Source organism: Dermacentor andersoni, chromosome 1 (assembly GCF_023375885.2).
Source record: "Dermacentor andersoni chromosome 1, qqDerAnde1_hic_scaffold, whole genome shotgun sequence".
Taxonomy (NCBI): Eukaryota; Metazoa; Arthropoda; class Arachnida; order Ixodida; family Ixodidae; genus Dermacentor; species Dermacentor andersoni.
Genome location: NC_092814.1, coordinates 180,569,187 through 180,641,275, shown reverse-complemented (window position 1 = coordinate 180,641,275; position 72,089 = coordinate 180,569,187). Strand labels below are relative to the sequence as shown.

At 45.1% G+C, this 72,089-nt stretch overlaps 1 protein-coding gene, 2 long non-coding RNA genes and 1 pseudogene across 9 annotated transcripts; 1 reads left to right on the top strand and 3 right to left on the bottom strand.

Annotated features, from left to right (window-relative positions):
- Positions 1-5,242: 5,242 nt before the first annotated feature.
- On the bottom strand, positions 5,243-7,375 carry LOC126547252 (probable ATP-dependent RNA helicase DDX43 pseudogene; annotated as a pseudogene).
- An 8,376-nt stretch (positions 7,376-15,751) lies between these two features.
- On the bottom strand, positions 15,752-45,719 carry LOC126547218 (uncharacterized). Of its 7 annotated transcripts, XR_008609007.1 has the most exons (8): positions 45,631-45,719; positions 45,156-45,566; positions 40,630-40,818; positions 39,710-39,793; positions 38,838-38,984; positions 27,006-27,091; positions 23,983-24,023; positions 15,752-16,721 (listed from the first exon to the last, which is right to left on the bottom strand). XR_008609007.1 is itself a non-coding variant. In XM_055062827.1 (6 exons), the coding sequence occupies exons 1-5, from the start codon at positions 45,556-45,558 to the stop codon at positions 24,010-24,012; spliced, it is 837 nt and encodes a 278-aa protein (XP_054918802.1). In that variant the 5' UTR covers positions 45,559-45,717; the 3' UTR covers positions 15,752-16,721; positions 23,983-24,009. The 7 variants fall into 7 exon arrangements, 4 of the variants coding, with proteins under 4 accessions (XP_054918802.1, XP_054918801.1, XP_054918803.1 ...); XR_008609008.1 differs by lacking the exon at positions 27,006-27,091 and adding an exon at positions 23,096-23,186 and having other exon boundaries at positions 45,156-45,717; XM_055062827.1 differs by lacking the exon at positions 27,006-27,091 and having other exon boundaries at positions 45,156-45,717.
- Positions 45,720-46,724: 1,005 nt separating this feature from the next.
- On the top strand, positions 46,725-50,137 carry LOC140215266 (uncharacterized). The gene is made up of 2 exons (XR_011892225.1): positions 46,725-47,145; positions 49,934-50,137. It is a non-coding gene; the product is annotated as an uncharacterized lncRNA (long non-coding RNA).
- Positions 48,174-49,927, bottom strand: LOC126547295 (uncharacterized). The gene is made up of 2 exons (XR_008608930.1): positions 48,624-49,927; positions 48,174-48,555 (listed from the first exon to the last, which is right to left on the bottom strand). It is a non-coding gene; the product is annotated as an uncharacterized lncRNA (long non-coding RNA).
- Positions 50,138-72,089: the final 21,952 nt, after the last annotated feature.

Genomic DNA, 72,089 nt, shown 5'->3' with positions numbered 1-72,089 from the left:
AACCACCTTTATCTTGTCCCTGAAGCAGCTGGCATTCAGCAAAGACCAATGCTTCTGTACTCTAGGCAATCTAAAAGCCATGATATATAGGTCTGCATAGTGAAAACAGATGTATTATTTATTTATTCACTCAAAATTATTCTGCCTCATTTTTGGAAGTCTGCTGATTGTAAACACAGATATATATGTAACAAGTGAATTTCAAGTGTCAACCAAGTTTGTTCCATGTACTTCTAATGGCTGTCAAGAAAAAAATACTTTGTTTCGGCTTATTTAGTTGTGAATGATATTAGTGATTCATAACTTGAAAGCGTAACGTATAGCTCGCATGCCTTAATTTGCCGGGATTGGTGCCATAATCTTATGAAAAATTTTCTTCCGGATGGGAGAGGCTGCATCTGCAGCGTAGCGGGGCTGGTTTTTTGATGGTTTAGCTCCTCCAAACTAATTCAACTCGTACTTTTATAGTTCTACTTCTTTTTTTTCCAACTGCATCTGCTGCAGTAGCGCAGTGGCTATAACATTGCACTGCTAAGCTCGAGGTTGCAGGATCAACCCCAGCTGTGGCTGCAAGATTTCTATCGGGCGAAATGCAAAAGCGCTAGTGTACTTAGGCTTAAGCGCATGTTAAAGAAACCCAAGTAGTCAAAATAATTTGGAGTCCCTCAGTATGGCGTTCCTCATAATCATATCGTCATTTCGGTAGCTAAAACCCCGAATTTAAGTTTTTGTAATTGCAGTATTTGAATATGTACAGTTTTTATAGGTAAAGTTTCAGAGGCTGAAGTGGTAATTTGATGTTGCTGCCTCTAGGCGGGCCATCACATTTTAGTAAGATTCAAAATACTTGCTTACAGAAGCATTCCACTGGCACAGCCATTAGTTTTATGATGCTCAAGTATAGTATATTGTGTAGGCAATGGCCTCCCTGTTGCAGTATTCAGCCACTCCCTCCCAAATGACTCATTCGATCAACCAATGGCCCTCAGTCCCCAGCAGCTGCGGAGCACCTGACCGGTCCGCCAATGGAAAGTGACCCTGGCAACTTTTAACACCCCGAACTCTGTCGAGTGAGGCTAACTTAGCAGGATTCTTTGAGGAACTATCAGGCATTGTTTGTGATATCGTTGGCCTTAGATTAGAAGAACTGGTGAGGCTCATAGAGTGCTGACTAACGGCCATGTCCTCTGCTTAGAGGTCTCCCGGATAAGAAGCAATGCGGGGTAGGATTCCTAATTCATAAGGACACAGCGGGCAACATTGACAAATTCTAGAGCATTAATGAGAGGGTAGCAGTAGTAGTAATCAAACTTAACAAGAGGTATAGATTAAAGGTAGTACAAACCTATGCTCCACATACATTCATGATGATGATGAATTAGCGGTGACGAAAGTGCAAACTCGCTATACTGTAGTAATCAGTGACTTCAATCCAAAAGTGGGCAAAAAGCAGGCTGATGAACAAACAATTGGCAACTACGGCGTCGATTCTAAGAACGCTAGAGGAGAGATGTTGGTAGAATTCGTGGAAAGGAATAAGCTGTGAATAATGAACACCTTCTTCAGGAAGTGTAGCAACGGAAAGTGGACCTGGAAAAGCCCTAATGGTGAAACAAGGAATGAAATAGATTTCATACTTTCTTCCAATTCCAGCATAGTGAAGAATGTTGAAGTGTTAGGTAGAATAAAGTGCAGTGATCATAGGTTAGTGAGGTCTAGGATTCACCTGAATTTGAAGCGAGAAAGAGAAAAATTGGTCAGGAAGAAGCGGGCAAACCTAGACGCAGTAAGGGTAAAAGCAGGCCAATTCAGGCTGCTACTTGCAAACAAATATGCAGCCTTAGAACAGAGAGCTAAGGATGACATAGATGTAAAGAATGAAACCGTAACTATGCTGGCTTCAGAGGCAGCAACTGAAGTGGGAGGTAAGGCACCCAGGCAACCAGTAGGCAAGCTCTCCCAAGCAACAAGGGTCTAATAAATGAACGACAAGGAATGGAAGTGTCCAACTCAAGAGATAAGACAGAATTAGCGGAACTGTCAAAACTGATCAACAAGGAGAAAATAAGGGATATTCTAAATTATAACGTGACAAAGACTGAAGAAGCAGTAAAAAATGGATGCAGCATGAAATCAGTGAGAACTAAGGAAACTTGGCATAGGACAAACCAAGATGTATACTCTGAAAGATGGCAGGGTAATATCAGCAATCTCAAAGGTATAGTAAAAGCAGCAGAAGAATTCTATACTGACCTGTGCAGTACCCAGAGGAACCACGATACCTCCATTTGAAACAGTAATGAACAGGTTGCAGAGACTCCTTCTATCACTAGCAATGAGGTTAGAAGGGCCTTGCAAGACATGAAACAGGGAAAAGCAACAGGAGAAGATGGAATAACAGTCCATTTACTCAAAGATGGAGGAGACGTAATGCTTGAAAAACTGGCAGCTGTCTATATAAACTGTCTATTGACTTCAAGGGTCCCAGAGAACTGGAAGAATGCAAACATTATACTAATCCACAAGAAGGGAGACATTAAAGATTTGAAGAATTATGGGCCCATTAGGTTACTCCCAGTATTACATAAAATAGCCACGAAGATAATTTCGAATAGAATAAGGGCAACACTAGACTTTAGTCGACCAAGGGAACAGGCTGGTTTCAGGATGGAATACTCTGCGGTGGATCACATCCATATCATTAATCAGGTAATCGAGAAATCCGCAGGGTACAACCAGCCTCTCTATATAGCTTTCATAGATTACGAAAAGGCATTTGATTCAGTAGAGATACCAGCAGTCAGAGGCATTATGCAATCAAGGAGTACAGGCTGCTTACGTAAATATCTTGGAAAATGTCTACAAAGATTCCACAGCTACATTAATTCTCCACAACAAAACTAGGAAGGTACCTATAAAGAAAGGAGACAAGCTCAAGAACAAGTTAAGGACCACGCAAAGAGCGATGGAACAAAAAATGTTAGGCATAACATTAAGAGACGGAAAGAGTCCAGTTTGGATCAGAGATCAAACGGGTATAGTCGATATTCCAATTGACATTAAGAGAAAAAAAATGGAGCTGGGCAGGTCACGTAATGCATAGGTTAGATAACCAGTGGACCATTTGGGCTACAGAATGGGTGCCAAGAGAAGGGAAGCGCAGTCGAGGATGGCAGAAGGCTAGGTGGGGTGATGAAATTAAGAAATTCGCAGGCGCTAGCTGAAATCGGCGCAGAACATGGGTAATTGGAGATCACAGGGAGAGGCCTTCGTCCTGGAGTGGACATAAGATAGACTGATGGTGATGATGATATTAAATATGCTGTTTCGTAGCATATGTATAATGCACATTCTCTGCGACTGCTGACGGCCACTGGGAAACTTCGAAATTTTCCTCTAGCATTTCATGGAGCCTGCCAGTTATTGTGCTTTTGCTAATTTGGTATTAGTTTCATTGTTATGATTTGTTGTATAGCGCGTTAGCAGTAATGACGGAACCTGCCAGGCAATGTTGTGTTTGACTTTCACATTCACTTGATTGGGCTTACAGATCTCATAATTTAACCAACAGGTGTTTTCATAATGTGCATTGAAGTATTCGGCTTCCAAGTTTCACAGTTCTGCAATGTTTTCTCTCCTTCTTTTGTTCCTCTATTTTCATATTATACTGCAGCATCACGCACGCCACTCATGCGCTTTAGCGACACATGCTTTACAAGAAGAAGCAACACATCGGAGTGAAGGGTGGGTGGTATCCCATGCTGGTGGACACCTAACTGTCTCGTTTGCTCAGGCTAGGTTCCAGGACTGCTCTGTTGCAGAAAAGGAGCCACCAGTGCTCAGTCTTCCCAGGTGGCACCCCTCCAAAAAACTGACTGCAGCCAACGCTGCTTAGCTTCAGTGATCCAATGAGATCAAGTGTATCCAACACGACATGGCTGGCGATATCCAAAAACAAGAAGCTGTGCCTGCAGTTTTGCTGCACTTTAGCTGCAATATGAGCACAAGGCATGATAACAAATGTTGCAACAGGCAGACAACACTGCATGTAGTCTATTTTGTGGCAAAGGTGGTATATGCTAATAGAATCAGCCGTAAACCTAGACAGAGGAGTTGTAGAAAGTTCACACACACAGCAATAAGAACCTGCACCCAATGCAAGAGAATCTGAAAGTTGGTGGATCGAAACTTTGCAGGTATGACATCATGTATGATATGCAGGCAAAACTGTGGACAAGCCACAGAAGTCCATAAGTCTGTAACTTCAAGTAACACTCACTGAAATGTTGAAATAATTGCTGTTTGAAAACTAAAATGAAGCACATACTCAAAAGGTTGCAAATATGTAGAGTAATTATGAGAAGAAACTTTCAATGTCTCACCAATTGGAGCACGCTGCACGGACACTTAATTGCAATTCATGTTGCAAGTTGAATATCTGGCAGGTACCGTCGTGCGAAGTTGCAGCCAATACCAAAACAACTCTGTTCAGTTATTTGCATCTGAAAAGGCATTCAATATAAGACTCAAATGTTAACTTCCAAGTGTGTTGGTTATTGCTTCTGATGTCTTTTATCAGGTTTAATTATTAAGGTATGACCAAGTGAGACCTTTAGGCAGGCCACAAACTTAAAACAATGGTGTGCCAAATGAGTCTGCTGTGAAATGATGAAAGAAAGCGTAGCTTGTCTCATGCTCATAAAAGTCAAAACAGGGCTACATTTCAGAGTGAAAAGCTGTGGCGAAATGCTCGCCAGTTGAATACACTGCACAAAGAGCAGTTAATTCTTCACGCTTGAATGCCATCTGCTAGGTTAAAATCTGTATATCGGCCTGAGGACACTACACATTTACAGGCAGTCGATTGCTCTTCAATCAGACGCACCAAGCAATGCGTCAGCTAATTTGGCGAGCTCAAAAGCATAGCAAAACTGTGAATCATTTAAACGAGAATCGGTGGCATGCGCACGGCGCAGCGATTACATCGCAGGTCTCGTCCAGATATATCAGCTAGAACCACTATCGCCGGCCTACTACTGGATACGGACGATATCCCCGAGCCCACTCGCGTGGCCGGCCAATGGGCCCAGCGTGGATCGCGTGCGCAGCACCGTCGCCGTGGCGGGCCAAGGGCGTTTCCAACCGCTGGCCCAAGTGCAGTTCGTGACAGGCGCAGTTAGGTAACACCACCTAGACAACTGTTGAGCGAGGCAACAACAACACACACACACACACACACACACACAAAAAAAAAAAATGCTTTATTAGCACTGGCAACGTTGCCACTTGCCACTACCTTGACTCATCTTTTTTTTTTGGACTGCTGGCAGTTCTGACGTCTAGATTGCCTGTTCTTGTACCTGTCAGCCATCTCATAAAGTGCCTTCGGCACAACCTGGTTGGCCTCCTCCAATATTCGAATGAGTTCGGGGGCGTGCATCCAGTTCTCGCGAGTCACCAAGGTGACTGCCTCCCCAAAACGGCCTGCACGGCCAGTCCTTCCTACACGGTGAACATAGTCTTCAATGTTGCGGGGAAAATCAAAGTTGAAGATGTGAGTCACGTCCTTGATGTCCAAACCTCGGGCTGCAACATCTGTAGCAATCAAAACTTGCACCTTCCCACTTGCTAGATCGTCGAGCGCTTTTTCTCGATCCCCTTGTTCACGATCTCCATGTATTGAGTCACAGTCGGTTCCAGATAAGACAAGTTCGCCCGTAAGGCGGTCAACCATTGCTTTAGTGCTTAGAAAGATGATCACCTTGTCTTGAGGCTGCATGGAGCCGAGGAAAGTGAAAAGGTGCTGTCTTTTCTCAATCTCTTCACAAAGAATGATGGTTTGCGTCACTGTGTGAACTGCACGCAAGTCCAGTGAGCCAATAAACACTTGGAATGGGCTGCTCGTGTACTTTTCAGACAGACGATGCACGTCCTCTGGCCACGTGGCACTTGTCATTACCGTTTGGCGGTCCGGCCTGATGTCCAACATAATCTTCTTAATTTCCAACTCAAAGCCCATGTCCAGCATGCGGTCAGCTTCATCCATGACGAGAAAGGTCACGTATTTCAGGTCGATGTACTTGTTCATGGCTAAGTCGTTAAGCCGGCCAGGAGTCGCGATTACTATCTCCACACCTTGTTTTACAGCTGCGATCTGCTCCCGCCGATTGCCACCTCCATAAATGCACACTGACTTTATGCCTCGGTAGTGGTATTTCTTTGTCTCTCTCTCTATTTGCTGGGCCAGTTCGCGTGTCGGGGCCAAGATGAGACAGGTTGGCCCTTTCCTCTTCTCCCTTGGAAGATCCTGGTTGTCGACGTGCACCAATGCAGGTAAGAGAAATGCCAGTGTCTTGCCTGTGCCCGTCTGTGCAATACCAATCAGGTCCTGACCTTGCAGAAGAAGTGGCCAGGCTTGTCTCTGAATTGGAGTCGGCTTCAGGAATTTGTTCTTGTAGATTTCGCCCAAAATTTCTGGATGCTTTGAAAATGCTTGCTCAAATGATTCTACTGGCTTGGTTGTTATGGGTGGACACGTTTGTGCTCCGAGATACTTGACAACTATATCATAGTCTGCCCTCAATTTTTGTACGTCTTCTGCAGTCATGCGCGCAACATTGGGATCCTCGGTGTAGAAATATTTCCTTACAGGTGGTAAGTGGGCCCAGCGCGTCCGTTGTGCTTCATCACTTTTCGCGAGCAGCTCGGCCCAGTTAGTCAGAGGTCGTACTTTTTCTTCCATGTCGGGTTCTTTTTTCACGAAACACGTTTCAAACTTCGGTGGCTGTGTCAGTTTTTCAATGCGTTCTCGTGCTTTCCGGCGTGATTCTTCTCTTCCCGCAATCTCCACGGTGGCTACAACGTTACCAAGATCACGTAGGACCGTGATGTACGCACGTGTGTCATCCTGGATCTTCCGGACCGTGCTGCCATTTCTTCCGATGATTATCCCTGCGTGCTTGCTTGATACTATCATTTCTTCTGTATCTTCTCTTGTAAAATTGTGTCGCTGGCGTGGTGTGGCGAAGCGGTAGGTCGGGACGGGAGGTGGATCGTCGGGAAACACATTCTCCTCCCAGACGTAGCTAAGTTCTCCGCTACTGCCTGAGGCCATGGATGTTCGGTGGGCCGAATGACGACTGCACCGCCTGTCACCACAGGCTTAATTCTTGCTGGCCAATGCCTGGCAGCCACATTCGATGGCAGCACGTGCGTGCGAGCTCGCGCTACAGGCGGAGAGAAAGAAGAAGATGTTTGAGCCTTCCGGACATAACGCATAGCACGCACAATATAGCACAAAATCGCCTGTTGCAAATTACATTTCTTGTCCTTACACATATCACGCCCAAGGACAAGAGATATTGTGCGTGATATGCGTTATGTCCGGAGGGCTCAAACATCTTCTTCTTTCTCTCCGCCTACAGCGCGAGCTCGCACGCACGTGCTGCCATCGAATGTGGCTGCCAGGCATTCGCCAGCAAGAATTAAGCCTGTGGTGACAGGCGGTGCAGTCGTCATTCGGCCCACCGAACACCCATGGCCTCAGGCAGTAGCGAAGAACTTAGCTACGTCTGGGAGGAGAATGTGTTTCCCGACGATCCTCCTCCCGTCCCGACCTACGGGACAGGAGGAGAAGAAGTAGAAAAGTAGAAAAAGTAGAAAAGTAGAAGAAGTAGATCTATAAAAGTGCGAGTTGAATTAGTTTGGAGGAGCTAAACCATCAAAAAACCAGCCCCGCTATGCTGCAGATGCAGCCTCTCCCATCCAGAAGAAAATCCTTCATAAGATTATGGCACCAATCCCTGCAAATTAAGGCATGCGAGCTATACATTACGCTTTCAAGTTATAAATCACTCATATCATTCACATCTAAATAAGCGGAAACAAAGTATTTTTTTCTTGACAGCCATTAGAAGTACATGGAACAAACTTGGTTGACACTTGAAATTCACTTGTTACATATATATCTGTGTTTACAATCAGCAGACTTCCAAAAATGAGGCAGAATAATTTTCTTCTTCTCCGCCCTTAAACTGGCTCTCTTAACTACTACACGCAGAGACTAAGCAACAGCGCGCGCATGCGATCCCATAGATGAGATGAATATATATATATATAGAAAATCATCAGTCATAGCTCTCTGGGCAGTTTCCTTTTTTTTTCTTTCGAAAATAGTCCTATTAGGGTTATTATAATTACACGAAGGTATTTCTTCCTCGTCAGCAGCAGCCCTTGAGATAGTTATTCTGGCGGCTAGCTTCCCACGCTATGCGTGCCGCCCCCGCACCTGGTTAAGCTGTTCCTAGACGCTAGAGTTATACTATGTCCGCGCAACCTTGAGCGATCGGAAAGCGCGTTTTCCCCTCTTGGCCGGCGGAGAACGGAGGCTTTGCTTCCGGCCGCAGAGCCCTCCACGTCTCAGTAAGGTGCCTGGTGGTGGTCTCGTGCGTACGATGCCCTCTCGGTGAGCGCATATTCCCCCCTCATCTTTTAAGAGGTTCAATACTTACAAGCATTGGTCTCGCAAACCATATTTATTTCAAGGGAATTTTCCACGTCTCTATAATTTCTCTCGTCGTATTCGAATGCTGATTGCCGTGCTATCGTTTGATAACGAAGCTTTCCCTCAAGTCTGAATATTTTAAGGCAGTTTTCCTAGTCTCTAAAGCCGCTCGAGCTCGCTCTTCTCCTCGGGCGGCCATTTTTCCAAGAAAGTATGCCGCGGACAACACTAATGTTGTCGCGGACAACATCAGTCCCTTTCCATGCAAGTATGAGGCTCGGAGCAGGAGCTATGGCGCTTGAAAGTAACCTGGGGCCTCACGAACCAACCGACTGAGCTATCTTTCCGGGCAACATCCAACGGTCACGAGTTCAAATCACCTGTTATGTTCCTTTTTTCCCCCTTTTTCTTTCTTTTTTTTTCTTTCTATTTAATGTCTTTTCCTTTATTTTATCACTGTGTGGGAACCCTTCTAAAATAAAAATAAAGAAAGATATATATCTTCAATTATGTATGGCCACACATGTGCAAGTCATAAATACCAGGTTCTCTAGCCGAGTGCCATCCGTGCGGTATAACCGAGCTCAGATTGGTCCACCTTGACTGATCAAATAGGGCACCACTGCACGTTAAATGAGGCGTACAACTACTGCGGGACCCGCCGTGGTTACTCAGTGGCTATGGTGTTAGACTGCTGAGCACGAGGTCGCGGGATCGCATCCCGGCCACGGCGGCCGCATTTATATGGGGGCCAAATGCGAAAACACCCGTGTACTTAGATTTAGGTGCACGTTAAAGAACCCCAGGTGGTCGAAATTTCCGGAGTCCTCCACTACGGCGTGCCTCATAATCAGAAAGTGGTTTTGTCACGTAAAACCCATAATTTAATTTTTAATTTAACTCCTGCGGGGTCGGTAGAGTATCCGCCTCCCGTGCAAGAGGACCGTGATTCAAATCCCGGTGCCGCACAATTCTCCACCGGAAAATACAAAAAAAAAAAAACCGTGTGTTGAGAAAATTGCACAAACAGGCCTGGAGTGCGGCCTGATCCCGGTGACCAGAACCGGTAACGCACTCTCTCACCAGAGCAGGATTGGCCACCCTGGTGCAGTACTTGGCCACAACCTCCTATATGAACACAACAATCAAACCCCGGCCCTCAGTCCCCAGCAGCTGCGAAGCAACTGACCACGGCGGCGGTCAGACCTGTGACGCTGCAGAGAGTGCTAAGAATCCCTGGCTCCGGACAGGCCGCCATTGGAATATGAACCTGGCAACGTTTAACGCTAGAACGTTATCTAGTGAGGCGAGTCTAGCAGTGCTATTGGAGGAATTAGAGGGCAGTAAATGGGATATAATATGGCTCAGTGAAGTTAGGAGGCCAAAAGAAGCATATACAGTGCTAAAAAGCGGGCACGTCCTGTGCTACCGGGGCTTAGCAGAGAGACGAGAACTAGGAGTCGGATTCCTGATTAATAAGAACATAGCTGGTAACATACAGGAATTCTATAGCATTAACGAGAGGGTGGCATGTCTTGTTGTGAAACTTAATAAGAGGTACAAAATGAAGGTTGTACAGGTCTACGCCCCTACATCTAGTCATGATGACCAGGAAGTCGAAAGCTTCTATGAAGACGTGGAATCGGTGATGGGTAAAGTCAAAACAAAATACAGTATACTGATGGGCAATTTCAATGCCAGGGTAGGCAAGAAGCAGGCTGGAGACAAGTCAGTGGGGGAATATGGAATAGGCTCTAGGAATAGCAGAGGAGAGTTATTAGTAGAGTTTGCAGAACAGAATAATATGCGGATAATGAATACCTTTTTCCGCAAGTGGGTTGGCCGAAAGTGGACGTGGAGGAGCCCGAATGGTGAGACTAGAAATGAAATCGACTTCATACTCTGCGCGAACCCTGGAATCATACAAGATGTAGACGTGCTCGGCAAGGTGCGCTGCAGTGACCATAGGATGGTAAGAACTCGAATTAGCGTTGACTTGAGGAGGGAGCTGAAGAAACTGGTACATAAGAAGCCAATCAATGAGTTAGCGGTAAGAGGGAAACTAGAGGAATTCCAGATCAAGCTACAGAACAGGTATTCGGCTTTAACCCAGGAAGAGGACCATAGTGTTGAAGCAATGAACGACAATCTTATGGGCATCATTAAGGAGTGCGCAATAGAAGTCGGTGGTAACGCCGTTAAACAGGAAACCAGTAAGCTATCGCAGGAGACGAAAGATCTGATCAAGAAACGCCAATGTATGAAAGCCTCTAACCCTACAGCTAGAATAGAACTGGCAGAACTTTCTAAGTTAATCAACAAGCGTAAGACAGCGGACATAAGGAACTATAATATGGATAGAATTGAACAGGCTCTCGGGAACGGAGGAAGCCTAAAAGCAGTGAAGAAGAAACTAGGAATAGGCAAGAATCAGATGTGTGCGTTAAGAGACAAAGCCGGCAATATCGTTACTAATATGGATGAGATAGTTCAAGTGGCTGAAGAGTTTTATAGAGATTTATACAGTACCAGTAACACCCACAACGATAAGGTGAGAGAGAATAGGCTAGAGGAACTTGAAATCCCACAAGTAACACCGGAAGAGGTAAAGAACGCCTTGGGAGCTATGCAAAGGGGGAAGGCAGCTGGGGAGGATCAGGTAACAGCAGATTTGTTGAAGGATGGTGGGAACACTGTCCTAGAAAGATTGGCCGCCCTATATACACAATGCCTCATGACCTCGAACGTACCGGAATCTTGGAAGAACGCTAACATAATCCTAATCCATAAGAAAGGGGACGCCAAAGACTTGAAAAATTATAGACCGATCAGCTTACTGTCCGTTGCCTACAAAGTATTTACTAAGGTAATCGCAAATAGAATCAGGAATACCTTAGATTTCTGTTAACCAAAGGACCAGGCAGGATTCCGTAAAGGCTACTCAACAATAGACCATATTCACACTATCAATCAGGTGATAGAGAAATGTGCGGAATATAACCAACCCTTATATATAGCCTCAATTGATTACGAAAAAGCACTTGATACAGTCGAAACCTCAGCAGTCATGAAGGCACTACGGAATCAGGGTGTAGATGAGCCATATGTAAAGATACTGGAAGATATCTACAGCGGTTCCACAGCCACCGTAATCCTCCACAAAGAAAGCAACAAAATCCCAATAAAGAAATGCGTCAGACAGGGAGATACGATATCTCCAATGCTATTCACAGCATGTTTACAGGAGGTATTCAGAGACCTGGAGTGGGAAGAATTGGGGATAAAAGTTGATGGAGAATACCTTAGCAACTTGCCATTCGCTGATGATATTGCCTTGCTTAGTAACTCAGGAGACCAATTGCAATGCATGCTCACTGACCTGGAGAGGCAAAGCAGAAGGGTGGGTCTGAAAATTAATCTACAGAAAACTAAAGTAATGTTTAACAGTCTCGGGAGAGAACAGCAGTTTACGATAGGTAGCGAGGCACTGGAAGTGGTAAGGGAATACATCTACTTAGGGCAGGTAGTGACCACGGATCCGGATCATGAGACTGAAATAACCAGAAGAATAAGAATGGGCTGGGGTGCGTTTGGCAGGCATTCTCAAATCATGAACAGCAGGTTGCCACTATCCCTCAAGAGGAAAGTGTATAACAGCTGTGTCTTACCAGTACTCACCTATGGGGCAGAAACCTGGAGGCTTACGAAAAGGGTTCTGCTGAAATTGAGGACGACGCAACGAGCTATGGAAAGAAGAATGATAGGTGTAACGTTAAGGGATAAGAAAAGAGCAGATTGGGTGAGGGAACAAACGCGGGTAAATGACATCTTAGTTGAAATCAAGAAAAAGAAATGGGCATGGGCCGGACATGTAATGAGGAGGGAAGATAACCGATGGTCATTAAGGGTTACGGACTGGATTCCAAGGGAAGGGAAGCGTAGTAGGGGGCGGCAGAAAGTTAGGTGGGCGGATGACATTAAGACGTTTGCAGGGACAACATGGCCACAATTAGTACATGACCGGGGTAGTTGGAGAAGTATGGGAGAGGCCTTTGCCCTGCAGTGGGCGTAACTAGGCTGATGATGATGATGACATCTGTTTTCACCATGCAGACCTATAAATCATGGCTTTTAGATTGCCCAGAGTACAGAAGCATTGGTCTTTGCTGAATGCCTGCTGCTTCAGGGACAAGATAAAGGTGGTTGTGATTGACACACATTTGATGTAGTGGTGGAAATCTTGACAAAGAACGACTTAATCACAAATGGGACTTTTTTTTTTGTACATAGGTTGAGTGGTGGTCCAAGTAAAGATCATCATTTCCTTTTGAAGGTGACGAAGCATCCAGTATAGAATATGCCATGCTGTGACCATACACATCACACTGCAAAGCTTGAGCTATTCAACAGACAAGCACATTGGTATATAGTTCAGTAGAAATTACGATATCTGAAGATGACAAAAGCAAGAATAGTTTCATTGGTAACACAATGGTTCATGCCAGCGATCAGAAATTTATATTTTGCAACACACTACTTTCAACAATGTGGTATCCACCTGTTACGCACTAATTAAGCACATTCTATGGATATAAACAGGAACTAGCAAGAAGAATAAAGGGAATTGAGGAGATCAAGCCATCCTTGATAACAATCAAACAAAGCCAACAGACAAGGAACCATGGATGCCATTGTTTCATTTCTTTCTGTACAGTGGAACTAGTTTACTGTGCCCTTGAAATTTGTGGCAAAGTACATTGCTGTTCTACATAGCATTGTCCTGAACCACCTCTGGAGTGCCTTTTCTTTTTCTTTTTTGCAACTTATTAGAGGGACACCAAATAAATTTCAATTCCAGATGTACATTGTATGACATGTAACAGAGGTCGCCAAAGTGCCATACTTTGGGGGGTCTATAGCTTTAAATAAGTTAAGAGAGGGCATGCATGGCAAATCCACTGGCGCTGGCATGAATTGGCACAAGCCAGAAGCAACTAATTCCCATGTGGTTTGTTGATACCGCCATAATGTCCTTGAATGCACAATTCAATGCAGTTGTGTTCTGTCTACTTCATTTTTTGTAGCATGTTTACTTATGCCAGAACTATAAAGGTTTGAAAAACAAGCAAAAGTAAATGAATTGCAGCACCAGCCCTGTCGAGTAGCACATTAATCAACAGCTTCATTCAAAACATGGTCTTCTGCGGTACACGGTCTTGACCGTAGATGGCACCTCGAATTTGTTCATGGAAGTGAATTTCAAATTGTGTGACAAGTCCCAATGTTAAAAAAAAATAAATTATGGAGTTTTACGTCCCACAACCACTTTCTGATTATGAGGCACGCCGTAGTGATGGACTCCGGAAATTTTGACCACCTGGGGTTCTTTAATGTGCACCTAAATCTAAGCACATGGGTGTTTTCACGTTTCACCTCCATCGAAATGCGGCCGCCGTGGCCGGGATTTGATCCCGCGACCTCGTGCTCAGCAGCCCAACACCATAGCCACTGAGCAACCACGGCGGGTGACAAGTCCCAATGTTGAAATACAGCGCTGGAGCCCGCATTCATAAGCGCTACAGCGAAAAGGTTTGTGACCTGCGTCCTTCAAGTATGTACCAAATGGCCCAGATTTCAACCCACCTGTGTCTTCTTTCGCATGTGGAAGTGATACTCCATTTCCGACACCAGCTACCTGTGTGCAATCAGGGGAGACTTTGCTCAAAAAAAGAATTAGGTACGCACCGAGTGCCGCACCTCACAATTTGTGTGGTGCTATACAGTCATACCCACTTATAATGAACACGGTTGTGCACAAGAAAAAATTCGATGATATACATACACACCTAGAATGAACTTAAATGAACTTGTGTGATGAGTTTGCTATATACAGATTTGTTATCTGCAATGGAGAAAAGTAAAGAAAAATACTATTGAAGACAACAACGTGCAGGAGGCAGTAATTTTTGCCTGTGGATAGAACTTTCTGTCAGTATCACTAACAGTGGCATTGTTGATGCATGCGATTGAGTAGACCTGTTCCAGTCCACTTCCCTTTATAGCCTTATGGCAATCACAGCAGATGCCTCAAGTTCAATATGTCCAGTTCGTGGTGAAGCAGTTTTATGTGCGCATTGGTCACTAAAGATTGCGTGTTCTGAATAGAGAGTAGTTTACTTTAACCACATTCATTTTATTTGGGTTTGACTGTATGCGAGCTAATGTATACTGAAGCGAAGCCAAGCAAAAAGCATCACACAGCTGCTGTAGCATCTGCTAGTAGCACCCACTGTAGAGTATCCCCAGCGCTTTTTTTCGTGGTTAGGTTATATCAGAAAATAATTGGAGGCACATGAAATACAAAGAGGCTTTCTTCTTTTTAACTTGCACCTCTCAAGAAACTAGCAAAAGTCCGTGAAACATGGTATATGAACATGGTTTCATGGAACACGGTCCATATACGTGGGTTCTAATTTTCGGAAGGAAAGGAAGAATATCTTTACTGTTCTTTTAAACACAACACTGACACATTTGTCCTGCATTTCACGGATAGACCTCTAGCACCCACTGCCCATCTCAATGTTGTTGGTTTGTAGATACTCATTTAATGGTCGTCTTCAATTCTAGAAATACGAGTACACTAAATTTTATAGCTTCAAAAATAAATTAGTAAATTTTATAACTATGGAGTTTGCCACTGGTTTTACCTTACTAATGATGTTCTCTGGCATGCTGCTAATGACAATTCTTTCAGACAATGTCTTTATTAATGTATCGAAAGTAATCGAAAGAACTAGTAAATTGGCGACTTTCCAAATATATATATAAAAAAACTGAACAAGAGATTTAAAGAAAAGGCTCATGAAATCCAACAATGTTTCATGTTCGCTGCAATGTCTTAACAATTGACGGTGACAGCCATCATCAAATAATTATATATACACACACAGGAGACATTATTATAGCAATGAGTCTCATATTTTTTCTTGAAGACAGGCTGTCCCCTGTGTACCATTTCCATCATCCTTGCAGCTATTTAACATTAAAAAGATCTATGAGAAATTTATGACTGAGCAGTGCAACTGGACAAGCTTTTTAGTTGTTACTATGCTGCTGCAGTTGCTCAGTGACTATGGTTTTCTGTTCGTGAGCATGACGTCACAGGTTCAATTCCTAGCTGCAGAAGCTGATCGTGTAACCAACGCAACAGTGGACACACAACACAAGAAAAGCGACAAGGACAAGCACTGACTTCCAACTGGTATTTATTACAAAAAGGCATAAATATACAACTTCATGCACGTGATTACAACCAGATATACTTGTGTAAGTTAATGTAAGCACCACAAATCAACAAGAGTGCGTGAAGGCCTAAGGTGGCCCCCCGCTTGCAGACCCCAGTCAACGCTAAGGACGGTTTACTAACAAAGTTGCCTCCTGCAATAGGCACTGCCTCTCGGGCTGGTTACATCATCATGGAATATCAACTAGCCCGGTCTCGCACCTTGCTGCAGAAGCTGCCTTCCAATGGGGGCAGAGTGCAATAACACCCAAATACCAAGCATCAGGAGCACATAAAGAACTCGGGTGGTGAAAATAAATACGGAACCCTCTTGCTGCAGCTACCACAGTGTATATTGCATAACTCCCTTGTTACTTTGGGTCAGCATCAAACCCCACATGCCAATCGTTAGAATTTACATTCACAATGCAGAGCAGAATATAGTAATCCAAGATAAACTAACTTTCTCAAATTCTTGTTTGGAGCTTCAAAAAAGAAATTCCCCGGTAAAGTTCTTGAAAGCTGTATTGGCGAAAAAGAAATTGAGGGTCTTCTCTCAACCTTTTGATCAGACGAATTCCTGTATTGGCTTTGCTGAGCTTCGCTACTCATAATCTACTGCAAGCATTGCCACATTAACATACATAATTATTCACCAACATTGGCATGGCACATCCTTACGACACTGACACCCAGGTGCCATACATCTCGGCAAAATCACACACCTGCAAAAGCAGAATCACTGTTCCAGTTACAACTAACTTTTCTAACATATGCTAGAAATTCTAAATGCTTTCTACTGCCATTTACAAGCATGACAGATTTGTACTTGTTGGTGCAGTGATAACTACATGCTCAAAGCATTGCTAGTTAAAGTTTACTCAAACTGGTAACTTCGGGGTAATTTTTTTGGGCTATGTCCTTGTAGGTTTGAGCCTGCAAAGAATCAATAAAGAATCAATAAATAAACAGCCTTGTAAAAAGAATTCCGGTTATTTCCCGCTGCCCCCTAGTATTACTTTGTTGTCATCACACTTTTTGGATCAATTCTTGTGCATTTGTAATGTTGAGTTGCATATGTCATGTAATGTCAGATTATCTTTATTCTATTCATGTTTACGTAATATGTTCAGTCTATGCAAGTTGTACATAATTATTGTATTTTTTGCCAGAATGTGAAATGCCTGCATTAGCTGAATGTATTTTCTATGCCAAATTTTTTTTAAAACCTTGTATCTGCTGATTCTCATCCAACTAAAATCTCAAACAGGGATTGTAGTATAAATAAATAAATAAATTTAAAACAATAGCTACTAAAAAGTATGCAAACATTCTTACAAAGTTTGAAAGCATGTTTCACAGATCAGCTCCAGGCTTTGACCTTGCACTGAAGTTGTCATTATACAGTTGAACATGAGTGGTGGAAGAACATAATTTAGACATGAGTGGTGGAAGAAATAATTTTTCTTTCTGGTTACATTCAGGCACACTGTTTTGTTGAAAGTTTGTTTCATACCCCATTAGCTGCACCATTGATAAACATTACTAAGGCAAGTATTTAGAAGCAGCTGATCGTCTACGCAAATGATTTTCTTAAACATAACACAATCGTCAGCGAATAGCCTTACTTTGATAAGTTCAGGGATAGCTTTTACATACCATTAATATATATTAAAGAAAGCAGGGGCCCTAAAACACTTCCTTCAAGAACACCTGAAGTTTGGATGCGCTGTAACCGTTTATATTAATGAACTGTATGCGATTAGATAAGTAAGCAGAAAACCAATTTACAATAAAATTTGGAAGGCCGGTAGTGTTAAGTTTGAAAATAAGTTTAGCAAGAGGAACTAAATCAAAAGCTTTCTTGAAGTCCAAAAAAATAACATCAATTTGCCCAGATTTAGATAAAATAGAGGCTAAAGTATGTACGACTGAGACCAATTCAGTAACAGGGGGGGTGCGATCGGAGATATTTTGTTCGATACGCATTCTGTTCGGTTGCTGCAACATCACAAAGTGACAGTATGCAAAATTTGTGACAGCGGGGCGGAGAGCAGCCAATCAGGAAGCAGTGACCTCCCCGGAAGTTTACTTCCATCGTTTGTCGTCTGCTTGCAGACAGTATACTACAAAACGAAATGTTTCTCGTCTTCCAAATGAATGAAATCTTTATCTAAAAAAATTTATTTTTTGTTCTCAAACCCAAACACATTTTCAAATAGTAGTATGTGTGACTACTGCAATTTATCACTGTTAGTTTATTTGCGTCATCCCTAGGTGGTGTCGCGCACAGCGAGAAGAAAAAGAAAAAGAAACGACGGGAAGAGTGGCGCACTTTTCAAGAGGCAGCGACAACATTCCAGTGGCTTGCTAGCACCGATGATGGGGTCGATTTCTCTGTACAAACAATGAATTATTTGTTTCGAGAAACAAAAACGACGCCGGAATTCACTTTCTGCCATTTCTTCAAACGCGTTTCGCACCGCCACCTGCTCTCGTCCTTCCTCTAGAAATGCCAGCGCAACAACATAAGTTCCCAACAGAAGTGCCATTTTCTCGAATTAAACTATTGGTTGAATCCAAACATGCCATGCCGCAGCCGCCAGTTGGATCCAATCCAATCCACCAGACGCGTCATGCGAAGCCGTATGATCACTCTAAACTTCCCAGCTCCCGTCGTGTTCAGCGCCTAGCAGACGAAATGCTCGGTGGGAGGATGATTGACAGGAGCGTGTCGTCATTTTGACGTCACCAAAAACGTCGCCAGCCCCGCGGCTGGCGACGTCGGTACGGAGTAGGCCAATCACGCGTGCCGGTAACCGAACGAACGCACCGATCAACCATCTCCGATCGCACCCAGCTAGTGGAAAAACCTTTACAGAAACCACGTTGCAAAGGGGTTAATATATTCCTCTTGTTTAGAAAGTCAGTGATATAGTTGGCTATGACATGCTCAAAAATGTTGCAACAAGAATAAGTGAGAGACATGGGACGATAATTTGAGACCAATGATTTATCCCCTGTTTTGAATACTGGCATGATTCGTGCTGTTTTCCAATCGTTAGGAATGTTAGATGAACGTAGGGAAGCATGAAAAACGATTACAAGAAAATTGGCAACCATCTTCGAATATCGGTGCAGAAACACATTATGAATATTATCAGGGCCTGGTGAAGTTTTAGTCTTTAAATTGAGAGGCATAGACACCATGCCTGATAATGATACGATGTCAGAGTCGAGATGACATGACGTGGTATCGACACATGTGCCATAGCAAGCCTTTAAGAAAAGGCTCTGAAAGTGCACATTAAAATGCCAAGTGATGCTTTGCTTATCTGTAAAAAGGGTGTCGTTATGCATTATTTGTTTAATCCCCTCTTTTTATGCGACACAAGTGGGACCAGAATTGTTCAGGCGCCATCTGGATAAAGTTTGGCAGCGTATGTTTAAGATAGTTTTGCTTTGCACAGCTTACAGATTGGTTGAATAGTATCTGATTAGGTAGAAAATGTATGTCTTTTATAGCGTTCTTGTATATATCTCCTTAAACTTCCTTTTTCTTCTTCAAACTTTCTTTGACTGCCTTGTAACGCTACATGGCATTCTACCTGGAGTAGTAATATGCAAGTACAATAGAAAAATGTGGACGTATTGACGCTACGCAGCGAGCATGTCACATCGCATGTCTCCTCGCACGTTAGGATGCATATATAGGGAATTTTTCCGCCGCATGCTAGCAAGTGCTGGAGTGGCTCAGCGGAAGAGTAGCTAACTCCCACACAGCAGACCTGGGTTTGAACACACAGGAACTGGGTCTTTTTTTTTCTCATTCCCGGCAATAGCTGCTATGGACATTAGACACCAGCGGCAGCGGACACCATGCATCCTCATGCATCATTCGTGCATCTCCGCTTGTTTGCATGTGTGCTTTCACTAAAAAGCTGTCTGTTGATAGTCGGCACTTGTCGATGTATCTTTTCTGTGTCGTTCATGTCATTTTGTACTGCCAATCGTTTTCAGTATGAATCACCAACATGCCCAATGTAATGTCCTCATGAACAAAGACTTGTCAACTAGTAGTACTGGCTGTTATTTGTGTCCTACCAGAAAGCTGGGTAAACTAGCGAGTGCTAACAAGGAGATACAGAAATGATTGTGTTCTGAGTTGTTATCTCTGGCACTGATCACCTTTACTTGAAAGACTAGCCATAACACCTGCATTAGCTCTGTAGTACCCTGCAAGTAGTGGATAATTGATAGCTCTGCTGCAGCTAATCACATATTCATCCCCACCATGAATAAAAGGGGGCGGGGGGGGTAAGGTAACACATCATCGCCCTAAGATGGGATGGTCTGGATTTTACCATCATCATTTTTGGGCAGTGTCACATACTGCAATATGACCACTCTAGTATACGGTCACTTGCACTGATACATTTTACTGTCAAGTGCAGATAATTAGCAAGGAAGTCAAGCACAAAAGATAGAAAAACTGAAACTCCTGCTGTTGTGCCCTTTCCAGTCTTGGATAATGACGTAGGACAGAAATGAAAAGATCAGAACGTGGCAACAGAGCCGTAAGTTCCTTACAAGTTTGGTGCTATCGGTCAGGCACTTGCAGATGTTACCCTCCAGTCAAATTCAAAAATGCAACCTATTTTAGGTACTCCACTTATCTGGAATGTGCTTAAGGTTAATGCGGGTTGAAATACCACACATTTCTAAATTATAGTAATGAAATCAAATCAAAATCTCAGCTAGAAGATGCAAAAGGGCATCTAATGTAGTGATGGCAGCTTGAAGCACCACACACTTCACCACATTTGAGCATCTGCACAATGTCACTATGGCCACTGCCTAGAGGCTGCAACTCAGTTGAAAAAAAAAACCTGCTTGCTATATGATGAAAATTTCATCAGTTTTGCATTCCAGTACAAAACAGACCAACAAAAAATAAGCACATCTTTATACCATCTCAGCATTCCCACCTGTTCTATGAGCGCATCTTTTTTCTGTTGCAACAGTAGTTAGTTTCCGAATTTCATGTGTGTGTGTTTATATTTTTTTGGGGGGTTGCTACAAAATAGTGAAAGCTTGCATACATAGTTTTTGATGCACACACAGTGTGAGCGTAGTTACTTATGCATCTTTATAGTCTCTCTGATAGGGAGTTATTAAAAAAAACATTTTTCACAAAGGTGGCTTAAAATACAAGCATGTGAAATTATGAACAAATTTTGAAAATGCAGCCTTTAGAGACAAATTCCAACAGTTGAGTTGCAATCTAAAGCAATCAATTAAGGTGTAACAGAAACTACTACATGACATTTATTGCGAAAGAGCAGCATGTGAAGGAATAAAGAAAAGAAGAACAAAACGGTAATTTGGGCTCCCCAGAATAAAAGGACCTGCACCAAAGTAAGTGCTAATTTTTTAAAAGAGCACACAATGCTCTATCAATGCCTGTAATGTTACAACAACATAAATAAAAAAGCAATGGCATATCCACAAGCATCACCTGACACTAGAATGTTATGGGAGATGGAAAGCTGCGTGTCTCTTGTTCATGGTGGGATATAAATAGTAAGGTAGCCTAATAGGTCCCATGCTACCTGCAACATATTAGGAGTTAATCAACACTACAGAAGTAAAATGTTCATTTCAGTTTTCAAAAGCGTGCTGAAGGTGCACAAATGTCAATACATGTAACTATGATATCAAAACCTCTACAGAAAGTTCATACCAGCGACTTGCATAAGTCGTGCAACCGAGTTGGTTGCAAATGATCGCTTTGGTTGAAAAACGACACTTCCGGGTCAGTTTGCTGCTCGATTTTTGAGTCGTGCAACTGTGCTGACAAACCTATGGAACCAATCAGTGGCACAGCAGCAGGAAGTCTCTATACGCTGATGCTTATTTTGCGTGGTGATTGCGGTGCGAGCAGACGTAAAATGGAGTCAATGGAGAGACATTTATGCGTAGTGACGGGCAGGTCGTGCACAATTGTTGGTGTGAACATCGATTGTCATGAGTCGCTCCTTCATTGCCAGTTGCAGTCTATCGCACAACCGTTCTCCAATGCCAATCTCAATGAGCCCTTAGTGGTGCTCCATTACATGTCCACTTAACCTGCAAATGCAACATCAGCATGGCAGCATGGCAGCCTGGCAACCTAAGCCTATTATGCTAAAATGTTTGGAAGGCCATACATAGTCGACCAGGCCACTGTATGCCACCTATTTCACTACTTTAGATGAAAAGATTAATAGCATGGATATATGTCATGCTGCTTGTGACACTTTAAACTACACAACATGCAATAAAGTCTAGAAACATAAAGACGACAACACATTTATGGTTGAGAGGCGTTTATCATACTTGAAATTAACACCGAGACTGGACCAAATGGACATAAAAGAGCAATAGAAAACTCAATATATATGCTCCATTGATAGTGGTTCTCAAAACGGGTCTTTGGACATTCTGGGGACTGCAATAACAATCAGGGTGTCAGCAAAGCCCTTCCTTGTCAGTGAGCATGCTCCTTCATTTCCTGTCTTGGTGCCTTATCAGACACTGTAATTTGTCCCCACACACCAAATGACATGCAGGTCAAATTGAATAGTAATTTTTTTGCAGGGGCAGTGGCATTATTTCTTTGCAACACTGCTGAATCTGCACTTTATGTAAGCACTCGTTTTGACCAGTTGGTGAAGTCCAGAAAAAGAGGGTGTGCTCAACCGCAACCCATAGGACAAAGTGACCTAGTGAGTGCTGTGCCACATCTTTCATGGCTAAATAGCAAGAAATGCTACCTATGCTTTTCCTGAAAGAGGGCTATCTGCTCCCCTCTACGTACTTAAAGCTATATAGGTATGTGCCCATCCTATAATTTTAACATGCTGGAAGATGTTTGCCCAGGATCATGCAAATTCTGTTGAGTGTACCCCAATCCTTCACCTTAAAGACAAGAACAAAACACCCTCACTATGTTTATTTGCCTGCAGTATACTTGCAATTTACTTGTTATACTGAGTATGTTCCATATATGCATGGAGATTTAAGCAATCTACTTGCTATGCTGAGTATATGCTGAATATGTTCCATATGCATGGAAATGTTGAAATGATGTAACAATTTCAATTAAGGTCAAAGTGAGTACTGTGATAACATGTAGCACTGTGTTGAAAGCTAGAAGCAAAACAAACAACAATATCTGTCGAAACACAACAGGGCTGAAGGGTACCACATAAAGTTGACTAGAGCTCACTACAGAGAACACAGGAAATTTAAAGACAATTCGAACATACCTGCCTAAGCAGTTTCTCAATGGCAGACATGACTATGAGTCCTCACCACACAATAGGCATCTTATTGTCGACCAAAAACTCCATGGACATGCTGTACATTCAAACAGCACAAGAACATGAACACATAATACAATGAAAGAGATCGGTTAAGCTAACTAGTGTAACAACTTAATATTAGAAAAATTTTAACATAGGTCATTACTGGCAAGAAAGAAGAAGACATCAGAGCCAACAAGCGACTTCAGTCTGAACACTATAAAAAAATTTTAAAGTGGACATCAAGAAAAGGCAATGTAAGAGCACACAAGCACTAATGTCTAGCAGATTCGGTAAATTTATCAATGTGCTCTGACAATATACTGACGATATACTTGTGCTTAAACAGCAAGAAATTAAAAAATTAAATAATGGGGTTTAACGTATTAAAACCACAATCTGATTATGAGGCACACCGTAGTGTGGGACTCCGGAAATTTGTACCACCTGGGATTCTTTAACGTGCACCTGGGTGTCCTCACATTTCGCCCCCATCGAAATGCGGCTGCTGCAGCTGGTATTCGATCCCGCGACCTCGTGCTTAGCAGCCTAACACCACAGCCATTAAACAATCACAGCAGGTAATGGCAAGAAATGCTAGACAATGTGAAATTCTAGATCACATGGGACACTGGGCTTCATGCACTATCAATTCAACGGCCTAGGGTGCCACAGGATACGATGATGTATGATACATGATGCATGCAATGAAAAGTCACTCTCCCCACTCACACAACATACGCTCCGCAGCACTGCAACAGCCATTATATTTCACTAACAGCACATGATGATGCAACATGCTTCTGTGAAAGTATACACAACATAAGTCATTAAGAAAAAATATGGCTCACCACTTCATCCCATAGCTTACGAGCAGTTTAATGAGGTTTTTCTGTGGAAAAAATAAAGACTAGTCACTTGTGTGATACAAAAAAATCAATGTAGAACAACTGTTGAGGTGAACTAGCAGAAAAAGAGACACACACTGGAAGAGCAGATGAACACATGCTCTGCTTCCAACTATATAATGGCAGGAAGGAGCTGTGTACACACACACACACACGCACGCACGCACGCACGCACACACACACACACACACACCTTGCCCCCTGTGCACATAAAGGTGCTCTACAATATCACACGACGCATGCACTTCAATGGCGAGTGCTCAAGAATTCGAATTCTGAGGTGTGCAGTGCAATTGATGGCTCACTTAGGCAACATTCTCTGTTCTTTTCGATAAAATAGGCTTCCAGCACAAGTTTTAAAAAGGTGTTACTGCTCCTGCTTGAAATTGTTGTCCACAAGAAACAAGCCTCACAACCATACACAGCAAGTGTTCCAGAGGAGTGGTTTATGCTGTACCCATGTCTTGCAGTAGAATGTACATAACTGAAACCGAACGCTGCATGAGCAGCCGCTTATGGGAGCATTTGAAAAAAGTAAGCAAGAAAGAGGACAAGGATGCACATATGGTGGCCAGCATGTTACTGCATGTGGTTGCGAGGCTCACATATTGGGGACAATCATTCCAGGCAGGAGTGGTAACACCTCTTCAAGACTTGCGTTGGAAGCCTATCTTATTGAAAAGAACAGAGGGTGTTGCACAAAAAAGTCATCATTTGCACTGCACACCTCAGAACATAAACTCTTGTGCACCTGTCTGATGTGAATGTATCATTGTGATATTGCTGCTGGATACCTTTAGTGTGCATGTGTGCAACCTAGCTGCCCAAATTGGAATTTTCTCTAGTTCATCAATCAGTGTAACTTGCGGAGGATCCCATACGGCACAGGCATAGTCTACACTCTAATATTAGTTGCACCCTTTGCGGTGTATATTTGCCATACAACAATAAACGTCATAGCTCTTGTCCGCATTTCCTTTCTTTAACGCTGCGTGCCCGGTGCTTCGAAGTCGCAAACGGCATGCACGCTATCAGCATGACAGGGCATTCTCTACAGGAAAGTAGCGAGTGCAGCGTTTTCAAGAAAGGAAACGCAAGCAAGACAGATGACGATCATTGTTGTGTGGCAAATATACACCCCAAAGGGTGCAACTGTTTTTAGAGTGTAGTATAGGTTGAACACATGTTAAATAGGCTATCATGTCTAAGCTTAGTTCTGAAGTTTTTAAGTAGCAGTGTATAAAATTTAGTGCCCTTCCAGCTCTCCCAACCATGTCGCTTACATGCGCAATCGGATGAAAAGGCTACACCTAGATATTTATATGGTAACTGCTTTCTTTACAAGCTCATTGCTTAAGAGGTACTGAGTCTTCATTAGCTTCCGTTTCCTTGTAAAAGAAACATGGACACACTTTGAATTATTTAGGTTCATTTTCCATATAGACCACACATTTAAAGTCGGTTTACAGTTGGGCAACATCACTCTCACTCCTTATTGGTCTGCACACAATGCAATCATCTGCAAACAGTCTAAGATGCAATGAAATACCCACTGAAATATCATTAATATAAACTAAAAATAAATGTGGCCTCAATACAGTCGTGTGGGACTCCCGACATCATATCAACGTACCCAGAGCTTTTGCCATTTAAAACGACACATTGTCGACGCTGATACAAATAATTTTCTATCCACCTGAGCACAGCAGGGTCTATGTTTTGTAGTTTAAGCTTGTTGCAAAGAAATTAATGCATTACCGTGTCAAATGCATTATGGAAATCTAAGAAAATAGTCACCGCGCTTATAGCTGCGCCCATCCTCCTTCGTATTGAATTAGCGCTGTCATGTGACACCATGCTCTTTTGATTTCATTATTTAACTGCTTAGAAGAAAACTGCACGATTTACGCTGCACAATTTTTGTTGCGGCTGCATGTCAGGGTCCTGCAGATTTCGCAGCGTACGTTCAAAAAAAAGATTTTGCGCTCATTGCTGCACTATTCTTGATCAAATTTTGCAGAAAGATTTATTTCGGAATCTACATAGTTTAGTATAACACTTGGCACAGTTACTTGCCTGGTTTTTAACAAAAGAAAAGTAAATCTGCCTGCACTTATGGGGATGCAAGCTGCTGCAGCGACAGCGCAAGCATAAACTTATACCACAGCCTGCCGATAGCTGCTGAAAGCAGCGTTTCAGTGAGGGCTGCTGCTTGCTGCCCCCTCCTAGAACAAGAGGCTTCCCTCCGTGAAATGCTGCTTTCTGCAGCTGCCGGCGGGTGCAGACAAAAATTTATGCTTGCGTCATGGTGGAGCAGCTCGCATCCCCATAAGTGCAGGCAAATTTGCACTCTTTTGTTAAAAACCAGGCAATTAACTGTGCCAAGTGTTATACTAAATGACATAGAGCCCAAAATGAGATCTTTCTGCAAAGGTTGAGCAAGAACGGTGCAGTGGTGAGCGCAAAACCTTTTTTCGAATGTACGCAGCGAAATTTGCAGGACCCTATGCACCGGCTCCGTCGTGAATGCGCCGCCCAAAACGGCACGCTTCTGCTATCCCTTGATGAGCTGTCACGCATACACTTGTAGGAAATGATTTAGTACAGGATGCCCTTTGTTAGGCACTGCGGATGGAGGCATGTAGCGAAAATAATTTGTGCATGTCAAACCAATGGTTAAATTAATTAAATTATGGGGTTTTACGTGCCAAAACCACTTTCTGATTATGAGGCACGCCGTAGTGGAGGACTCCGGAAATTTTGGCCACCTGGGGTTCTTTAACGTGCACCTAAATCTAAGTACACGGGTGTTTTCGCATTTCGCCCCCATCGAAATGCGGCTGCCGTGGCCGGGATTCGATCCCGCGACCTCATGCTCAGCAGCCCAACACCATAGCCACTGAGCAACCACGGTGGGTAGGACCAATGGTTAGAGTGAATGGATAAATTTTAGCGAACAGCCGTACTTGGTCGTGTCCTTGCGAGGTAAATAGAAAGCTCCAAAATTTCAGTGGATGCTACGAGCTTGCTTGTCCCGCTGACGTCAAGTCACCTGTGAATTAGTTTGTACAGTTGTCGTATTCGGTTTGTCCTTGGGCAAAATTAGGTGCTGCAGTTTGGCAAAGGATAATTCTCTTATATAGATAACTTCAAAGTTGATTTATACAAGGCTTTGACAATGCTGCGAGTAGAAAAAAATCAGTTTCACTAGCTATACACGACATGGGCTTATTTATTAATTTTGATTATTTATCTATTAATTTCTACACAGGATTGAGAAAATGTAGCGAATGAGCATAAACAAGAAAATAGGTAAAACAAACTAGATACTCTAACAGCACTAACGACTATATAAAAGTTAATTTAATGGCAAGGAACGAACAGCAGTGGACAATGAATTAATCTAGAACAAAGAAAAATGCCGCATTCGCTATTTTATACAGTTTCTATTCAGGCATTCATGATGCACTTTTGTGCAGCGTTCACAAATTGATGAAGCACAGAAGACAGGCGCTGTTTGTCAAGCAACATTTATTTTGAAAAACATTAGGAAAGAAAGCAATCTGTAATCTTTGAACACATGATGAGTTCCCTGAAGCATTGCTGTCTTCTTGGCGCATACTCAAATTTTAAAGAAAACAGCAACACTTCGAGGGGTTCATCCAGTATTCAAAGATTAGGGATTCCCAGACAACACAATGACATCCTGAGGTTGTCCACAGAATGTGGAATCACGGATACTTCAACAACCTCAAGTCATCCTACAACGTCCCCAACTGAACCTACTTGGATCCATTTGTCCATCCAAAGAACATACTATGAACCGTCTTTGGACATGTTGCCAGGACCATCTCTGGACCATTTAAGTACCTTTCCCGGATGTGCCCATGTACATATAAATAAGCCATGAATGTGATTACATACTGGTGCTGTAAAATGGAATTACTTGTGTAAATGTCACTGCTGGCCCAAATCCATTTCTTTTTCCAAATTATATACTGTGAACATTCTTTTGACACTCTGCCAGGACAATCTCTGGACCACTAAGGAATGTTTCTAGGATGTGCTCACGTCCACATCTAAAGAAGCCATGAATGTGATTATATGGTGGTACTGTACCATAAAATCATTTGTGTAAATGTCACTGTTGACCTAGTCACCGAATATCTCATGTACACATCACAATGCCGTGTAACACAGTTCTTTTTGCAAAAAAAAAGAGAAAAGGCTCACGAAAGCTTACATATAAAATTTATTATAAAAAACATGAATACATAAGGTACCACTCTTAATGCTCAAAATATTGTCTGCCTGCTACAGCAATGTAAAAATGGGTAATAAAGTGTAACTGACTAAATATGACTAGAAAATGAGGAATTAAAACACAATCCTTAAACGTTAAAAACTGAAAAGCAAAAATAAGTATTAGAATGCAAAAATTATCATTAAAAATAAAGTTGTGGAAAAAAAGTCCTCTGCTGTGGTTGGAAAATGCTGCACTTCAGTGAGGCCTGCCTTGTCACTCCAGCAGCTCTAGAAAAGATGCACAATGCATCACAGATTCAGGGCCTCTGACTTACTTGTACAAGAGAAACAGGGGAAAACAATAGTGAAAGGACATGTCAGTAACTTAGCAATTCAAGGTGTACTGTTCAATTAAAAGGAGATTTTGGAAATTGTAACTCTCAATGAGGAGAAAGTAAAGGCATATACCATCGTGACAGAAAGTGACAGAAGGTAACTGTTTCCATGATAAATTCAGAAGTGCTTACAGCAAATGCTTTCCATACAAACAACTCAAGCATGTGCGCAGAACCAAGAAACATTGGTTGACTAAGACTTGCCTCCAAGAAATAAATCGTAAAAATAAATTTGAACTCTTCTTAAAAGATAAAAAACAAGGACACGTTAAAATGTTTTAAAGCCCATAAGAACAATGTTAACAGTCCCTTATGTTATGAAAAGAGAATGCACCTAAACAACCTATTCAGCACTTATGTAATGAATCAATCAGAATTAGCTTGGAGTAGACTAAATAAGTTCCTTGGTCATAGTGGTAATAAATTTTAGGCCTACTGAGCGTCTGTTAGACAGTAAAACTATCTGCAAGGCAGATTTGGCAAATGTGTTTAACGACTATTTTGTATCTTTAGCAAAGAAAGCGCACAATCCAGCATGTGCTACATACTTAACTGATAGGACCTCTGAAAGCGTGTTTTTTGGTGCTCACAACGCCAGCGAAGTTATTAATGCTTTCTCGTGTGTAAAAAAAAGCGCCCGCTATGACGCAGATGACTTACAGATTAGACGCATTAAACATGTGTTAGATATTATTGCTGATGTACTGGAATATACCTATAACCTTATTTTTTCTATTGGAATCTTCCCACAGGAACTGCAGGTTGAGAAAGTACTAGTGTTGCACAAGGGGGGGAGATAAAAATATACTTAACAATTACAGGCCTATATCAATATTACCACTCAGGGGACCAACTCAGGGGACCAATTGCAATGCATGCTCACTGACCTGGAGAGGCAAAGCAGAAGAGTGGGTCTAAAAATTAATCTGCAGAAAACTAAAGTAATGTTTAACAGTCTCGGAAGAGAACAGCAATTTACAATAGGCAGCGAGGCACTGGAAGTCGTAAGGGAATACATCTACTTAGGGCAGGTAGTGACGGCGGATCCGGATCATGAGACGGAAATAATCAGAAGAATAAGAATGGGCTGGGGTGCGTTTGGCAGGCATTCTCAGATCATGAACAGCAGGTTGCCATTATCCCTCAAGAGAAAAGTGTATAATAGCTGTGTCTTACCAGTACTCACCTACGGGGCAGAAACCTGGAGGCTTACGAAAAGGGTTCTACTCAAATTGAGGACGACGCAACGAGCTATGGAAAGAAGAATGATAGGTGTAACGTTAAGGGATAAGAAAAGAGCAGATTGGATGAGGGAACAAACGCGAGTAAATGACATCTTAGTTGAAATCAAGAAAAAGAAATGGGCATGGGCAGGACATGTAATGAGGAGGGAAGATAACCGATGGTCATTAAGGGTTACGGACTGGATCCCAAGGGAAGGGAAGCGTAGCAGGGGGCGGCAGAAAGTTAGGTGGGCGGATGAGATTAAGAAGTTTGCAGGGACGGCATGGCCGCAATTAGTACATGACCGGGGTTGTTGGAGAAGTATCGGAAAGGCCTTTGCCCTGCAGTGGGCGTAACCAGGCTGATGATGATGATGATGATCAATATTACCTGTAATATCAAAACGTCTGGAAAAACTGGTTTATAACCACATGGCTTCTTTCTTTGCTAAGCACCGTATCATCACTGCATCGCAATTCGGATTCATCAAAGGTCACTCAACTGAGCATACTCTCTTAGAACCGAAAGAATTTATACTGGATGCTTTTGGACATGAACTTCACACATTAGGCATCTTTGTAGATTACTCTAAGGCTTTTGGTACCATAAATCATGTGACATTGTCAAAGAATCGCTACCATTACGGCTCTCGAAGTGTTTTTCTACAGTTGATTGAATCTTACTCAATGTATTGTCAGCAGATAGTTGTCATCAATAATCGCACCTCCAATTCACAAGCACTTTTATCGGGAGTGCCTCAGGGTAGTATTCTGGGACCCCTGTTATATTGTATACAGTCGAACCCGGCTATATCAAACTTGCAAAAAACGCCTATCAGTTCGATATAGAGCATAATTCGATATAAGCCTGCTAAAGAATTCGATGTCATAAATGTATGTACATACCATTTATAAAATCACTATTGATGAAACAGCTTAGTTTTGCATGAAACAGTCCTGTCTTTTCTTCTGCTTGGACAGTTTCACTGCCTGCGATGCACGCACTTCTCTACATTGTCTGAGGAGTCCGAGCAGCTGAGGCCGCAACCTTCCACGTTCGTGCAGAAGCACCGGACTAGTGTGAGTGCACCAATCACCTCGGAGAATGTGGGCAAAGGACCGTTGTTGCTTTCCTCATTGTGCCCACTTTCACTTGTGCTCGGTACGATGTCGGCAATGTAGTCTTCGTTTTCGGGCTCTCCTGTGGTCGCGACACCATCATCTGCACTCACAAACTCGTCGCCCGTCGATTCGTCAACGGCTTCCAGAAATTCTGACGGCTTGGTCCAAACTTCGGCAACACCACCAGCAGCTTCGTCGTACACATCAGAATTTACCGCCATCACCGGGCACGTGGAAGCCGGCATGTCTGAAGCAATTTTGGATGAACACTTGTACATGGCTGTGCTTACGTGCCGGGCCACAAGGGCACCAGGTCGCGAGTTTGTCCGCTTTAGCCCTAATCTCCCCCCTTATTCTTCCAAGATCATGCTGAGAGCGCTCCTCAGAATCTTGCACACTGCAGGGCATCAGATTTCTCACCAGGTTTGACCCGATTTACGATATCGAATTTTCGATTTCGAGGCAAAAGGCGAATTCTGCCGCTTCATCACGGCGACAATGCGGGAGAAGGCCCACAAGGCGTAAACACAATGAACCCAAAAAGCAGCGAGACAACTCGCACTTGCGTCATCTTGCACGACGAGGGCACAAGAGCCTCTGATTGGCTGTCTGAGCAGGCACGCTGTGGGCAGGTCAGGATCATCTTTTGCAAGGGGGTGTCGACGGCTTGCTCTCCACGCAGCGCGGTCACGGTAGGGAGAGTGGTTTGATGGAGCCGCGCTGCCGGGTTTCCCTGCCACTACGAGGGAAAGCCAACTTCTGAGGGCGTTTTTCCACTGCTTGACGTTCAATATATTGGGAGTCACTGCTATTTTTGTTCGATGTAAGCATAACTTTTGCTACATATATATACTTATTGTAACCACACCGTGTTCAGAAATTGTTCGATATAAAGAATAATTCGGTGTAAACGGGTTCGATGTAGTCGGGTTCGACTGTATACATCAATGACATTTTAAAAATTGACACTTTCATAAAGTATGTATGCTGATGATACAACAGTACTTCTGACTGCATGAGATCATAAAAGCCTAATGAGCGATGCCAATAAAGTGTTGATGAAGTTATCGTCCTGAACACATGTAAACTCGTTAACAATAAACACTTCCAAAACGAAAGCTGTTTTGTTTAGGCCTAGAAATCGAAAAATTGTCTCCTACGCAGCATTAGAACTTAATTAGGAAATCCAGGTGGTATCACGTTTCAAATGTCTAGGTGCAACTTTCAAGTAACACATGTCATGGACTGTGCATGTTGAAACACTGCTTTCCAGTACATCCAGAATCTCTGACATTCTGTCAAGGATGCGTTTTTCATTACCGAAAACAGTCAAACTTCTCATCTATAATTCTTTGTTTTTATCTCATATAAACTACTGCCATCTTGTTTGGGGCATGGATGACGAATATCTATAAATTACATATAATACAGAAAAAGGCTATTTGTGCTATTGCAAATGTTCCTTATGGCAGTCACACTGCCCCACTTTTCAATGAAATTAATCTAATTACTCTACCAGACTATTATCACACAATTATTATGAAGTGGTACCACGTAGGCCTTAGAAAGGATACATTTATAAGTAACACTGTATACACTTATACAGTAAAACCTTGTTAACCGTACCTGCTTAAACAGTAGTTTCTTTTTAAAAGTAGCAAAGTCAAATCCCCGACTCAGCGGCCATTGAACATAATGTGTTTTTTATCTGCATACACCGTACCAGCTTATTGTGTACGTATCGGTTAACACGTAGTGTTTCCACTTTTCGTCGCGCAAACACGGTGGTGCGTCGTTTCCATCGGGTGGCCCGGCAGAACAACAAGCCTCAGAGATCAGAACAACGGCCTCCAAGCGCCTTGTGCGTTTGTGCGTGAGGCAACATCAATATCAACAGCATTTCGTCGCCGTGCCAGAGAGCATTGTGGTGGCATGCAAACAAGGTCTCGTGTCGTGCCGAAGCTCGGATAAAAAAGACGGCAGGTGCTCAGCATAGAAAAAAGATTAGACATTGTTCATGCTATTGAACATGACACGAAGCCGGCGCTGGCACGCGACAGGGATCTAATGTTGATTGCAGTGTGTGACATTTGGAATGCGAAGAAGTTACTCGGCAGCGCAGCTGCGACCGCAAAGCGATGTCGGTTATGAGGTTTGACTTTTTGCCATCGTTGCCTCTGTTGCAGAAGTGTCGACTAGCGACAGTCATGAGGACGACATGGAAAGCGACAGCACGGGCGATTCAGGCCCGACAGTGGCAGAAGCTGCGTGTTACGTCAGCCTCGCGAATGCAATCGTCACGACGAGAACAGCACCCTGCAATGAAAAATGTGCCCCGCGACTTCTGCAGCGCTACCGCCCGTGTGCACGGAGAGCATGCCATGCCAACGAGGAATTCGCCATGTGAGTGTTTGCCAAGAAGAGGGGGCTGGCTGAAAACGTGGCTCGCAGCTTCGGTAAGTTTGAGACCGCTGTCGTCGCTAAGACCCCTGCATCCATGTGCCACCGCCGCTTTCTTAAGTAGTGACAACCTTTGTTGTGCACCGCCTTTCCCCTCACACCAAATCCGGTTCTGGCATTTTCGGTTCCGGCGTTTCTGCTTCCTGGAGTTGCGCTGCGGGAATTTCTGTTTTGACTGCTGTTAGACGATGGTGAGACTAAAGCCGTGGCGCGTGGATGCAGGGGCTTTAGGTGAGACGCCCACACGTGCTTAGCAGAGCTGTGGCAGTCACCATAAGAAGAATGCAAAGGAGACAAGCTGTTGTATTCCGCTGAAGTAGTAGTTCGTGGTCGCTGTTTTTCAAATGCACGAAAAACGGCAGTGGGCTCCAAGTGCCCAGGCACTACATTCCACTTTACATTGTCGCTCGTGCCACAGCCCGTCGCAGGTTGACGCGAAGCAGCGAACACGAGCAGATCGCTGGTTACAGTAGGCGGTGGTTCTTGGATGGAATCGCATTCACAGTTTCAACCGCAGCTCGTGCAATTAAAGCCTCTCCAGAGACGCTAATGTAAACAACGCTAAAAAACAAAGTGTCACTTCCACTCGGAACAGGCAGCTGCAGCTACATAAGTTCCGCTTGACGCCTGAAGTAAGGGGGTGAGTGGGAGAGGAGCGTGGAGGAGGAGGGCAGGTTGGCGGTACTTAACCTGGTCGGCGGAAACATGTATGGAGGGGCTTTAGTCGTTGCTGCTAGGTCGCCGCGGCATCTAACGAAAATAACACTTCTGTCGCGCAAAGTGAATAAATACTGCATGTTTTTTTGTTTTTTTTTGCTTTCATCGCAGTCTCTCTGAGTTCCGTTTTTGACAGGTGAGTGGGCGATCTCATGCTGTTTCGGTTAAGCAGTACTACTGTTTAGTACATGCTTTTTCTCAGCTCCGGCCAACTACGGTTTAACGGGGTTTCACTTTAATACCCATCTCATTCAAATGTGGGAGGTTCAGTGCATGTGCACTAATTATGGGAAAGAAATGCTGCGATTTCTTTTGCTGTTGTACTTGAATCGACTAACAATCTGAAAATATCCGTTACGGCCCTTCATCGTTTTTTTTTTCTTTTGTACATTGTTGAAATCACACTTGATGCACTATTTTGTTTATGCCACATAATCGCTTCTCTTATGCTATTACTGAACTAATGCCTGTTGTAGCGCAGTTTGGCTTTCGCTCAGGACAGAGTACTGTGGGCCTGTTAGAAGATTTTAATGACTATATCTGTAACGAAGTCAATAAAAACAATGTTATTTTTACTCTTTTCGTTGACTTACAAAGAGCATTTGACACATTATATCACGAACGGTTACTACCAAACTAAGCAGATGTGCTTTCAGTAGCCCGTATTACTCATTTTTTAAAAATTATTTAACAGGCAGACAGCAACGTGTCCTATAGTCTTATAATTCTTTGTTGTGTGTTAAATCAGGGGTACCGAAAGGGTCCATATTGGGACCGCTTTTGTTAACATTTACATGAATGACCTTGCTTGCTTAAGACTAAAATCGAAATTTATTTATACAACTTTTGTCCATAAAGTTTCGAGACTGATTTATTTTCTTCTCTAGAACTGATTCCCCAATATAAATTTTTGGTGCGTATGTGTAGCGCCATCTTTTTGGGCTAACCTGAGCTATTTATGCTAATTGCTGTGGCAGCCGCTAGATGGCACTATATGTAGAAAAATACGTTGTCACTAGTCGTCTGCGCATTCTACTGCGAGTGAATGTGGTGAGGTGGACGTCCATCTCAAACAGTGTGTAAACATAATATTCTCTGTGAAGCTTGGCAAGACAGCCACACAGACGGATGAGCTCCTTCGTTGACACTTACGGCAACGAGACATTATCGTGGGCGCGAGTTTTCAAGTGGCACATGAGGTTCGTTTCGGGGAGAATGTCGGTGAAAGACGACACAAGGCAGGGGCGCCCTGCAACTTCACGGAATGAAAACAACGTGGCTCGGATTGGGGAGATCGTACAGCAAGACCGCACCATTACAGTCCACATGCTATTGGATACTCTCGACATTAGTGAGACAACATGCCACCAAATTTTGCGTGAGAACTTGGGGAAACGAAACCTGAATGCCAGACTTGTGCCGCGCTCCCTCACACAGGACCAGAAGGACACGCGGGCATCAGTGAGCGCTGATTTGCTCTCCGAGGCAGAGAGGATGCTGCATTCGTCGACAGCATCATTGCTGAAGACGAAATGTGGTGTTTTGAACACGATCCTCAAACAAAGAGGCAGAGCACGGAATGGCAGTCCACAAGCTCTCCGGCATTGAGAAAGGTGCGGCGACAGAAGACCAAAACAAAGACGATGCTGATAGTTTTTTTTTTTATGACAGAGGCGTCATACACGAGTTCGTCCCACAAGGGCAGACGGTGAATCAGGAGTTTTATATCCGCGTGCTCCCACACATCTGTGATGCCGTCACCCTGACTTATGGGCATCTGGACAATGGAGCCTTCTCCACGATAATGCAAGGCCGCACACTGCTCTCAGCGTGACAAAATTTCTCGCCAAGCACAGCATTACTGTACTTCCCCATCCGCCATACTCGCCTGACCTCTCCCCATGCGATTTTTTCCTGTTTCCTCACGTGAAGAGAGCACTAAAAGGTTGCTGGATGGGGAGCGTGGAGGCCATTCAAGACACCCCGACAAAGGAACTGACAGCCCTGCCAAAAGAAGCATTTTCCAACTGTTTCCAAGATCTCATGCAAGAAACGTTAGAAGCTGTGTATAGACTGCAAGGGAGACTACCGTAAAAACCGGAATATAGGTCGAACTTTTTTTCAAAAACCCATCGCGAAAAGTCGACCCTCGACTTATATACCGGACATTGGCGGAAAAACTACGGAAGTCTTGCAACAATGGGCGGATAAAGTAAACAGCCGCCTTCGCCATCGCCATCAGCAGCATGGCGGCGTGGCGACGCTGTGACACCTGTGACACCGGCATTTTGCGTTTCCATTGTCGCAAAGTTATATTAATTAAAGGCTGCACTTTCATTTTGTTTCAAAATGAGCGGGAGCGGAAGCCGACGTCAATTCACCGTCGCCTTCAAGAAAAAGGCGATTGAGTACGCGGAAGCCCACGGCAACCTGGCGGCACAGCGCGAACTTGAAGTATCCGAAAAGAGCATTCGGTAGTGGCGGAGGCAAAAGCAACGTATTACAACTTGCAGCAACCAAAAGAAAACGTCGTTTCGTGCCGGATCGCAGTGGACTGCAGAACTGGAAGGCAAGGTTGCGGAGTCCGTCCGCGAGCTGCGTGTAAGATCGCTGCCTGTGACTGCCGAATGCATCCGTTTGAAAGCGGTAGAGATCGCACGCGCCTACGGACTGGGCAGCGAGAAGCACTCGTCATCCGACTCTGATCAAAGGCGTTGCTCTGATTCGGAGTAGCGCTTGCGCACTTCGTGCCCTTCTGTGTACTGTACACCCGACGAACTTTTAACAGTATCGCGCGACCATCGACCCGCGTGTTTGTCAGCACCTTATCATCACGGCACGGAGCGGCGAAATAGCGAAAGTAAGGGCATGTGTACACATGCGCGTATCTCGTTTGTTTCGCTGCTCAGCGCCATTAATAAGGTGTTCACAAGCACGCGTGTCGATGATCGCGCGAAACCGCTAAAAACTTGGCCGGGTGCACATGCGAGCAGCATTTAAATAAATACTGTCACCATTGTGCAACCCCCGAGTCGCATTTGTTTCAAGGTAAGGGTGTCATGTCTTTCGGTACTTTTGCCATTGAAAAGGATATTTTTTTTTTTCATTTTGAGGATTCGTTAGTTGGGGGATCGACCTATATTCCGGTCCGACCTATAGTCCGGTTTTTACGGTATTTCGAAGGAGTGCTGCACAAATGATTTCAATGTTACACATTTTTTTTAATGGACTCAGTCTCGGAACTTTACTACAAAAGTCGTATGCTGATGACACGACTTTGGTTGTATCGAACAAATTTTTGAACAAAGCCGCTAGAGTACTACAGTATGATGTCTCTAAACTACTTGATTGGTTCATTGACAAAAAAATGTTTATTAATAAATCGAAGACTAACATATGTTTTCACAACCCATTCAAAGTAGTTGCGGATATTTCCCTTGTTTATCTCCACACCAGTGACTGCCTTGCATGCTCATGTTCTCCGGTAACTCTGGTGAAAAACACAAAATACCTGGGGCTACACTTTGACGACACGTTGTCATGGAATGTCCACATTGAAGAGTTCGCAAGGCGCTTATGTGCCATGCGCGCTCATTTGTATGCTCTAAAATCTTTCTGTGATGTAAATGTTCGTAAAATGGTTTACAAAGCACTTGGTGAATTGATCATTAGGTACAGAATAACAATTTATGGCTTTGCTTCTTCTAGTAGACTTAAGATAATTAACCGCATCCTAAAAAAAAAAATTGCCTATAGCCTCTCGTATGGCACACTTGGTCATGGGGATGTCTTGCTGAGCATGTATCAGTCATGTTGTTTGTCGAGCACCAAGTTTTGTTTGACACCATGTGTAAGAATTGTTTTTCTGCTAATTTCAAAAACGAACGTGAAATCTCGCAGCTTACGTTTGATAGAAAAATATGTGGTACCTTGTGTGTACACAAACTACGGCAAGAGGACTCGTGCTTTCTACGTGCCGGCTAATTTAAATAATTTGAATGAGAATGATATCGCCGGAACATTGAAACAAATAAAATCACATTTAAGGTCATGGGTGATACGTAATGCCCATATTTGTTAAACCTTTTCTTCGGGATTTTGAAGCATGTATACAAGGACGGAGCAATTCAGAAGGCTTCATACTATGTACCCTTTCTTTTTCCATTTTGTTACCTATCGGAACCTGTTTGTGTGAGCCTGATTGTGAAGTTATCTTAAATGTCGATGCTTTTTCATACATTTTTTTTAGTGTGTCATTATTTCCGTTGTGTACACATATCAGTACTTCCCGCTCACTGCCCAACCTCGCACACAAGCAATATTGCTTATGCGGGTTGGATTTGTAATGGCGACATGTTTGGATGTAATAAAGATTATTATTATTATTATTATTATTATTATTATTCCACTGTGGATTCCCCATTTGGCTTGCTTCTTTGTAAGACAAAAAAGAGAAAGAAACAATCATGTTCACCAGCAGACCTTTAAGGTGTGCTACTGCTAAGTAGTGCCTGTGAAAGTAAACCAGTTGCGTTATAAGACAATGTTTAGAAGTTAAAGTTGTAGCCAAGAATGTGCAAAGGTTAAGAGGTTCTATAAAAAGCAGGGAAGAGACGATGCCAGATTACATAGGTACTTTTCATAAAAGAGTGAGCTGTCAATGATCTTTCAATGCCTGACGATTCTTGCTTTGCATCTTGTTCCCCTCCAGAGTCAACCTCACCCTCAGAGTCTGAAGTCTCGCTAGCACACATTTGTTCACACTGTACTGCACCTTGATCACCTAAAAAAAGGAGAGGAAATACACTGACTCACGCGAATTACTGACAAGCACCAAATAATGTAGCAAGCAAATCACACGGAAAATTAGTAAAGATAACTTATTAGATCCTCATCAAGAAGATACATTAAGTACAAAAGCTCTGCTTTTTTGCCCAAGACTAAAAAAATTAAACTGGGGTTTTACGTGCCACATCTGTGAAATCGTTTTGGAACACACCGTAGTGGGGGACTCCAAGTTAATTTTGACCACATGGTGCTCTTATCATTCACCACAAAGTCACCGAAGCCAGGGTCAAACCTGTGATCTTGTGCTCAGCAGCACAATGCTACAGCCAGTTGGCTACCATGACGGGTGGTCTCTAACACCGACTGATAGGTTTTAGTGTTCTAAAGAAAATCCTCAGTCGCTCTTGTGTCAATTTTACTCTGTATATCAAAATTCACGTCCGTTAAAATGCCATTAGAAACTGCTTTACATTCCACTTTTGCACCAACAGCTTCAAGTGTAAACTGTTGTGAAAACATGTCCTGTCAATTATTTATATGCTCCACCTTATGCTGAGTGTTTTTCTACAACATGCTATGCTACCAGTAGATACATTTTTTAAAGATTATTGTGGCATCGTCAAGCATCATCTTGCAGCAGTTCCTTCTCAATATTCAATTTTTTTTCAAAAACAGCATTCTAAACATGCATTATTGTATTATTAAACAGCACAGACTTACTGCACACATTGGCATCATTTGCCCTAGATGTTGATGCATGTGATGACTGCTTGTGAATACGTCTCCCATACCTCTGCTGTGCTTCTAAAATTGAAAAGACAGCATTGAAAGGATTCAGGAAACGGGTTATAATTCCTTAGTTCAACAACCACAAACAATGCAATTTCAAAGCTCAGATGTCGCCGGTTTCTAGTGAAAGCAGAGAGAGCCATTTTACAGAGCTGTATGGAAATTTACAATGTAGAGGTGACTCAGCAAAATGGCAGGTCACTGGCCACCTGCCAGCAAAACCATACAATTTTGGGGGAATCCACATGTGTTTTCCTTGAAGGTGCAGGCCTACTCTCCATTTTACTAGGAAAAAATTATGTGGCATAGAAAAAGTAGTATGAAGAATATAGTGAAGTAAGAAAGCTTGCTAATATGAAAAACAAATAGGAAACATACTTTTCATCATAGAGGGCGGTGGAAGTGGTAGTCACTGCACACTTTCCAGACTTGAGCAAGGGTTCTTCGTTGCTTTTCTCTTTTGCCCCTTCCCAGGTCCACTTCACTCCCCAAGTCTGACCCATTTTAAGCTTGCTTGAGTTTTTGTTGCCCTGCATTATATGTTCCTAAGGAAAGTGACAAATAATAATGAGCATAAATTCAAGCATTGTCCCAATTATTCAACTGACTGTAATTTTTTAAGTTTTCTAATGACCTTAAGAGATCTAGGGTTACCAGGTAACCTTAAACAAGTTGTTGCGCCAGTGCATGTATGAGCTTTCATTTCTGAATGAAAAAGTGAGTGTCCCCTTGTAAGCATGTAAAACCTACAGCTGTGTCACCAAAGAAAACAATCTTTCTAAAGTTCTCGTTCTTTTTTTTATGTAATGAGACATACTACAACATAATTAGTAGAGAAATATAAAACTTACTGAATGTGTCTGTGGGCACACATGGCACAACTTGCCAGATGGACAATGTAAATGCTCCACATGTTGCTAAATATGAAACATTCTTGAAATCCTGTGGCCACAAGCACACATCACCATGCAGCCGCTTGGTATGTACAAGAACCACAGAGTCACCCTTCTCTGGAAACTTGATGACTGCACAGTGATCACCTTAAAGAAAAAACAATATACATATAGTACAGTTATATATAGAGGGAAAACAGGGGGAAGGCGGTAGATAGGAATTCAAGACGAGATGCAAAACGAGAACAAGATGAAAGCGGGAGCCAACGTTTCGACAAGTGGACTTATCTTGAACAAGCATGGAAAAAGACAAGTTCATCTGTCGAAACGTTGGCTTCCGCTTTCACCTTGTTCTTGTTTTGCTCATCAGTTCTATACACAGGAGTTTATTCATCATTTGCATATTCAGATGCACGAGAGGAAAAACAACCAGCTTCTTTTTGAATGGAACTCACATGCATTTTTCCGACACCTGTGTCAGAGGCCAACACCGCAGCAGAGAAGGCTTGGACACAATCAATATTACCAGTGCTGATGAGGGACAAGGTGTCAAATATACATCATCTTTCTTCAGGAACTTCCTTCCAATTACGTATGGCATACCTTATGCATTATGGGCAAAGTTCTCTACCACAACTACACTTCCATCAAGGAGCTTGCAGAAGTTATTCCTCCTACTAGTGTAAGAGAATTCCTTCTGGAAAGGTCAGTTTTTACAGTGAAGCTGTATACCTCTACCCTCCAAGGAAATTTTCATGCCTTAAGCAAAAGAACTCCCCACACGTGGGCCAATCCCGAAGATAGTGCAATGCCGGGCCGACCCGCGGCGAAGTAGGCGTTAAGCACTCCCCATCAGGGCCGATCCCGAAGATAGTGCAATGCCGGGCTGACCCGCGGCGGAGGTGAAGTAGGCGTTAAGCACTCCCCATACGTGGGCCAATCCCAAAGATGGTGCAATGCCGGGCCGACCTGCGGCGGAGGTGAAGCAGGCATTAAGCACTCCCGATACGTAGGCCGATCCCAAAGGTAGTGCCATTCCAGGCCGACTCGCGGCGGAGGTGATGTAGGCGTTAAGCACTCCCCATATGTGGGCCGGTCCCGAAGATAGTGCAATACCGGCCAGTCCCACAGCGAAGGTGAGGCGTTAAGCACTCCCCATACGTGGGCCGATACCGAAGATAGTGCAACGACAGGCCGACCCGCGGCGGAGGTGGAGCAGGCGTTAAGCACTCCTCATACGTGGGCCGATCCCAAAGATAGTGCCATGCTGGGCCGACCCGCGGCGGAGGCGCAGCTCGTCAGTAAGGGGCCGACATACACAGCTTCGCTGGTCATCCTACTTCACAGAGTGGAAGTGCACTGAGATTTTTTAACTGTGGCCCTTGGCAAACGGGCACAAGAGGCCCATCTTCATGTTGTCCAGTGAGCAGTCATTTTACAGTCATTTTAACGCGACAGCATTAAGCTCGTGTCGCAGAAAAGCTGGTGTCGTCGGCGTCAGCGGCGTTGGCCGTGAGCGATAAATACCAGAAGGCACTTCATCAATAAAAAAACAACTTGCAAGATGGGCTGGTGGGAATTGAACCAGGGTCTCCGGAGTGTGTAACGGAGACGCTACCACTCGGTCACGAGTTCGCTCCTTCAGAACGCGACAAAATCGCCTCTAGTGATTGCGGTGTTGCCTTAGAAACGTGCCGTAGAAAGTTATACTGCGGTATGTATCGGTAATTATGACCATGTAACTTACAGAAGTCGTAGTTTCACGTGTAGCGAAGTACGTTTCCGCTACATTTCTTCTGTGCTCTGCGCACACGTCGAGCCGTCTTGCGGCAAACACAGAAGACCCCCTCCTCGCAATGTATGGCGCTGCCCCGACACGTGGCGCGCCATTCGCCCCATGATCGCGTCCGCCTTCATGGCGCGTCGGGGCCCGGCTATCTGTGCCGATCGCGACGTTTGGCTGGCGTAGCGCGTTAGAGTAGGCGGTGCGAACGGGGTGCGATAACGCTATCGCGTTCCACTCTTGAAGGCGAAGCTTAAGCGTCCTCCAAATTTTTCTTTCTGTAGTGAAGCTTCCGTGTTTCAACAATTCTGTTCGACAGTTCGTCGAGCGAGTGCTGCGGCTTTCTCAGAAGCATTTTGATGGTGCCCAAGTGGCTCTCAAACGGAAATGCACTCCATGAGTCCAGTGGCCCCAAATGTCTTGCATCATCGGCAAGGTGGCAAAGCCCATGTACATTATGGCATACACGGTGCTGACCATATATTTCCACAAAGCCTCTAACAAGTAACTTCAAAAGCTTCTCAGCATAGTTGAGCTCAGTGGCTACTGTGCTTTTTGATGCAAGAATGGTTATTGCTACATGAAGACTGAGAAAATTTTTATACATCTCTTGTGGCATTACAGAGGACAACACCAATGGACTACTATAAGCACAAGAAACCTGAATTCTGTTGCTTTCCAGCGATCTAGGTCATGTAGGCCTCTTGGACATTGGTTGAAGTGAGATGGTAGAAAAAGAGAAAGCTCTGTTTGCTTGGCTGAAATATGATTTTGTGCAGAAGTCCCTCGTCTAATCTGCTTGGGATTTCGAAACCGCAGCAGAAGCAGTTTTCACACATCTACTAGGCACACAAGATGCATATAAACCAGTGGCACATCTTTGACCAAGTCAAGTGGCCACTCCTCAAGAACCATATTGCGAATATGGTGTTGCTGTTGACATTGGCCTCGAAATGTGGTGTTGGTGCGCAGACTCCCACTCTTTGCCAGAAAGCATACTCTCCCTTCAATGTAGAGGCTTTTCACAGTGCAGTTTGTACAGCTGTAGTACCCAGTGTGGTTTCTTACACTCAGGATAAATGCTATTGCAGGCGCGTCACAGATGATGGCATTTATTCTGACAGGTATAACCTGCGTGCTAGAACATATGCCATAGCTAACGACTTCCTTAACGTCATCAACTGACAAAGAAACTCATTTGCATCATCAGGTTTTTTCTCGCAAAGAAGACACCTACAGCAAGTGGGTCACGAGCTTCGATTTTTTTTACATGACTAAGTATCGTACGAAATTGTTTTCTCGAGCTCTTCAGCCTCGACTATCCTAGTCTTGTAGTGATGCGCTGGTGATCTTGCGTAGGTTCGAATCAATCACCGTTGCTACAGCGTTGCTGTTCCTCTGCCCCGCTGCTCTAGCAGCAGCAGAGGGATATTGGTCTAAACGGTCTCTAACAATCCTTACAGACTCACAAACGCATGCCACAACTACCTACGCGGCAGAATAGGGCACGGAGTGCTCCCTATATTCCGCTCCTGAGACCACATAACACAAAGACAACCAAACGAAGAACCAATTAGGCATACGATAGTATGGGCGCCGGGACACACGGGAGTGGCAGGGAACCAAGAGGCAGACAGGATAGTTCGAGGGCACACTTATTACCAAGCATCTAACGTAGGCGACCTCGAGGGGACCAAACCCTAAGACTATTCGGCAATACTAAATTACTACAAGGGCTGCAGAAAGTGGTATCCACCACCGCACAACTCCCTCAGCAGAGGACTCTGTTGTGTGGAGGCAGCTACCCAAGTAACCACGGATATCCGGGCAACGTCCGAATGACATCCTTTCTGGATATTCAGGATGTCCGTGGGATATCCATGAATGTCCGACGTACGTCCCTGGGAAATCCGAAGGTAACCGCTTTGGTCGGCCGTAGTACGTCCGACGCGGACATCTAGCATGGATATTCAGGGGACATTCAGGAGATATATATATATATATATATCCGGGTATATTCCAGATATACACATACCTTGAAGTGACAATAGTGGCCAGGACACATTTAAGCACTCAACCAATGTAATATTTATTACATTGGTCGAGTGCTTGAATGCATTCTGCTATAGTGACTCTGCTTTAAATAAACACAAAATGAACCTACACCAACTTCCAAATACAATTAAACGTTTATTGTCACCTTATACATATAAAAACCAATAAGCACGTATATGCATATTGTTCAAAGAACAAATATACGCTGATAAAGAAAGGAAAATTTGCAATTCCAATAGCACAACAGAACAAAAATTCTTATTGCCACCTTGCTCGGACATTTGAGTTTGCAGCATGGAATAAAAAAAGAATGAAGCAGAAAGACGATATGAATTAGCATTATTCAACTGCGAAAGCAACAGAAATGACATGAAGGAATTAATCTTTACCACATCACTTCAATAGCACTGAAAGCGCCTGCGGTTAAGACATGTGCAGCAATGGAATTGTAACAAATTTGCCATGCCAGGGTAACCTGACAAGCTTACGTACATTCCTTAATGGCCAACATTTAGCATCATTTAGCACTGCTGTATGCCCAACATTTTCCTTAATGGCCCAAATGCAGTTTTTCAGCAAAATCGAAGGGCGCCGATGAAGAGTCAGCGGTAGCTAAAGCAAATGTAGGCTCCGGGGCCCTGCTTACCAGAGAACCCACATTGACTTGTGCGTACACCTCTCCTAAGGGATCTTGTTCCGTTCTCACAGCGAAGTGAACCATCCGAAGAGTCACGTGGAGTCGATCCATCAGGGAAGCAAGGCACATTGTCTTTAATGCGCGTAGTGTCACAACCACCGTCCTGAACTTCCGATGTCGCCTCGGTGCAGCGGCCAGCATCACAAGGCGTACACATGTTTGCAGGGACAGCACGACCGCACATGTTAATGCAAGTGTGCGGCGTATATGCGCCACTGCACAGTTCTAGACTTGCGAATTCTTGAGCCGTTGACTGCTGGCTGCCGGAGCGAGATCCGAAGTCCTCGAATATAGTCTTTGTTTCCAGTGACGCTCTCTTTCGCGTGTACGGCTTCTCCCGCAGTCTAGGCATGCTGGCACCTGTGAAGAAAACGAATTTCAATACACAAACGAATTAAAAAAGAAATTGATGTAGCTGTCATACTTTAGTAGCTGCGCAGGAAACTTCGGCAGGCGCGGCAGGTGACAAATGGTGCTCCACTGCCCTCACAACGATCACGGATTGAAAACCGGCGCAACGACGATGGCTAGAGCTTGGATTGGATTGGATCACTGCAGGGCTCTGCTTTGCCAAGGCTCTAACACATTGTCTAACACTTCAACGTGCACCTGCGCAAATATGAATAGGTTTTTAAAATATTGTATTATTACACAGTGAAATAACTTATTTTGGGAATATTTGGTATCTGATCTTCGGGTTGTTAGTTTTTGCTAACTCTCTCGGCACCTTAAGGGCAGAAAAACGTAGCCTATGAGATTACTGTCAATGCATGGTGGCTCTAAAAATATTGTAGCTTTCTTAATCGCTTTCAACGCATGCAGCCACCAAAATCGTAGCCTTCGAGATTTCTTTTTGTTACCTACAATGATATAATTGTATGCAAAATTGAACAAAGTATACTACTGCCTGTTTTAATAAACCAGCCAAAAACAGACGCACTCAGGAAACATACAAGAAGACAGGAAAGAGGCTGGAAGAGGCCTGTCTTGTGTATGTTTCCTGTGCCCGCCTCTTCTTTTTTTTTGCTGGTTTTTTTTCTTAATACAATGCACAAACTAGCCCAACAACGTGTTTTACTTCCTGTTTCAATGATACACATGAACCTACATAGCATAAGTCCCAGTTATGTTCGGAAGTCAGGGCGTTTTCATAATGAGGGATACCTTGAGTGCTTGGCTCTAGGTCGAATAAGTGGCTTCGAATGGGCGCTTATATATTCTGCTAGTCATCCACAAGCATTTTTTAAAGCAAACTCCAAATTGTTTGTAGGAACCACTGATAGAAAAACAAAGCGTATTTTAATACTACGATGTTAAAGTGGGTAGAATTTATATAAAGTTGGAAAGATATTTTGCTTTGAAAAAAAGATGGACTGTGTCCGATAGAGAACAATAATAAACAAATATAATGTGAACAGACTAAAATTTCCGGCAATATTTTTATGTCAGTTTATATAACTCACTAGTGTATATCATAGAGTTACTATACTGACTCTAGAGGACAAGCTACCCATAGGGCCCATGCATTGAAATCGGGAACCGCAAGAGCGCCGCCATGTTGCTACGCGCCGAGGTTGCGAGCTCCTGAGACGCTTGCTAGACTTGGTGACAGTAGTCAGTTTTAATCCGGCAACCGTAGCAGCATGGAGCATGGCCGCATGGCGTCTCGCTTGTAGTGTCGTGATGTGCGCGTGCAGCCGTGTGTTTGGGCTTTATAAGTTGGTTCTTTATTCTATGTTGCGGAACGGTGTGGGTGTGGTCCATGTTGGCCGTACAGGTGGCAGTTATGCAACCAAGGGATGATCCTGTTGAAGTTTCCGGCGGTATGCGGTTTTCAGCGGTCACGCCTCTTGCAGGAGTGTCACTCGACGAGGTTACGAGCTCGAAGCTGTGGTCAGATTCCTCGTTGGCGTTCCGTAATTCTCTTCGCACGGGCGCGGTATGTTGCAAAAGCCGCTTTCGCGATCTATCGTCGCGACGCTAGATCGGGTTTTTTTATTATTACAGGTACTGATCCAGCTGTAGGGCACATATATAACCGACAAACGGAAGTCTCAGGAGAGCACCTGTGATTATAATAAAGCAGGCGGCGCAGGAACTCCAGGGCACCCAAGGGACAGTGAGGGGATCAAAGCTCGAAGCAGAACGGTACTTAGGTTGGGGCCGCCGGGGCAGGTGTGTGCCAGGGAGTGTTCGCACAGACAGCTCCCCTGGCACGCGCAGCAGTGCCTCGCAAGGTCGAGATACTTTAAAGGCACCTGCGCCCATGCTCTTTCTTTTGCCTCTGTGCAGTGAGCACGATTAATGATAATAATATGGAGGGCATCCAGTGCAGTCGCGAATGCGTAATGGCAAATGTAGCTCGTGTCGCCTGGCGTGTGTAGTAATATCAGAGTTGGTTGTACGAACTTTATGCATAATACGCTTTGTTACGGTACCTTAACGGAATGGGTCTAGAGGACGGTGTTGGCACATTTTTTCGTACCGCCCTGATCCTATACCCCCACTACAAACACACACACATACCCCCTTTTTTTATGTATACATACAATTACTTGCCATGACGCATCATAGCCTCCTTTATTTTTGAAGAATAGAGGAGGCTATGGGACGGATTGACCAGTTCAAGTTGTCAACTTGTCAGTAACTGTCATAGGAATCACTGTAATAAACACAATTCCACGATCGGATTGTTTACTTTCATTTTTTGTTGTAACACTGAGGACTACATAGAACTTTATTTTGTATATGTGAGAGACGTATGTGGATATCACGAGCTTAAGCCAATGTGCGATACACAGACAAAGCAGCTGCTACAACATGAACTGCATTGAGGGCCACACAGCACATACGTAATTAAAGGTGCAAAATATAGGGGGAAGCTTCAAAATACGCTCTGTAGCACTGCAAAGTATAACGTATATTGTATGTGTACAATAAATGTTAAAAAAAAACAATGCATCAATGTCCCATTTGCCTTCAAGTTTATTATCAAGTTCAAGTTTACTGACGTTTATTATGAGCATATGTACAACAGGAATCTACTGACACACCCGCAGTCAAGGTGGCTGTTCAAGGTGTGCTGGCTGCCTCAGTGTAAGAAAAAGAAATTGGGTGAATGTCGACACCAGTACCACTGCTTCTTGCCTGTGACCTGCACGTGCCTCCGCGGCATCTTTGTGCACAAGTGTGCTGGCGAGGCGAGGCATAGGAGTCATCCGTGAGAAAGAGTATCGTTTACATAGAGAAGTGGCTGTTCACATTGCCTGTCGCTTTCCCTCAAATGTTTCCTTGACGACTAGGGTGACACACCCGCAGACAAGGTGGCTGTTCGAGGTATGCTGGCTGCCTTAACGAAAGAAAAAGAAAGACATTAGATGAATGTCTATACCAGTGCTATTGCTTCTTGCCTCTTACCTGCATTTGCCTCCATGGCCTCTTGGCTTGCGGAGTCTGTATGAGGGAGCTGCTGTGGCTAGGTGTAGGCATTGTCTAAGCAAAAAGAAAAGGCCATTCAAATGGGGAATTATGGAAATAAATGCAGTTATGTCTGCTTCTTGCACTCTTCTTGCCCAAATGTTTTCAAACATAGTGTCCAGTACACACCAGCACTTTGACTGCTTCTGCTTTTTACCTGCAGGTGTTGCTGCGAGATCCTTAGTATGGCTGCGTGCAGCATTGTAACACTTGGTGGAGGCATTTGAAGTGGTAGCCAAAAATATAAAGAATCATCCTTGTCTGCATGAATGCTTTCAATTTCTAAATGCAGTGGTAACTATCACTATTACTTCAAGGCCCCCCACATCTATGCGGCAAGTGCCATAGCTAGAAACTGAATTTTTCCTGTAGTGTTTCACAAGGCGTCTTATATATCCACATTAGATGTGATGCGTTTGTTTTTATTTATCCCAGTGTGGAGAGGGCATCATTAAATTGATTTTTATTTTTGCGTGTCTTGTTTTTGGGTTTATTTCTGAATTTATCAAGCAGCAGTCTCATGATGCTAAAGTGACTTACGTAATGGCAATCGGCTTTTGTTTTGCGGAAAAACAATGCATTTCCTGACCCATTGTTTGACATCCCCTCACTCGCATGATTTTGCAGAGTATTCTACCTATATTGACTTGCTTGACCTCCACTAAGAGTCTTGCATTTTCAAATACGACTCTTTTCTTACAATCATTCGACACTTCTCATAATTTCTGTACCTTGGGGCTTCTGATACTCTGCATTCACCATTTTTGCTTGTTTCTGACTAGAAATGTCTTCTTTAATTTAGAGCTTAAATTTTACCTTTGGAACACACAGAAGGGCTTGCCATTGCATATCTACATAAAAGGGAAACATGTTTCATTAAACATTTGCAAACTCCAATTGAAGATTGATGAATGCAGCTTGCCGTCTGATTTGACTGAATGAGCCATAAAAGTAACTCGTCTCACTTGGTAAATTAAAGTACATATTAGTGTGATGTACAAGATACGTTACACTAACGTGGGGGGTTCTCTTGCTTATACAGCAAAATAATCGGTGCGCGAGAAAAAAATTATTTTTGCATACCCCTTCTACACACTGATTTAAGGAAAATGAGCTGGAGCTGTCCACATGATCTACTTGTTTTACCGGCGAGTATGGTCAAGAAAAATGCGTCCCAGCTGCTATTTGAGATTATATCAATATTGCATATGTGCCTGTTTAAAATAATTGAATTTTGAAAATGCTCGCAGGGATCTGATGTGCATATCTGCAGTTCGTGGATACATGTAAAAGACTCAGCATCAAGTGCAAGTGAACGGTCCCACAGGCCCGGAGTCGATCATGCAAATAGATTCGCTGCACAAATTTGTGACCAGAAAAGATATGCCACATGAAATGGCATGCAAGGAAGTGTTGAAAATATTGCACAGTTAATAAAACGCCTACGCTAATAACATGTGGGTTGATGCACTCGTTATGCAAAACGGAGGTGAGGCGTGCAGACAGGACACAAGAGTGGAGAAGTGGACAACACGAGCGCCGTCCACTTCTCTACTCTTGTGTCCTGTCTGCACGCCTCACCTCTGTTTTGCATAATGAATCTTTACCAACTAGCTCAGCTTTGTGTCGTTCTAAGTCTCGATGCACTCGATTTCGTCCGCATTAGGCACTCGCCTCTTGATTACTTCGTGGCACAGAAATACTCGGCATCAGGCTGTTTTTCTGCTGTGGCCTTTGTAGAAGCATGATTGTTCAAAGTGCAACAATTAAACAGATTCTATGAGTTGCTTGTGGCTTCGACAATACAATTCCGGTGCGCTGGTCCGCCTGTCCAGCAATTTCCTAATTGGGAAACCTGCAAACACCGCTCCGCATGTAGAAAAATGCTCTACTGTGACGCTTCTCAAATGATTGTGATGCACCACAAGAGCTCCCTACTCGCGTGATATTCTCAACAAGGAGATACATTCGTTTACTTACATGTGAAGGTATATGCCAGAGCACTTCGGGGCTTCGTTGGCACATAAGGCACGAGTGTGCTATAGCGTCCGATGTCGACGCGCGATCGCATGTCAAACTAATTGGTCAAACCTAAACTGTACGAAACTGCTACGCATCCAAAAAACAGATTCGAAACCGAAATTCGCGTCATCCTTTATTGCATGAATGCGTACATCGTGATTTACATAAGTCAGAGCTTTAAATAAATTAAGGGAGGGCATGCATGGCAAATCCACTGGCGCTGGCATGAATTGGCACAAGCCAGAAGCAACTAATTCCCATGTGGTTTGTTGATACCGCCATAAAGTCCTTGACTGCATGCACAATTCAATGCAGTTGTGTTCTGTCTACTTCATTTTTTGCAGCATGTTTACTTATGCCAGAACTATAAAGGCTTGAAAAACAAGCAAAAGTAAATGAATTGCAGCACCAGCCCTGTCAAGTAGCACATTGATCAACAGCTTCATTCAAAACATTGTCTCCTGCGGTAAACGGTCTTGACTTTAGATGGCACCTCGAATTTGTTCATGGAGGTGAATTTATAGTTAGGTAACAAGTCCCAATGTTGAAAGACAGCGCTGGATCATGTATTCGTAAGTGCTACAGTGAGAAAGTTTGTGACCTGTGTCTTCCTTCGCATGTGGAAATGATACTCCATTTCTGACACCAGCTACCTGTGTGCAATCAGGGGAGACTTTGCTCAAAAAAAGAATTAGGTACGTACCGAGTGCCACACCTCACAATTTGTGTGGCGCTATACAGTCATACCCACTTATAATGAACACGGTTGTGCACAAGAAAAAATTCGATGATATACATACACACCTAGAATGAACTTAAATGAACTTTTGTCATGCGTTTGCTATATACAGATTTGTTATCTGTAATAGAGAAAAGTAAAGAAAAATACAATTATTGAAGACAACAACGTGCAGGAGGCAGTAATTTTTGCCTGTGGATAGAACTTTCTGTCAGTATCACTAACAATGGCATTGTTGATGCATGCGATTGAGTAGACCTGTTCCAGACCACTTCCCTTTATAGCCTTATGGCAATCATAGCAAATGCGTCAAGTTCAATATGTCCAGTTCGTGGTGAAGCAATTTTACGTGCGCATTGGTCACTAAGAATTGTGTGTTCTATATAGAGAGCAGTTTACTTTAACCACATTCATTTTATTTGGGTTTGACTGTATGTGTGCTAATGTATACTGAAGCGAAGCCAAGCAAAAAGCATCACACAGCTGCTGTAGCATCTGCTAGTAGCACCCACTGTAGAGTATCCCCAGCGCTTTTTTTCGTGGTTAGGTTATATCAGAAAATAATTGGAGGCACATGAAATACAAAGAGGCTCTCTTTTTTTTTTTAACTTGCACCTCTCAAGAAACTAGCAAAAGTCCGCGAAACATGGTATATGAACATGGTTTTATGGAACACGGTCCATGAACGTGGGTTCTAATGTTCGGAAGGAAAGGAAGAATATCTTTACTGTTCTTTTAAACACAACACTGACACATTTGCCCTGCACTTTAGGGATAGACCTCTCACACCCACGGCCCATCTCAATGTTGCTGGTTTGTAGATACTCATTTAATGGTTGTCTTTATTTCTAGAAATATGAGTACACTAAATTTTATAGCTTCAAAATTGAATTAGTATGTTTCATAACTATCGAGTTTGCCACTGGTTATACCTTACTAATGATGTTGATCATCATCATCATCATCATAAGCCTGTTTTATGTCGACTGCAGGACGAAGGCCTCTCCCTGTGATCTTCAATTACCCCTATCATGTGCCAACCGATTCCAACTAGCACTCGCAAATTCTCTAATTTCGTAGCACCACCTAGTCTTCTGCCGTCCTCTACTGCGCTTCCCTTCTCTTGGCACCCATTCTGTCACCCTAATGGTCCAACCATTATCTAATCTGTGCATTACATGACCGGCGCATTGCCCTTTTTTTCTCTTGATGTCAATTAGAATATCGTCTATACCTGTTTGCTCTCCAATCCAAAGCGCTCTCTTTCTGTCTCTTAACGTTATGCTAAGCAATCTTTGTTCCATCGCTCTTTGCGCGGTCCTTAACTTGTTCTCAAGCTTCTTTGTCAGCCTCCAAGTCTCTGCCCCATATGTCAGCACCGGTAAAATGCACTGATTGTATACCTTTATTTTCAATGATAACGGTAAGCTCCCATTCAGGAGCTCACGATGTCTGCCGTATGCGATCCAACTCATTTTTATCCTTCAGTGAATTTCCTTCTCATGGTCAGGGTTCCCTGTGATTAGTTGACCAAGGTAAACGTACTCCTTCACAGACTCTAGAGGCTGACTTGCGATCTTGAACTCTTGTGCTCTTGCATGGTTATTTATCATTATCTTTGTCTTCTGCATATTAATCATCACCCCACTCTTACACTCTCCCTGTTAAGGTCCGCAATCATTTGTTGTAACTCGTCCGCAGGGTTGATGAATAGAACAATGTCATCGGCAAACCGAAGCATGCTGAGGTATTCACCGTCGATCCTTACTCCTAAACCTTCCCCGTTTAATAGCTTGAATACTTCTTCCAAGCACGCAGTGAATAGCATTGGAGAGATTGTGTCTCCTTGTCTGACCCCTTTCTTTATAGGTATCTTTGTACTTGTGTAGAATTAAGGTGGCTGTGGAATCTCTGTAGATATTTTCCAGGGTATTTACGTAAGCAGTCTGTACTCCTTCACTACGCAATGCCTCTATGACTGCTGGTATCTCTACTGAATCAAATGCTTTTTCGTAATCTATGAAAGCCATAAAGACAAGCTTATTGTACTCTGCGGATTTCTCGATAACCTGATTAATGACATGGATGTGATCCATTGTAGAGTATGTCTTCCTGAAGCCAGCCTGTTCCTTTGGTTGATTAAAGTCCAGTGTTGCCCTTATTCTATTGGAGATTATGTTGGTAAATATTCTTCATAATACTGGGAGTAAGCTAATGGGCCTATAATTTTTCAGTTCTTTAACGAGTCCCTCTTTTGTGGATTATTATAATGTTTGCATTCTTCCAGTTTTCTGGGACCCTTGCAGTCGATAGACACTTTGTATAGAGAGCCGCCAGTTTTCCAAGCATTATGTCTCCTCCATCTTTGATTAAACCGACTGCTATTCCATCTTCTCGTGCCGCTCTTCGTCGTTTCATGTCTTGCAAGGCCCTTCTGACCTCATCGCTAATTATAGGAGGAGTTTCTGTTTACTGTTCATTATTGTTTCGAATAGAGTTTTCCCGAGTCCTCTGGGTACTGTACAGGTCAGTATAGAATTCTTCCACTACTCTTACTATACCTTCGAAATTGCTGATGATATTACCCTGCTCATCTTTCAGTGCATACATCTTGGGTTGTCCTATGCCAAGTTTCCTTCTCACTGATTTCAGGCTGCGTCCATTTTTTATGGCTTCTTCAGTCTTTCTCACATTATAATTTCGAATATCACTTAATTTTGCTTTGCTGATCTGTTTTGACAGTTCCACAAGTTCTATCTTATCTCTTAAGTTGGACACTTTCATTCTTTGTCGTTTCTTTATTATGTTGGGAGAGCTTGCCTACTGGTTGCCTTGGTGCCTTGCCTCCGACTTCAATTGCTGCCTCTGAAGCCAGCCTCGTTACGGTTTCATTCGTTACGTCTTTATCATTATCATCATCTCTCAGTTCTAAGGCTGCATATTTGTTTGCAAGTACCAGCCTAAATTTGTCTGCTTTTACCTTTACTGCCTCTAAGTTGACCTGTTTTTTCTTGACCAATTTTACTTTTTTCTCTTTAAATTCAGGTGTATCCCGGCCCTCACTAACCTATGATCATTACATTTTACCCCACTTATTACTAGAATATCCTGCACTATGCTGGGATCGGCAGAAAGTATGAAATGAATTTCATTTCTTGTTTCACCATTAGGGCTTTTCCAGGTCCACTTTCTGTTCCTACGTTTCCTGAAAAAGATGTTCATTATTCTCAGCTTATTGCTTTCTGTGAATTCTACCAGCATCTATCCTCTAGCGTTTCTAGAACCAATGCCATAGTTGCCAATTGCCTGCTCACCCACCTGCTTTTCCCCCACTTTTGCATTGAAGTCACCCATTACTATTGCATACCAAGTGTGCACTTTTCTCATCGCTAATTCAACACCTTCATAAAACTGATTTACTTCCTCATCGTCGTGACTGGATGTTGGAGCGTAGGCTTGTACTACCTTTAATCTATACCTCTTAGTAAGTTTGATTACGACTTGTTGCAAATGGGTCGCAAGCCCCAAGGGTACCGTTGGCCTGGCGGCCTGGGGCACAGCTGGAAGCATCCGAAGGTCCTGGCAAAGGATGAGTCGACTGCTAACAGAACAACTTGTTTATTTTAGCATCGCAAAAGAGCGGCCGGACAGGTCGACCGAAGTGGAGAAACGGGAGACCACGTTACTCGACGGAAGAAATCAAAGCCTCTCTCTTGGCGTCCGGGGGCAGCTGCTTTTATACTCTCGTAGTCGAGGGCAAGAAGGAACGGCTTGGGAGAGGCGCCCGTGACGGCGGCGCACGGACACGTTGAGACAAGAAGTGACGCATCCGCCGGGCCGGCGACGGTCATACCTCCTCGCTTCACAGTTAGGGAGCTCCTCTCCCCGGCTGCCGCGCTTTGACAAGCGTGGGCACCAACATGCACACACACTCACATACACACGAAGACACGTGGCATTGAAACATGCCTGGACGCGCATAGCAGGAGGCGTTGGGACAGCGCTGAACTGGCCAAAATGTCCGCCGCTGTGAACGAAGCCCCGGCGTCCGTTGCATCCGCGCCGGCATTACCGCACGTCGGAGGCGAAACGTAACAGACCGCCCCGCCGGGAGAAGGAGATCCCGATGGTTAGGGGACTGCATCCGCTGTCCGGAGGGATGTCGCTCGGTGATGCTCATAACCGAAGTCGGTCGTCCCTCGGCGTTTCTTGAGCGCAGCACGCAGAGAAGGCCTCGTTCTCACGTTCAGCTTCACACAGGATACTGCAAAGTGACTTCGGGAGAGTTGCCATTTGTGTTCTCGTTGCCAGCAAGCGTTAGAACTACGCCGAAACTCAACCGCTCAGTCAGCAAGCACGACACAACCCTCACTAAGCCATGCCAGGCTATTTCCCCTTTTATACTACTGCCTTCCTTACAGTAGTCTAGCAGCACTCAGAACGCGTCCACAAATTTGAAAATTGCACTAGAAAGCACGTCATGACTTTGAAACACTAAACAAAAGCAATATGTTAAAAATCCTGCCTCCGGAAGAAAAACATCAGTAACAAATAACTTTGAGGCTGATTCCTACGTTAGGGGCCTCGACATAAGCCATCGGCGTTACCGTTGAGACTCCCCTTTTTGTAACGCACCTCAAAGGAATATTGTTGCAAAGCGAGGCTCCCGCGCAGGAGGCGACCATTTTTGGAAGAGATGGTCTGCAGCCATTGGAGAGGGCAGTGATCCGTCTCAATGATAAACCTCGAGCCGGCTAGGTAGCATGACAATTTCTGAACGGCCCACACGAGACACGCACACTCTTTCTCGGTGGCGCTGTACGCCTGCTCACGACTGGTCAGCTTACGACTAGCATATAGGACGGGGTGTTCCATTTCTCCATTTTCCCGTTGGCACAGTACAACGCCCATGCCTCGCTCACTAGCATCACACTGAACAACGAACCCTTTTGTGTAGTCGGGCGATCGTAGCACAGGCTGGCTTGTTAGTGCGCTCTTTAGGGCGCTAAAAGCTTTTTCCCTTGTCTCGTCCCAGAAGACTGTTTGGGGCTCTGTTTTTCTTAGAGCATCCGTCAGGGGAGCCGCGATATCAGAGTACCTGGGGATGTACCTCTGATAGTAGCCGGCGACACCTAAGAATTACCGAATATCGGTCTTCGTGCGCGGTTGCGGGAAGTCTCGCACAGCGGCCACCTTTATTTCAGAGGGGCGGCGACGACCCCGTCCACTCACGTGACCGAGGTAGACAACCTCTGCCTGTGCTAACTGGCACTTGGGAGCCTTGACTGTCAAGCCCGCTACGCGCAGGCGGGTTAGCACTGCCCGCAAGTGTGCCATATGCTCAGACCAGGATGCGGAGAATATCGCTACGTCGTCTAAATACGGTAAAGCGAATTCTTCCTGTCCCCAAAACACTTTGTCCATGAGGCTTGAAAAGCAGTATGGCGCGTTCTTCAAACCAAAACTCAAAACTTTAGGACGGAATGTTCCCATTGGTGAAATGAACGCCGCATACCTACTAGCCTCTTCTGTAAGTGGAACCTGCCAATAACCCCTGACGAGATCTAGGGTGGAAATAAACTGAGCGCTACTAACTTTCTCAAGGCGCTCCTCGATGTTAGGGATCGGATAAATTTGATCCTTAGTGATGGAATTAAGCCTGCGGTAGTCGACGCAAGGACGAGGTTCCTTGCCCGGTACCTCAACTAAAATCAAAGGGGAGGTATAATCACTCTCACCCGCCTCAATAACACCGAGCTGTAGCATTTTCTTTACCTCAGCCTCCATAATATCGCGCTGGCGGGGTGACACCCGGTACGCCTTGGATCGTACTGGCTCTGGGGAGGTAAATTCTATTTCATGAGTAATGACAGAAGTCCTACCAGGCCTCTCAGAGAACTGACCTTGAAACTCTTGTAAGAGCTGGTGTAGTTCGCTTTTCTGCTCAGGCGACAGCGGTGCTTTACTGATTAAGTCACTAATGACTTGATCGGTGTCTTCCCTGTTCGTCACTGAGCCTAGTCCCGGAAGCTCGACCGGAAGCTCTTCGGGAACGTTTACCATCATACACACCACTACTTCCCGTTGTCTATAGGGTTTGAGCAGATTACAGTGGTAAACTTGCTGTGCTTTCCGTTTTCCTGGCAGACTCACCACGTAGTTAACGTCCGACAGTTTTTGAACAACCCGTGCTGGGCCCTCCCACTGCACGTCGAGTTTGTTTTTTAGCGATGTGCGCAATATCATTACCTCATCGTCCACCTCAAAACGACGGGCCCTGGCTGTCCGATCATAATAAACCTTGGCCCTCTGCTGGGCCTTTGCCATTGCTTCACCTGACAACTCCTGTGCCCTTCTTAAGCGTTCGAGGAGCCTAAGCACGTACTCCACCACGACTGGGTCGTCGCCCCCTGCCTTCCCACGAGTCTCGAAGCATGCGAAGCGGAGACCGCAGCGAGCGACCGTACACCAGCTCAGCTGGCGAAAACCCCGTAGCCGCATGCGGCGCGGTCCTTAATGCAAACACCACCCCAGGCAGACACAGCTCCCAGTCAGTTTGTTGTTCAAAACACAATGCTCTCAACACGCGCTTCATGACGGAGTGGAGCTTCTCAACGGAATTCGACTGTGGGTGGTACACTGAGCTGTGTAACAGCTTTACCCCGCACCTTTCGAGAAATGCTGTCGTCAAAGCGCTAGTAAACACTGTGCCCTGATCTGCCTGGATTTCCGCAGGAAAACCAACTCGCGCAAATATGAACAGTAGTGCATTGACTATCTCAACTGGGCTGAGTTCTTTAAGCGACACTGCTTCAGGGAACTTTGTCGCTGGGCAGATCCCAGTCAAAATGTGTCTGTACCCCGTGGTTGTTACCAGCAGAGGTCCCACTATATCAATAACGAGCCGTCTAAAAGGCTCCGTAATGATAGGTACCAACGTCAACGGCGCCCTCGATTTGTCCCCTGGTTTGCCCACCCGCTGACAGGTGTCACATGTCCTCACAAAGTGTTCTGCGTCACGAAAACACCCTGGCCAATAGTACTCTTGCAAGAGACGGTCCTTAGTCTTCTTAACTCCTAGGTGTCCGGACCACGAACCCCCATGAGACCAGCGCAACAGATCCTGACGGTAGCACTGAGGCACGATCAGCTGATCGAACTCCACTCCCCTGCGGTCCAGATACTTCCGGTACAGGACCCCACTTCTTTCCACAAAACGAGCATTTTTCTTGGCGATACCTTCCTTGACATTGCAGCGCATGTTTTCTAGGCTGCCATCCTTTTTTTGCTCGGCTATCAAAGTCGACCGGCTGACTTTTAGCAACCTATTAAGTCCATCTGACGTAGGCGCGATGAGCAAATCTGCAGATAGTTCTTCTAACTTTCCCGTGTCGGGCATTTCCTCTCCAGTACCTGGTGCCTTCAACGCTACAGGTTCAATTTTATTCAGTTCGGACGTGCTCTGAATATCAGCTTGCTGCGCCTCCGACCCTTTCTCATTGTTCGACAACGTCGGTCCCGCAACTACCACTTTTGCAGCGAGCTCCCGAACTCTCGATCTGGTTAAGGCCTGAACGCTAGCCTCACCAAACAAAAGCCCCTTCTCGCGCAGGAGGTGATCGGACCTGTTCGAAAATAGGTACGGGCAGTGGCGTAGCAACAGGGGGGGCCGGGGGGCCGTGGGCCCCGGGTGCAAGGGGTCAGTGGAGGAGGGGGGTGTCATATACGTCTGAAGATACCCCTTTTTCCGCCGGCTACCCCCGGGGGGGGGGTGACAGAAGACCTATGGGCCCCGGGTGCCAGACGACCTAGCTACGCCACTGGGTACGGGTACTGGGGCGGGGGCAGCATAGATGACACTGTGGCCTCCGTCTCAAGTGCTCCGAAAGGTCCTTCAATAAGCACTTTTGCTACGGGTAGAAACACGCTATGAGCTTCCACGGCTTGCTTGATCCATGCGCACTCGCCCGTGAACATATCGGGTTCTACTTAAGAGGGGTGAACTACATCCATTGTAGCTGCGGAATCACGAAGCACTCGGCACTCTTTCCCGTTCACGAGGAGGTCTCGCATGTAAGGCTCGAGAAGCTTCATGTTCTCGTCAGTGCTGCATAATGACAAAAACACGACTTTTGTTTTTGTTTCTGGACACTGCGCCGAAAAGTGAACCGGCTTCTGGCACGTATAACACACGCGCGCTTGCCTCGTCTCGAACCGCTTTCTGCGTTCGGCTTCGGCTGCTGCCGTCTCCTTACGTTCGGTCGGACTGCTTTCACTCGATCGCATTCGCACTACGTGTGTCCCCCCTTGCTCTCATGGGTGTGAACTTCGGCCCCTCAAACTTGGAGCCAAATTCACCCTTTTGACCGTCCTTAGCTCCGCGAGCCCGACGCGTCACAAACTCCTCGGCTAGCTCGGCGGCTTTAGCCACCGTACTAACGTCTGGCCTATCCAAGACCCAGTACCGCACGTTCTCAGGTAACCGACTATAAAACTGTTCCAGCCCGAAACACTGCAGAATTTTCTCGTGGTCACCAAACGCTTTCTCTTCTTTGAGCCACTCCTGCATGTTTGACATAAGCCTGTAGGCAAACTCTGTATATGACTCACTTCTGCCTTTCTCATTTTCCCGAAACTCCCGACGGAACGCCTCCGCTGACAGCCTGTACTTCTTTAGCAGACTCGATTTCACTTGGTCGAAATCCTCTGCCTCCTCTCTCTTCAAGCGAGCGACTACGTCGGCCGCCTCGCCGGGTAACAAAGTGAGCAAGCGCTGTGGCCACGTTTCCCGAGAGAACCCCTGCTTCTCGCACGTTCGCTCAAAGTTAACCAGGAACAAACCAATGTCCTCTCCAAGCTTAAACGGCCGCATCAGGTCAGTCATTTTGAACGATACTCGTTCTCCTGCACCGTGTGCCTCACTTCCATTACGAGCGCGTTCCATCTCTACCTCGAGACGCTTCATTTGCAAAGCGTGTTGACGGTCGCGCTCCTCTCTTTTTGCCCCGCAGGGGCGTCTGCGTCAGCAGGCGTTTGGTGTGTTGCGACACCACGGACCCGAGCACACGAGGGTTGGACCCTCCCGCGTGTAGCCGTGCGCGGCTGAGCCGTGTCTGGGGAAAAGGGGATCCTGGAAGTTGAGCCGATGCTGGGTATTTGGACCTTTAAGGCCCCCCGGCGGAGGCAACACACCTCTTCGGCCTCGGCTTCACATAGACGGCACCTCCAGACTGACCCACCTGGAGGACATCGGCAGTCGCCTTTTCCTGTCTCTCCCTCCTCGAATCTTCGTCTTTATCTCTCACTTTTTGACCTTTCCTGTCTCCTTCTCTCTTCTTTTTACTTCCTTTCTCCACGGCGGCAAGGGTTAACCTTGTGTGGATATCCTACCTTGGGTACACCATATTGGGTTATAGTGATGGCGTACGGCTGGTGTCGTGCAGGCTTGTACACAAGCTCTGCCGCGTCCCCTCGTTGGGCTCCGTGGTGGGCGGTCGGCGCTGTTGCCGAACACACACACTTTCCTATGGCAGCTCAAATCTCTGTTGTCCATGATCGGCGTCTGAAGAGATGCCGCACCGAAGTACCATTTCAATTTTCCTTTCAAAGCAACGCCCCAACATTTCCAAAGTACTATGTAGTGCATAGTGAAAGCAACATTCCGGTAAGGAAACTCTCTCCATTCTTGGTAGCGAAGTGTCTGAAAGAGAAAATCGGACCAACATACAAAGCATCCAAAATGTCTAGCGGGGACCTCCTCCTAGAACTGAATAACAAAGATCAAGCAGATAAGCTCTCTAAACTTACCAGTATTGGCGACGCGACAGTGACTGTTTCAGCCCACAGAACACTTAATACAAGCAGGGGAGTAATATCTGAAGAAGACTTTATTGGCTTAAGTGACGAGGAACTGCTGGAAGGTTTCCAGGAAGAAAATGTGACAAAGGTACAAAGAATAGTAATCCGTAGAAACGACCAAGAAATCCCCACCAAACATGTCATACTTACATTTGGTACAAGCGTAATGCCTACCTCTCTGGATGCAGGGTACGTAAAAGTAAATGTCAGACCATATATCCCGAACCCAAGACGGTGTTTCAAGTGTGCTAAACCTGTGCTAAATGCAGCTCAAATGATCATCAATCTGAAAACTGCACTTCTTCCCCACATTGTATTAACTGCAAAGGAGACCATCCAGCCTACTCGCGGTCTTGCCCATGCTGGAAAAAAGAAAAAGAAGTAATAGCACTAACTGTCAAAGAAAAAATATCGTTCTTTGAAGCCAGAAAGCGGCTATCGTATCTTCCGCAAAGAAGTTACGCCGATGTGACGCAGTCGGGGGCAGCGTCACAGAGGCCTCCGGAGTCCTCCGAGCCCACGCGCAGTGGTGCTGCAGTGACTCCTCCCGCCCCCGTGATGGAAGCAGCCGACGCTGCTCCATCCTCTTCCAAGGCCCTGCAAACACCCGTCCCGCAGGGCCCTAAGATCAAGCGAACTCCAAGGCCCGAGGCACGTGTCTCGGCGCCAAACTCTCGGTCCTCCAGCGCCTCAGAGAGAGCGATGGAGGTCGACACAAAAACTCCGGTGTCATTGACACCGAAGGACAAGCGCTCTCTCGAGCGCGGTAAGAGGGACAAAATCCCAGTAACCATCCAAATAAGAAAGCGATAACCTAAAGGTATTATTAGCCTAAAGGTATTTGTATTAGCCTTCTTAATCCATGTCACCTATAACCCTACCTCTTACTTTTCCGTAGTGCCATTTCTGACCTTTCAATTTCAATATGGCTTTTATTATCCATTGGAATTGTAGAGGCCTTTTACACAACTTAGGTGACATCAAAGACTTGTTAAGTAACTTCTCTCCGGTGGCCTTGTGCTTACAAGAAACAAACTTAGGCGAAAATCACAAAAACATTTTAAAAGGATTTACTGTTGTACGGCGCGATCGTACTCAGGCGAACCGGCTTTCGGGTGGCGTAGCTATAGTTCTACGGAACGGCATTGCAGCTAGAGAAGTTACCATTAATACTCACTTGGAGGCCATTGCTGTCACGGTTTTAGCACATAAAACCATTACCATTTGTTCAATGTACATTCCACCACATTCCCATTTTACTGTAGGAGATCTGGAGCTAGTTTTAAACCAGCTACCCAAACCTTTTTTAATAGCAGGTGATTTTAACGCTCATAACATATTATGGGGTAGCAAAACAACTGACACCAGGGAACAAATACTTGAAGATTTTATCCTGACTAACGAAATATTGTCACCCAGCTATGGCAACTAAAACAGTTTACCACCGACAGATTGGGAAAAAACGTCTGCCTTTAGCGATGGCTGGTCCTCGGAGAACCCGCGCGCAAACACGAACTTCATCGTTCTCGCCTTAAGGGTCCCGTGTCAACACGTGCCAACTTATTTCGCGTCATTGCTCCCCTCTCAAAAGCGACCGGCCCGGTCGCTTCAAGGGCAGCGGGCGCGCACTATGGGCAAGAACGCCAACATCAAAAGACAAAAAAAAAAAAAACGGGACCCTTTTGACACGGGACCCTTAAGGCGAGAACGATGAAGTTCGTGTTTGCGCGCGGGCTCTCAGAGGACCAGCCATCGCTAAAGGCAGACGTTTTTTCCCAATCTGTCGGTGGTAAACTGTTTTAGTTGCCATAGCTGGGTGACATTTCTGGTGGACGTGCGGGGTACGGTCGATGTTAAGATCTCCGGAGCATACCCCAGACCTCAGCCCGGCGAGCAGTTCAACCGAGCTTACCCCTGTGCACGTACGTGCCAACTTATTTCGCGTCAATATGCCTTTTAAACACTGGTGCGCCAACCTACTGCTCCCCAAGCACAGGAGCTATGAGCTCTCTTGATCTGGCGCTGTGCACTCCATCTCTGTTGATCGATTTTAAATGGAGTGTTATTAACAATCCTTATGGTAGTGATCATATGCCCGGCATTATTAAAAACACATCTCCTTTCCCTACAGTACCATTAACACCACCCCGTTGGAAACTCCATCTAGCAGACTGGCCTCTCTTCAGCGAGAAGGCCAGTCTTGATCACATATCAGATGATCAAACAATAGACGAAATGAATGAAAAGATTATTGCCTCCATACTTGCTGCAGCAGAACAGACGATCCCGCAATCCTCCGGCTTCTTAAGGAAAAAACTAAAACCCTGGTGGATGAATGAATGCACTCAAACTAAAAAAAGCACAAAACAAAGCATGGGGTATCTTTCGGCGATATCCAACACATGATAACCTCCTGTATTTCAAAAATGCAAAGGCGAAAGCCAGGTACACGCGTAGGCAAGCCGAAAGACAGTCTTGGCAAACGTATGTATCCTCCATCAATAGCTCAATAACATCCAAAAGAATGTGGGATCAGCTTCGAAAGTTTAGAAGCGAGTACGCTCCTTATACGATCCCCATACTCTCACCTCCAGGTACACAAACGAATTTAAAAGAACAAGCAGATATATTAGGGCAGCATTTCCATAACATATCAAGCTCACTAAACTACTCCACTGAATTTCAAAAGTATAAACAATCAGCAGAAAAACAAAAGCTTCCGACAGCAGGAAGTTCCGAGAAACCATATAATGCCCCCCTAACACTTTCCGAAATTAACAGAGTACTCATTACTGGCAAAAAAAAACAGCGCCAGGTCCGGACAGAATACATTACACAATGCTCGCACACCTGTCTTCAAAAGCAGTTAAGACATTGCTCCGCTTTTTTAACATAATCTGGGAAACAGGAAAAATGCCGAATGCGTGGAAAAAAGCCATTATAATCCCTTTCTTGAAAGCTGGAAAGCATCCTACAACAGCTACCAGCTACCGACCTATAGCACTCACAAGCTGTCTCGCCAAGTCCTATGAATCCATTATAAACATCAGATTGGCATACGTCCTCGAAACTGAGAACCTGCTCGATAATCATCAGTGTGGGTACAAGAAAGGCTGCTCCACAACAGATCATCTAGTTCGGTTAGAACACGAGATACGTGCGGCCTTTCTACAAAAGCAATATTGTCTCACAGTTTTCTTTGATCTTGATAAAGCGTACGACACAACATGGAGGTTCGGTATTTTAAGGGATTTAGCGGATTTAAGGATCCGCGGCAGAATGCTTAAATGTCTAGCTGATTTCATGTCCGATCGAACATTCCAGGTGCGTTTAGGAACGGTGCTGTCCAGCGTATTTATTCAGGAAAACGGAGTACCTCAGGGATGCGTATTGAGCACAACATTGTTTGTGGTGAAAATGAACTCGCTCAATAATGTAATTCCATCTTCTATAATGCATTCACTATATGTGGATGATCTTCATATTGCATGTCGTGCATCGAACATGGCAACCTGCGAACGACAAATTCAAATTACACTAAACAAACTAACGCAGTGGGCATTTGAAAACGGCTTTCGCTTCTCAAGTGAAAAAACGATTAGTGTTGTCTTTACACAAAAAAGAGGCCTACAACCAGATCCCATCCTTAAACTACAGGATGCCACACTACCCGTGAAACAAGAACACAAGTTTCTGGGTGTTCTGTTTTATAAAAAGTTGAACTTTCTCGCACACATCAATAGTATTAAAATCAAAGCGAACAATGCACTTAACATTCTAAAAATCCTCTCCCGGAAACGGTGGGGCTCTGACCGTAAATGCTTGCTACACATCTACCGCACTTTCGTGCGTAGCATATTAGACTATGGTAGCATTACATATGGTTCAGCCAGACTATCTTACGTCCGACGACTTGATCCAGTCCATAACCTAGGACTACGACTAGCATGCGGTGCTTACAGAACATCACCTATACAGAGCTTACATGTTGAATGTAATGAGCCTCCTTTACAGCATCGCAGAGCGCTACTAACTTTTTCCTACATACTCAGAATCCGATCCTCACCACAACACATATGCTACAACATCGTCACAAAGTGCAGCTCACGCTTACATTACACAAATAAACCAAACATGATTAGGCCGCTTATCTTGCGATACGAGGAATACTGTCGGGATTATGACATCCCTCGGGAAGTAGGTTGCCAGAAAGCCAGAACGTTTACCCCCGTGGTGTGATTTCACAGCATTATGTGATTGGACGCTAACACATCTAAAGAAAAGAGACACACCACATCAACACATTATACAAGAATTCCGCTCTCTTCAAGACAAGTATATAAACTACATAGAATTTTATACTGATGGCTCTAAAACGGAAAAACACGTGGGTGTAGGGGCCGTAACAGAAAATTGGGAAACATGTATTCGATTACCTCAGCATGCCTCTGTCTACACAGCCGAAGTGTACGCGATATGGACGGTAGTTCAAAAGATCATTGCTGACAAACTTGAAAACACTGTCATATACACAGATTCATTAAGCGTACTGAAGGCTCTACGCATGAAATCCCAAAGTGAACCCTTGTTAGGCGATATTTTGAATGCATTAACATCAAACAAATATGGCAGATCAATTAAGTTTTGCTGGGTACTAAGCCATGTTGGAATATTGGGTAACGAAGCGGCGGATAGATGCGCATCAATGGCAGCGTACAAAAACATTCAAAATACAGCACTTCCATATAAAGACAGTGTCAATGCGATTCGGAAGGCCTTGACGTCAAAGTGGCAACGCGATTGGGACACTTGTTTAAGCAACAAGCTTCATCTAATTAAACCTGTAATTGGCGAGTGGAAATCATGCAGTCACCAGCAACGATTCTACGAGGTGATCTTGTGTCGACTTCGAATTGGACACACATCTGACGCACAATTTCCTTCTCCGTAAAGAAAACCCGCCAGCTTGCGAAAAATGTAATGAAGCTCTTATAGCCATGCACATCTTAATAACATGTCCACACATCAATACACTGAGACGGAGGTTTTTACACAGCCTGTATAAATTGCACATTCCATTACACCCTACCCTATTACTAGCAGATGACCCCCTAGTGCCATTTCCTAACCTCTTCGACTTTTTAGAAAAAACTGGTTATTTACACCAACTATAATGTAATGCAGGTTTACCTGCCCTAACGTTCCGTTTTATTTTGTCTTGTGACTGGCGCAGCATGGCCTTAGTTGCCTTTGTGTTACTAAACCCAAACTAACTAACTCCTCTCTTTTTGCTCTTTACGTTCGCGCTCGTCTTTCTCTTCTTGCTCTTTACGTTCGCGCTCGTCTTTCTCTTTTTGCTCTTTAAGTTCGCGCTCCTGTCTTTTTGCCGTCTCCCTCTCCTCAATGGTCTCAAGGCATTCCGACAGCTCGTCATCCTCAGCTTCTAACTGAAGAATAGCCCTTAGCAATTCTGGTTTTCTAAGTTTGTCTGAGACATCCAGACCCAACTCTCTTGCAAGCTCCAGCAATTTCGGTTTGCGCAACGACTTCAAATCCATGGCTGCTCTGAATGCTGCTTTCTCTACTGCCTACTATTGTCTTGCCGCAAACTAACCCGGCAGCAACGACAACCACAATTACCAGCTCTGTTTCTGACACTAACAAAAGCCTGGCAAAACTCAGAAGAAGAAAGTCCCGCACTCACCAAACCTCGCAGCCAAGAATTCAGCGCAGTCGTTCCGCTACAGGCAACCAGTCATCACACAGGGCTCGTTGCACTGCTCCCGGATGGTCGTTGTGCTGCTCAGCATACAGTCAACCGCATATCTTCGCTGCTGGCCTCCGTTGTCGCGATCTCACCGCTGGCAACCAGTTGTTGCAAATGGGTCGCAAGCCCCAAGGGTAGCGTTGGCCTGGCGGCCTGGGGCACAGCTGGAAGCATCCGAAGGTCCTGGCAAAGGCTGAGTCGACTGCTAACAGAACAACTTGTTTATTTTAGCATCGCAAAAGAGCGGCCGGACAGGTCGACCGAAGTGGAGAAACGGGAGACCACGTTACTCGACTGAAGAAATCAAAGCCTCTCTCTTGCCGTCCGGGGGCAGCTGCTTTTATACTCTCGGAGTCGAGGACAAGAAGGAACGGCTTGGGAGAGGCGCCCGTGACGGCGGCGCACGGACACGTTGAGACAAGAAGTGACGCATCCGCCGGGCCGGCGCCGGTCAGACCTCCTCGCTTCACAGTTGGGGAGCTCCTCTCCCCGGCTGCCGCGCTTTGACAAGCGTGGGCACCAACATGCACACACACTCACACACACACACGAAGACACGTGGCATTGAAACATGCCTGGACGCGCATAGCAGGAGGCGTTGGGACAGCGCTGAACTGGCTAAAATGTCCGCCGCTGTGAACGAAGCCCTAGCGTCCGTTGCATCCGCGCCGGCATTACCGCACGTCGGAGGCGAAACGTAACAGACTACTGCTACCCTCTCGTTAATGCTGTAGAATTCATCAATGTTGACCGCTATGTCCTTATGGATTAGGAGTCCTACCCCGTATTGCTTCTCCGCCGGTGCTTCTCATGCGGCACAGCAGCCGGTGCTGCTCCGACGCGTGAGGAACGTGAACAGCAGCAACCGTTCTGCCTGGGCATGGCTACGGGAACGCTTAGCGAACTTCAGACGATGACGACAATGCAAGGCGAGACCACACCAGCAGACAACATGGATCTGAGAAATGTAGACAGAACACAAGACGGAATAGCAGGCTCCGTTCGCCACAACACCGGGGGACGCCAGCGGACGGACGACGACTGGCAGACAGTCCTGACACTACGGCAAAAGAAGCAGCAGGCTTGAGAGCGCAAGCGAGAAACGGACTCAACGGGCAGCACTAACCCTGCGAAACTAAGGAAACGATGCAGAGGCATACCCAAACTTCCTACTCTTCCTAAGGATGACTTCAAGATAGTTATCCGACCACACCAGGGACTGCCTTTGAAGACTATCAGCACGCCGGCCCTCGCCGAAGCGATCGTCACGGCCTGCGACTGCCAAATAAGAGGTGAGCAATTTTTGCTCCGTATAAAGCCCGGCTCCAATATCGCCATACTTTCGACATCGAGTCAGGAGGTCGCGGAGCAGGCACGCCGAGTCCACTCCCTCACTATCAACGGACGTTCGCATGACGTTAACGTATACGCTGCCACCGGAGAGGAAGCTATCCGAGGAGTTATACACGGACTTCCATCCCGAATACCACCGGAGACCATCATAGCAAACATATGTATACGGACTCAAGGCGTCGAACTTATCCAAGCAAGAATGATCGGAGAAACAAAGAGTGCCGCCCTTACTTTCTGCAGCTCGTCACTACCTCGGGTGGTGTACTACAACAGAGGCGAACTCCTGTGTCATCCTTACCGTGCTACTGTTCAGGTGTGCAAAACATGCCATGGAAAAGGGCATTGGACAGACGTCTGTCCACAGCCCGACCTGCGAGTGTGCCGAATTTGCGGACTCAGAAACCCAGTGTACAGACACCCGTGTGAGCCAAAGTGTGCCTCGTGTGAGGGGGCCCACGTCCCTGGGGACCGCAGCTGCCAATGACGCCTCAAGCAAATGAAAAAACCTCAAGTCAGAAAGAGCACTGACAAGCACAGTGAATGGCAGAAAAAACCACGCTGGTTCGCCTCAGAGGATGAGGAATCGGACTACACAAAAGGCCATAGAAACGACCAACGCGACCGAGAGGGAAGGACGAGATCGCCATCTCCGCACCGACTGAATGCTCGGTCCAGATCAGCGTCACCTCACCCGAGCAGATCCCGCTCTCGAACACGAGAGTGCGTCCAGGGAGGAGAAACAAGGCAGACGCAACGATCATCCAGAGAAGCACCGAAGGTGGCCTCAGTTCTGAAAAATCCACAGGTAAGCTGGGCAGCGGTCGCGTCCTCCACAACCACACCTATCACACAAAACGAGGAATACAAGGAAATAGTTGCCGAAAAAAGACAACTTAAGGCAAGCTTGGACAGCATGAAAAATGAACTCGAAACGCTTAAACGACAAATGGCAAGCATAATGACGCACGGAGGAACCCATAAAACAAACGCACCCGCACAACTGTCCAACACACAGACGAAACCAACACAGACCAAACCACTATCACAAATGCAGCCTATAGCACAGACGCCTACACCCATGACTCATCTGGAAGGGAAACTATAGACAATATTTGCGCACAAATGCAACCATTTTTTTGCAGAGCTTCACAACCTTAAGCGGTACATCGACGACTCGCTCAAAGGATTAAAAAAAACAATGCGAAAATGTCGTAGTAGCCTTAGCCCGGACAACCGAGATCCAAAGGTCACCGTAACCACAGACACAGAACATTTTGAGAGCCCATACTCTGGCTGACTACACACCTACACACCAAGAGAATCTCGTAATTTGGCAGTGAAACTGCCGATCACTACATAACAAGTATGCTGCACTTACACAATATATCAAGGCGGCGCTCGTCCCACTTGACATTATTTGTCTTCAGGAAGTGGGGAAAATGCGGATACCTATTGGGGGCTACCGTTTTTACAGCTATTCGAACTACCCTGAAGTGGTAGCATTGGCCCGCAAGGACTTGACAATCACTGTCGCCATAGCACCTGGCGTAGAAATGCACCACCAAATACTCACCATTTGGCCAGTTAAGAAGGGTCGTCCCAAGTGCCTGATAACCAACGTATATAGCGCCCCTAGGGATAAGAGGGCCGATTTTTCATTAATTTTAAGTCATGTATCTACCTTGCTCTCAACGAAAGACCGACTAATCTTTCTCGGAGACTTTAACGCTTGGCACTCCGCATGGGGTTATCAACACGACACCGCCAAGGACTTCAATCTACTACGAGAAACTCAGTCCCACGAACTTGTACTGATTACGCAGCCAGGCCCTCCTACACGGATAGAAAACAGCGTTGCCCGGGACACCACGCCGGACCTTACGTTTGTCAACAATGAGACGGGGGTCACCTGTAACCTAGACGAAACGCTAGGTAGTCATCACTATCTATTGTGTGTCAATGTTAACACAGCTAAAGTTCGACAGCCCCTAGGGGTGGCCAGGCTCACTGATTGGAAAAGGTATAGAGAACGACAACAGGTTGCTTCCTCATTTCCAGCCACGGCCGCGTTTTGGAAAACTTTCTTCAAGGAAGCCCATGCTGCCACCACCAGAAAGATCAAGACCACAACGGAAGCACCAGCAGTAGACAGCCATCTCGCCCACCTCTGGGACGCCCACAGAAGCCTCAGCAAACGCTGGAAGTGGCAGCGGCGTAATCGCAAACTTAGGCGCCGAATAGCCTTGCTGGCAAACGAAGCTAACGCCTATGCAAAGGAGCTGAATAATCAAAATTGGCGCAGCTTCACGACTCTCTCAGAGGCACCCTCAGCACCAAGGAGACCTGGGCCATTCTTCAGTGCATGTTAGACCCAACTAGCACACGTACCGAGACGTCTAGCTTCATGCAACGACTCATAGAATACAAGGGCTCAGAACAAGAACTACTCGAGCACCTAAAACGCACCCACACCGGCGCTTCCCAGACATCTTCACGCATTATGAGAGAATACCAAGGACAGGATAACTCGAGCTTGGACGCCCCCATCACCTTCTCAGAGCTCTACGCAGCGGCACAAACCTTCAAGAACATGGCTCCTGGACCTGACCAAATCACCAACGCAATGCTGCGCAACCTTAGTGACGTAGCCCTACACCACTTAGTTGACTTCTTCAACAAAGAGGTCTGGCGACCGGACGGAAGACTACCGTGAGAATGGAAGGAGGCAGACATCGTGCTTATACCAAAACCGGGCAAGCCGCGCGAGCTCAACCATCTCAGGCTCATATCGCTCACGTCTTGCATGGGTAAGCTCTTTGAATGAATAATTCTAACCCGACTCGAAGCCCACATCGAACGAAACTCACTCTTCCCTGAATCCATGTTCGGTTTTCGCAGGGGAATCTGTGCACAGGACGTCTTTCTTCTATTAAGAGATGAGGTGCTCGATCCTCCTCCGGGCAGTATGGACAGAATCCTGCTAGCACTCGACGTCCATAAGGCATTTGATAACATCTCACACACTACAATACTAGACGGACTACGAGATGTCGGGTGTGGAGAAAGAGTATTTCATTACGTTCAAGACTTCCTGAGCAGCCGTTCCGCGAAAGTAGGACTGGGTTCAGCACGTTCTGCCCTGTATCGCCTACCAGATAAGGGAACTCCTCAAGGATCCATATTGTCACCACTTCTGTTTAACATCGGCTTACGTAGAATGGCCCTGGACTTACAGAAGAACCGGGACCTTGGCTGCGCCATATATGCAGACGACATTGCACTCTGGGCCTGCAAAGGGTCCTACGGAAACCGACAGGACATGCTTCAACAGGCCAAGGAACGGAACTCACTATGGATCATTGCGTGACCTGGTGCTTGGCGCACACAGGGATAGCGGGGAACGAACGGGCGGACCGCATGGCTCGAGGCATGACAGGCCGAGCCACGGGCCACACCGCTCGAGAGAACACCTCGGCACCCGGTGCGCCAAGAGAAATCCTCGAATTACAACGGCTAAGTAGGCGAACCAAAGCCCTTCCTCACCCAGACCTAGACAGGAGGCAAGCACAGGACTGGCGCCGCCTGCAAACAAACACTTTCCCACATTAATACAGGCTACACAAAATGTATCCAGACAAATACAGCAACAAATGCCCATGGTGCGAAG

Coding starts and splice junctions, on each gene's coding strand:
- LOC126547218 (XM_055062827.1), bottom strand. CDS start 45,558: ATGCCTAGACTGCGGGAGAAGCCGTACACGCGAAAGAGAGCGTCACTG. Junction 40,819..45,155: donor AAGTCAATGTGGGTTCTCTG/GTAAGCAGGGCC, acceptor TTTTTCTTTAAG/GTGATCACTGTGCAGTCATC. Junction 39,794..40,629: donor TGTGCCCACAGACACATTCA/GTAAGTTTTATA, acceptor TTTCAATTTTAG/AAGCACAGCAGAGGTATGGG.